This window comes from Phascolarctos cinereus, unplaced genomic scaffold, assembly GCF_003287225.1.
Source record: "Phascolarctos cinereus isolate Bilbo 61053 unplaced genomic scaffold, phaCin_HiC Scaffold_2;HRSCAF=192, whole genome shotgun sequence".
Taxonomy (NCBI): Eukaryota; Metazoa; Chordata; class Mammalia; order Diprotodontia; family Phascolarctidae; genus Phascolarctos; species Phascolarctos cinereus.
The window spans coordinates 35,478,700-35,538,220 of record NW_027555625.1 but is presented as its reverse complement, the minus strand read 5'-3'; the positions used below and the strand labels follow the sequence as shown (position 1 = coordinate 35,538,220).

The following is a 59,521-nucleotide window of genomic DNA, read 5'->3' as shown; positions in this document are numbered from 1 at the left end:
TGCCCATCAATTGGGGAATGGCTGAGCAAGTTGTGGTATATGACTGTGATGGAAGGGTTATTGTCCTTTGCTCTCAAAGAGAACCAAAATGACATCACTATGCTAGAGTCAAGTTTTAGTGTGTCCAATTATGGCTGATCAGACCAATACGAGCTCAGAATGCTCTACCACAGGTCAGGCACAAATATTCCACGTGAATATTTGGGGTGGATTCTCTAAATATGCATATCTCCTGTTTCTTTTGAGCTACTTCAATTCTGCTTTGCTCATAGTGAGCAGCGCCTTCTCTGATGTGGACACACCATGCTGAGCAGTTCTGTGCTGTTATCTGCCATTCCATAAAATCAATTCCAAAGTTCTTAAGAGAGTCCTTGAGAGGGTCCTTGTTTCACTTCTTCTGACCACCATGTGAATACTTGCTCTGTGTGAGTTCTCCATAAAGTAGTCTTTTTGGCAACCTCCAGAGGAAAGTGTGGGATAGAAGAGGTATTAAACTGACTACCAAACTGAAAGTCTACAGAGCTGCTGTGCTGACCCTCATTGTTATATGTCTGCAAAACCTGGACAGTTTCCATCTCCATACTCCATAACTGACTGCAGATCATAACAGTTACCAGGAAAGGTTAAGAAATTTGACTGAAATTTGACCCCTAATTACCCAGAAAATACAGCCCCAGGAAAAATCCTGAAACAGTGGTGCCAGCACAAAGACGGAGTGCAGTAGTCTTTTAGTTCAGGAGACTTAGGGTATTAATGGGAAAGTTCTCTAGCTCTGGTGCAAGGGGAGCAGTATAGAATGGGTGGCATCCTGGTAACCTATACCTCATCAAACTATTGGGAGATCCTGAGCCCCAGGGTTGTAGAGTAGGCGAGAGTCAAAAACCAGGACCCCTGTGTACCTTGGCACAGCCAGGGGAACCAACAGACTCTAGCTGGGAGAATCAGCACATGCATTAATAGGCAGGAACCCTCCCGCAGCTGAACCACCTGTGCTTCAGTGCAGCCTCCACCAAATAGGCATCCTCTAGTGGCCAGGTCCCCTGCCCCCACCCCATGAGCTTCAGCACAGCCCTGGACAAATGCAGAAAAACCACACCTGGCCTCAGCACACACCAGCCTCCACCACTAGGACTCCAGCTCAGCAGCAGGTAGACCCCTACAGCTTCCAGCTGAGGCCACAGCACACAAAGCCAGTGACTAGGTCCCAGGCCTCCAGCATAAAAAACTTGGGACAGTGCCCCTTGTGCTCCAGCAGGAGAGCTCAACTTTAAAAGCCAGGAAATAGGCAACACCATGAGCAAAAAGCAGAAATGGACACTGAACATAGATTCCTTCTACGGGGACAGGGAAGATCAAACACAAATTCAGAGTAAGAGAACATTATCAATACACCCACATCTGAAACCTCAAAGAAGAACATGAACTGGTCTCAAGCCCAAAAAGCTTCCTTGGAAGAGCTCAAGAAGGACTTTAAAAGTCAAATAAGAGAGGTAGAAGAAAAGTTGGGAAAAAAAATGAGAGGCATGCAAGAGAAAGTCAACAACTTGGAAAAGGAAGGACAAAAATTGACTGTAGAAGACAATTTGATAAAAATACAATTGGCCAATTGATTATGCATATTTGTTACAAGGATTTTGCTTTTCTTTTTCAGTACGTATGGGGAGAGGTACAGAAAACAAATATTTGTTAATTTTGTAAAAATTAGTTAACAAAAGTAAATACATGAGTCAACCAACCAACAAGCATTTATTAAGTGCCTACTCTCTACCTGATTGTTTGCTATGGTTGGGTTATGAATACAAAGAATGAATAGATGTCTAAATTATAAAAGTTTCCTGGGAGCTTGGTTAACATAAATCAGTTGAGTAAGGCCTTATCAACCAAGGAAACCCAATAAAATAAGTGGTATGATGAGGATGGGATGCCTTCCCCCTCTTGGAAGGATGACTCATAATGTGAAGGAAGAAAGAGCTCAGATTTATAAAGAGAGCAAGAGCTTCATTAGGGAGAAATTTTACTGAATTATGTTACCTGGACTTTTGGAACCAAATGGAAGAGAGTTTACAGCCGTGGGAGGGTGAAAAGACCTCAAAGACACAAAAGGAACAATATTTGGGTTCAACAGTAAAAATATGAGCTTTCAAAACCAGCCCTGAAGGTAAGTAGGGGTTTTTCATTTGTTTGTTTATAAAGACTGGGCCTCTCTATCACTCAGGCTGGAAGTTCAGTGGCCACTCATAGGATTGATCTCAATGCTGATCTGTGCGGAAGCTTTAACCTGCCCCATTTTTCCTAACTGGGTCACTTTGCCCCTCTGTAGGCAGTCTGGTGCCCCACCCCTTCCTGGGATGTAATACCACCCTCACAGAAAAAATAACGCTAAAGGCAGGCAGTCTGTGGCTTGAGAAAACACAGGTAGACTGTATTCAATAGAAGAGTTCCTAAAAATCTGTGTGCAAACTGAACTTTTACATATTTCCTGCTAAGTGCCTTAGCTATCATTTTCCCTTTCTTGGCCTCAGTTTCCATGACTGACACCACATGGATGCTGGAATTTCTTCCACCTCTCAAATTCTTTGGTTCCTCATCTGTTGGATTTAATGGCTTTTCAATTTCCTTGCAAATCTAAATCTATAATCCACTTTAAGAAACTGTGTAATGAATCATTTTAGAGTGCAAATAATCACTCGCTAACATCTCTGTTCCATAAACTTCTAGTTTTATTGACACTGTCATCTGTAAAGGTCAAAAGGTAACAATACCAACCTTGAGTATGCTCTGACTGCAGAATCCTGTGCCAGGCACTGCATGGAGAAGCCTAATGGGAGATGAAGACCACTGGCATTTGGTCCAAGAATCTTAGACATACTTGGAAATTCAAGGTACAAACTATGGATTCATAGCTTCATAGAGAAAGGTCATCTGGTCCAAGACCTCCCTCCCCACTTGACTTTCAAATGAGAATACCAAATTCCAGAGAGATGTTAGGACCACAGATTTAGAGCTAGAAGGGGATGTAGAGGCCATCTAGTCCACCCCCCCAACTTTTATAGATGGAGAAACTGAGGGCCAGAGAGGTTAAATTACTTTCCCAAGATTACAGAGATAACAAATGTCAGAATCAGGATTTGAACTCAACTCCTCAGATTCAGAATTTACTATTCCTTCTTATGCACTCTATTGCCCTCATTTGGGCATCTCCGAGAAGGGCACTCCCTTGTGACAGGCTAGGGTTATGGTGTCCTAATCATTCAGCAGGTAAGATGGTGCAACAGGATCCGCTAACACCTAAGTCTTTGAAGACCATAGGTTTTGGTTTCAACTCTGCCTACCAACTTGCTGCATGATATCAAGCAAGCTCTCAGGCCCCCCTGCAATCCCAAATGTCTTGAATAACTTATGGGACCCAGGCTAAGGCCTCCAAGCACTTGGAAGGACTCTGGTTAGGGGACAGGCAGTACAGTGCAGTAGAGAGAACCCCAGGCTTGCAGTTAGAAAAGCTGGGATGGGTGATTATTAGGGGGGAGAGCCAAGATAGTGGATTAGGGGCGGCCACCCAGCTGACCTCTCCTGACATTCCCCTCTAAACAACTTTCAAATCATGCCCCAAATCAAATTTTGGAGCAGCAAAGCCAACAAAAAGTTGGAGTGAGGTATTTTTCTGTCTTAAGAAAACTGAAGAGGTTGGCAGAAGAAGACTGTAACATGGGATTGAGGTCCATCCTAAGAACACACACATGGCAGCAGCAACAGTGACTACAACAGCAAGTGAAGCAGCTTTGGGAGCTCTTGGCCCAGAGGTGGTGAGAGTTCAACAGCTGCTCAGAAAGAGATTATATGGCACCTTTGCTGACACTGGGAATAGCTGGTGCTGACAGGTAGTTCTATTGCCCATATGCTGTTCTGGGTCATAGTTCCAGGGAAGAGAGGAGAGGCCCTGGTTGCAGTTCCAGGGCCAAGAAGAGTGCTGGCACTTGTGGCTGCAGGAGACCCAGGACCCTTCCTTGATAAAGACCAGAACACAGATCAGTAGAGCTGTGACCATGCCTCTCCCAGGATCACACCACCTTGGAAGCACCAAAAACTTGCAGACTCCCAGAACTAGCTCTGAAAATGGCAGCATGAAAAAGTCTGAAGCTTGGCACAATGCCTCCCCACCCTAAGATGAGCAGAGCTCAGCTTTAACACCAAGTTAAAAGTCAAGAAATAGGCTAGAAAAATGAGCAAGACACACAAAAAAATAATAATTTGACCATAAAAACCTAATATGGTATCAGGGAACACCTAGACATAAACTCAGAAGAAAAGAACAATTTGAAAACAGCTACCCAAAAAACTCAAAGAAAAGATGTTAACTGAATCCAAACCCAACAAGAAGTCCTAGAAGAGTTAAAGAAAGTGATAAGAATAGTAGAGGAAAATTTGGGAACAGAAATGAGAGTATGCAAGAAAATTATGAAAAGAGAATTAATAGCTTGGTAATAGAGGCATGAAAAATACTGAAAAAAAAATTAACACCTCATAAGACAGAATTGGCCTAATGGTAAAATAGGCACAAAAATTCACTGCAAAAAAGAACTCCTTATAAAACAGAATTGGCCAAATGGAAAAAAGAGGTACAAAAATCTCATTGAAGAAAATAATTACTTAAAAAATATTGGGCAAGTATAAGCTAATGACTCTATGAGATAGCAAGAAACAATAAAGCAAAATCAAAAGCATGAAAAATAGAAGAAAATATGAAATATCATAAGAACCTGGAAAATCGGGGAAGCTAGGTGGCACAGTGGATAGAGAACTGGCCCTGGAGTCAGGAGGACCTGAGTTCAAATCTGGCCTCAGACTAACTGTGTGACCCTGGGTAAGTCACTTAACCCCATTGCCTACCCAAAAAAAAAAAATAACCTGGAAAATCAATTGGGTAGAGATAATTTAAGAATCATTGGACTCCCTGAAAGTCATAATGAAAGAGCCCAGATATCATATTTAAAGAAATTATCAAGAAAACTGCCCTGATATCTTAGATCTAGAGGGCAAAGTAGAAATTGAAACAACTCACTCAACACCTCCTGAAAAAGATCCCAAAATGAAAACTCCCAGGAATACTATAGCCAAACCCCAGAGCTCCCAGGTCAAAGAGAAAGTACTTCAAGCAGGAAGAGAGGAACCATTCAAATATCACGGAGCCATCATCAGTACCACACAAGATTTAGTGGCTTCCACATTAAAGGAGCAAAGGCCTTGCAATATGATATTCTACAAGGCAAAGGAGCTAGGATTCCAACCAAGAATCATCTACCCAGAGAAACTGAATGTAATCCTTCATGGGGAAAAATAAATATTCAATGAAACAGAGGCCTTTCAAGCATTCCTGATGAAAAGACCAGAACTGAATAGAAAATCTGACATTCAAACAAAAGCCTCCAGAGAGGGATAAAAAGGTAAACATGAAAGAGAAATCATAAGGGGTTTAATAAAGTTAAACTATTTACATTCCCATATGGGAAGATGATACATGTAACTCCTAAGAACTTTATCATCATCAGGGCAGTTAAAAGGAGTTTACAGAGGGTATGGGTGTGAGTTCATTATGTTGCAATGGTCTCTAAAAAAAAGGGAGGGGAGGAGAAAGAAGAATACAGCAGAAGGAGGGAGAGGTAGAATGATAAATAAAATTTTCTCACATAAAAGAGGCATGCAAGGAAGTTTACAACGGAGGGGAAAATGGGGGGGTGGACAGGCAAAACTTAAATCTGAGTCTTATCAAAAGTGGTTCAAAAAAAGGAAGAATATACATTCATATGCATACACACAGAATAGGAAAATAGAAAGGGATAAGAGAAGGGGGGTGATAAAGGTGTGAGATCATAAAGGGAGGCAGTGGTTAGAAGTCAAATGGACTTTTGAGGAGTCTTAAACCATTGTCTGGGGCAACCAGAGGCGAAGTGACTTTCCTAGGAGTCACATAGCCAATTAAACTTATAGGACCATACATACCTAGAACCAAAGGGCCCTCAGAGGGTACCTAGTGCAACTCTATCATTTTACTCAGATGAGGAAACAGAGACACAAACATGCTAAATAATCTGTTTAAGGTCACACGGGCATCAGAGGTGGACGTGGCAGACAGGTCTTCCTGACAACAAGACAGTCCCCTCTACCCACTACAGGATACATCCTCATGATTACCCAAAATACCCTGCACCTCGAACCGGAGCTACATCAGTTAAGTGGTCCTAAAGCCACACGGGGCTTGCTCTACAGGCATAAGGGATTTCAGGAGGCCTTTGCCTCCTTAGACTACTGGGAGGAGCTGACCCCTTTTTAAGCTAATTCTGTATAGAATGAAAATGGCCATGGATTGAGTTGGAGAGGATCTTAAAGTTCATCTAGCCCATCTCCCTTCAATGGACAATGAAAATGAGACCTGTCAAGGTCAAGCCTTTCCCCCATTGGAGTGTAAGCTCCTTGAGGGCAGGGATTGACTTTTATTTTTCTGCTTCTATTTGTACTGCCAGTTTTGCACAGTGCCTGGCACACATCAAATGATTGTAGATGCTTGCGGGCTAAGTGGCTCGCATAAAGACATACAATAAGTAACAGTCAGGAATTAAACAGCCTTTTTCCATCTGACTCCCAAATCCAGCATACTCTGGCCTTTCTTTGTATCGCCAGTACTTAGCACAAGTGCCTGGCACATAGCAGGTGTCAAAAGATGCTTATTCCCTCCCCTCCCCCTCACCCCAAGGAGGCCCTAAACACCTAAGGAAGACAAGCTTTGTCACACCACCGTAACTACTGTACAAAAATCATTTTGAATCGTTCGCTTTATTACTGCCTGTTATTTGTAGCACATTTCCAGTGTTATTAATTATTCATAACAATGATAATAATAACGTAATTACTAATCACTATATTACGATAACAACTGTACTTGTGATTTTCTTCTAGCCCTGCAGGTCAGTCTTAGAGCACAGAGAGGCCCACAGCCAGCGGCACTCGAACTCGGGGCTTCCCGGCTTTTTTATTTTTTATTTCTTCCTGACTGTGGCCCCAGCGTCTCTTAATCAGATGGGCAGACTCTCCAAACTCACCCCCCTCCCCCTGCAGAAGAATCAGTACCTCGTCGTGGTAACGACTGGTCCTCGCAGTACATTACTGGAGGGGCAGACGCGTGAAGGGACCTGAGAGGTCTTCCAGTCCAACCCGACGAGGACACGGAGGCCCTGGGTAAGGGACTGGAGCCCCGCCAGCCCGCGGCAACGACGGAGCGGGATTTGAACTCGCACAGACTCTTCTCAGCCTGCTCCTACCCCAGCCCCAGCCCCGCCCCCCAGCACGAGCCCCACCAGCGGTTAGCAGAGGGCGCCCGCGCTACCGTGGGTGGGCGGGGCTCCCCGGCTGGCCTATTGCGTCACCCACTGTGATGCAGGGCGAGGGAAGGCGACATTCTCAGTGCTAAGGCGGGGCTCCTGAGAACGAGGCCAGAGTTGGGGAGGAGGAGGGCCGCAGAGGGAGATGGTGGGCGGGGCGGAGGACGGATGGGCGGGGCCGGCCGCTCGCGCCGAGGGTGCCTCCTGCGCAGGCGTGCTAGGCTGCCTCGCTGACATGGCGTCGGCGCCGAGCGCTGTGACCTCCTCACCGCCGCTCCCGCCGCCGCCGCCGCCGCCGCCGCCGCCGCCGCCGGGGGAGGCTTTGTCCCCGAGCTCGTCCTCGTCGTGCGCGGCGGTGGCGGTGGCGGTGGCGGCGGCGGCGGCGGCGGCGGCGGGAGCGGGCGTGGGCCCCGGGGCCGCCCCCTCCTGCGGAGCCCCCGCCAGCGGCGGCTCCACCACGGCGGCGGCGGCGGCGGCGGCCGGGAGGGGGACAGTAGTTGTAATGTAGACCCCCGCCCCGGCCTCCGAGAAGGTGAGTGCCCGCCCCGGGAGGGGGCGCCGCGGGGCGGGGTCACCCTCATCCCTCCAGCGGGGGGAGGGGACACACCATGTGACCCGCCCTGCCCAGCAGCGAGGGTGGGGCCGAAAGAACGGGGCGGGGGGAATTCCGGAGAGGGGCACGCAAGGGTTAGGAGAGGAGGGGCAGAAAGAGAGAGAGGACCCTCAGGAGAGGGGGTTATGGAAGAGTTAGGAGAGGAGGGGCAGAAAGAGAGAGAGAGGGACCTATGCAAGTTAGGAGAGAAGGGGCAGAAAGAGAGAGGGGGACCCCAGGAAAGGGGGAGTAGAGAATCGTTAGGAGGACAAAGTTTAGGAGAAGGGCAGAAAGAAAGCTAATAAAGGATCAGACAGAGAAAGAAGACAGCAGGAAAATGTTATGGAAAGGTTAGGAGAGGAGATTGAGTGTGGGGGGGAGTTAGGAGCCTTTCGTAAGGAGAGGGCTCCAAGGCTTCCAAGGAGAAAAGTAAAGTGAAAATACATACATACATACATGTACATACATATATAGACATTTATATTATATATAGATATATATATATATGTGTATATAAATGAGTTACCCTGCTCCCTAAGTTATTTGCTCCACTCTCTCAGACTGGTAGTAGTTGCAGAGAACATGCCAAGGTAGGAGGAGCTTCCTCAGCTGGGAGTTCCATAAACTCATGAAATCAGGGTTCAGAGTCCAGTTCTTATCCCTTGTCATCTTATTATTGTGGCACTTGGCTTAGTGGGTAGAGAGATGTCCAGGAAGGCCTGAGTTCAAGTCCTGTCTCTGACACACATGGCTGTATGACCCAGGGCAAGTCACTTCATGTCAGTGCTATAGATAGACGGAGCTCTAATCAGTTGTAGAAAATTGTTAGCATTGGCAGAACAGCATAGGACCAAGGACAGATCCCAGAGCACTCTATTCTTTAATATTCTTGTCTTTAATTAAAAACGGGTTTAGAAGGGAATAGGGTTATGGATCTCTGGGAAGGATCCTTAGAGGTCATTCAGTCCAACCCCTCTGTTTACCAAGGAGGAAGCTGAGACCCACATGGGTTCAGTGAATTCTTGCCCAGGGTCACAAGGGGAGCAACTGGCATCCCAGTGTGATTTACTAAAAGTGGTATGGAACACCAGTTAAAGAAAAGGAAAGCCACTTACTGCCCATGTAAGCATGGATGACTCAGAAGCTTTAAATTTCTCTGTAAATTGAGGGGCTTGGACTCATGGACCTCTGAGGACCTTTCTAGCCTAAACAGCAGGAATCTCAGCAAGCAGAAGTGCTGCTGGTTGTCTTCCACATTTTAAAGATGGGGAGTTTGGAGCTGACAGAAGTTAGAGTGATTTGTCTCTGTGTCACACAACTGTTGAATGTCTGAAACTCTGTTGGAACCCAGGGCCTTCTGACTCCCAAGCACAGTGCTGTATGCCAGGCTGCCTCTTGGGAAGAGTGGACAGCAAAGGGAAGGAGGGGAAGCCTGCCTACCTTGTGGGGACAAGTCTAGCCAGGTAGGGTAGGAGGAAAAGGATGGTACAAAATGTTTATTGGGAGACCTTGTGGCTCAACCACCTGAGACCCCTTCTGGGGAGAAAAAAAAAGGAGACGGCAGAATGACACTGTCCAGTTTGCCTGTCACTTTCAGGCTGGGGTCCTTGGCAGTGCACCCTCCCAGGGTTTCAGCTCATACTTGAAGATGGAGTCGGTCAGAACGGGCACTAGAAAGGGGACCGCCATAGGGCCTGGCCTGATGGTTCGTCCTTTGAGTGGTCCCCCTGCATGGCCGAGCTCTGATGTGACTTTATCTCAGTGGTACTCAAGCAGATTTTTAGGCCCACTAAATACTAAGTGCAAATAGCATTAAAATACTTCCTAAGCTCCAGCCCCCTAGTCATTTTCCACTCTTCTTCCCAGACCCTGTAGTCCTGACCTCACTATACTAACACTTTTTTCTCCTGAGATTCACATATCTGGAGTGCTTCAGGCCCTTCCTAAAGGAACCTCACCTCCACTAAATCAGGTCCCCCCCTCCTCCTTGTTCACTTTTACTCTGGATGAATTCCATCCTAGTAGGCTTCAGGGAAATATTTACATGATGTGAACTTTAAAATTAGGTTCATTCATACTTGCTGTATAAGAAGTGCACTGAAATGTTAAATATTTTCATAACTTTTTTTTTGGTTTTGAAACTGCCATTTAAAAGAAGACATCCTCCCCATCCTCCTATGAGAGAGAGTAAACATTTAAATGCTATTTTAAAAAACTTTGCAGGGGAGAGGGGCAAGGTAATTTCCTTTTTATCACTTCTGCCTACTGTAAAAACAGAAGCTTCCTACTTCACGTTCTTTTTGTGTGCTATACAAAGCATAACAATGATAGTTTTTTTAAAAATCCCTGAAATTATTTTTACAGTGAGCAAGGTGACAAGTTTTTCTTATGTAAATCACTACAGACAGAAGATTAGTATAATATTCTATATACTAGGATAACATTCTGTAACTCTTAAAAGCCCCGTTTAAAGAATTAGGCTGTTACCAGTCTATGTAATTGTTTATATTCAGGAATGGAAACAGCTTAGGCATTTTACTGCTCCTTCCTGCCCCAGAATGGAAGCTTGAGCTGTTCTGGGTTGTAGTGGCTTGTGTAACACTATACCTGTCCTCAGGGTTGTCCTTCTCAGTGTCCTGTAAAGTGAGATAGACAGCTGCCTGAGGTCAGTCACCATCTTAGAGGAAATGGTTGTCAGTGGAAAGAACAACTGATATGGTTAGCACATGCAGTCTTTGGAGCATGTTCAGGTCCTCCGAGCAAACTACAGTGCCAGGTACACAATACCTGCAGTACAAACTGTCATCACAGCGCAGTCAAGTGGATGCATTGGGGTCTGGGAGTCAGGATACCCCCGATCTAATCCTGGCTGTGCAGCAAGCCAGCTGTGTAACCATGGGCAAGTCACATCCCCTCCTCAGGAACACAAGGGGCTCCTGGGGTTCTCAAATTCTGTGATTCCATCATTCTTTATTTGTATTCTCTATATGTTGCCTCCTTACATGTTACAGTTAACACTGAAGCACAATACATGGGAAACCCTGACTAGTAACATGAATCTGGTGATGATATTCAAGGACTGTCTCTGGTTAGTGTCATATTCTTCTTCAGAATATTAAAAAAAAAATCAAATACAGTTCCTCTGCCAGCCGAAGAAATGAACCTTTTGTCATTTACTGTCAGGTGATTAACCTTCTACCAACGCTTTCCAACTTGACACAAGTGGTCTTTTTGAAGCACTCACATTTAAGTTTAGGTATTTCTAAAAGTCTTAAGCATTTACAAGGAGGCAGCTTGGCATGATAGGTAGAGTGCTAGGCTTGGAGTCAGGAAGACCCTGGGTTCAAAACATGCCTCTAATGTTAGCTAGTGACCTTGCACACTTGTCAGTCACTTAGACTCTCCTGGGAGCATTATCCCTCAAGCAGCTCCTTCCCTAGGGCTTTTAAGTCATCAGGAGTATTTATTGGCTAAGTTGTTCCGGTACTGGAAGTCCAGTAATACTGTAGTTCTAAGTTCTGGATAGGGCATAAGTAAGAACAAAGGGGAAAGAAGAACAGGCATTTTATTATTTCTAGTTAGTGCATTCCTGGTAGTGTAGCTGAAGAACCATTCACACCCTCCTCCTGCCTCTCAGGATCCTGATGAGATTATTATAACAAAAGTGGCCACTTTCATTCCCCTTTAGCTGTAATGGGCTGATCAGGATCTTGTCAGTGTCCTGGAAGAGGATGGTCAAAGGTCAGGCTAGCAAGAACTCTACAAGGAACCCAGAAACAGATGCTGAAATGTATTTGGGGAAATCAGAAACATAGGCTCAAACCCAAATAAAATGAAATGAAGACACTTCCATAAAGAGAAGCATTCCAAGAGCTCATGGTAAGAGTCATTGTTCTGTCTTTCCAAGATACTGGTATTCCAGTGAGCCAATTTTTTAAAATGTTAGAATAACACTAAAAACAATGTTTGTCGCCCACCTGTGGCCCTCCTGCCTCAAGTATACGAATCACTTTTATGTTTCCCCACTTACAGAAAAAGAAATGTAAGATACTCTTCATTGAGAGGGAGCAAAATGCCTAGCTTCATTATTTCAACAACCATCAAATTGTTTCCATTATAGCATTTCTCTAAACTAGCCCAGATGAATGTTAATCTTCAGGATTGTGAGGCAGGGATGCATAGATTTTGATACAGATGTTATCAGATTCAAGTTAATTACCGGTAATAAGAAAAAACCTAGCAGATTGCACCACAGCATTCTCCTTATAGAAAATTCAGAAGTTAATCATTCAATGCCGGGAATGTTTTGTTTCTTTTTAACTAGCTAGGGAGAATCATACTTACAAGCAATGAACGACTGGCTGAAAAGCATTTACTAAGCACTGTGTTGCAAGGGCTGTGCTAAGACCTGGGATACAAATAGAAAAACCCCAAGACAATCCATGCTCTCCAGGAGATCCCACTAAGGGCTCTGCTGATTGTGTCTGCACTAGGTAAGAAGATGAGAATAGCGAATTCTCACATTATGCTATAGTTCTTTCATGGAAAATAACTTGTTAGATTGAAATCCTGTGTACTTATTACAGATAGCATTGTATAAAATTGATGGAATGAAATGAGTAGGAAGGGCTTACCGTGGAGGCAACTAACGTGGCTGAGTCGATGGAGTCAGGAAGACCCAAGTTCAAATCCTGCCTCAGGCCCATACTGGCTGTGGGACTTTGGGCAAGTCACTTAATTGCTCTTAGCCTCAGTTTCCCCTTGTGTAAAATGAGGATGATAACAGCACCTGCCTCCCAAAACTGCTGTGAGAATCAAGGGAGAGAATTATTATAAAGCACATTGCCAACTTTAAAGTACTTTGTTAATGCTAGCTCTTACTATGTGCAAAGGAACTGTACCCAATGCCCTGTTGTGAAAACTGGCACTTCAGTATATACAAATTCAAACACATTATCAAATAATATTGGCACTATTACGGGATTATTTTCACTTAGGATGATGATACTTTAAGAGCTGTGCTTTTGACTTGTTTTTCTTAAGAGACCTAGCCTAAAGGCCATACACTTATCTTTAAGATGTACAAAGGTCAATTTTACACAGGCTTGCAGTTAGTTCATTATCAGCAAGCATTTATTAAGAGCTTGTTGGGTGCTAGGCACTGTGCTAAGTGATGGAGACACAAAGAAAAGCAAAAACAGTCGCTGCCCTCAGGGAGCTTACTGTGTAATGAGGGGACAACATTCAGACAACTGTCTATATACAAGGTATTTACAGTGTAAATGGGAGATAATTTCAGCAAGGAGGCCTTGGGAGGGTGTTCTGGATCGGGAAAGGCCTTCTGCAGAAGGGGGATTTGAGCTGAACTTGGAAGGAAGCCAAGGGGAGGAAGGGGAGCATTCCAGGCATGGAGGACAGTCTTGAAGAGGCTCAGGGTCATGTCCATGGAACAGTGAGGAGGCCAATGTCAATGGGTTACCAGGTTTGGGGGGGGGGGTGGCAGCCATACAGTATAAGGAAGCTGGAGGTAGAATGGGGCCAGGTTGTGAAGGACATTAAAGGCCAAAGGGCATCTTCTGTGTAATACTGAAGGAATGGGGAGCAGGAATTGTCAGACCAAGGCTTGACGATCATCTCTCTGACCAGCTGGAGGAGGGGGAAAATCCCGAGGCAGGCAGGAAGGCTATTGGTGTGATCCAGGCATAAAGTGATGAGGGCCTGCACCAGGGTGGTACAAGATCAATGTTGTGAAGGTAGAGGAAACAAGATTTGGCGAAGTGTTGGGTTTGTGGGGTGAATGAATGCAAGAGGGGAAATGGCCCTGGGGTGGCAAGCCTGAGAGAGGAACATGGTGCCCTAGATAGTAATTGGGAAATTTAGTAGAGAAAAGGTTAGGAGAGAAAGTTAATGAGCTTTGGATCCTGAGTTTAAGATGCCTTGAACGTCCTGTTTGAGACATCCAGTAGGCAATAGGTGATCCAAGACTGAAGGTCAGGAGAGAGTTTAGGGCTGCATAAAGAGATTAAGAGTCAGCTACATAAAATGATCATCGAATCGATAGAGCTGTTGAGATCCTAGGGGATATAGTATCCAGTGAGAAGAGCACATTTCTGGGGGTGGTTATAGATTTCCAGGACAAGAAAGAAATGTGGACTTCCCTTGAAGTTCCTTTAATGAGATTTGACCTGCAGTGATGAAACAGAGAAAGTTCTTTGTCTCTTGTCACTGTCAGCAGAGCAAGAGCTGGCTCAGGACCCTGGGTTTTCCACAGTTCAGTGCCAGATTTTGCTCACTGGTTGCCAGGATTTCATAGGTAGTGAAAGGCCAGATCAACTTTTCTTTCCCTATTTAGACAAGATGAAAACATCTTTCTATTTTTATGAAGAGTTATTTGGGAGTGATGGCATGGCTCTACAAAATATTGCATTCCTTCACATATGACTATGGCAGTTTACTTCTTAAGCATTCTACTCCACATGTAGGATTCAGATTTCTGTGGGGAAAAAAAAAGCAAAATGAAATTTGGTGTTTCCCTTTTTTCTTGGGGATTATCCCCGGGGGCCTTTGCACATAAGAGAGTCTTAACAAATGGTTGGGGAATAGAAATCTGAGTCCAAAATATAAAACCAGCACTCTTGAGGAAAGCAGCTCTTTTTTCCCTTTATAAACAGAAATTATTCAAATTGCAGAACACTTAGCCTTTTTTAATACATCTTAAGCTGTTCCCCATGTGGTATATGTCAGGATTAGTTAGCCTTAAACTCCTAAACTCACACTTCAGCATATAAGCCTAAGTAATGGCCAAAAGTATTTTTCCAATAAATAGATAGTTTTGAGCTCCTTTAAAATTGCAGCAAGACTCTTAGAACCACACACACACACACACATACACACACACACACACCCGCCCCAGTAGAGGTCACTGTCTTTTTTTTTTAATCAACAAAATTATTTAAGTAATTTATTGCTAGGTTCATTTGGACAAGTGTTGCCTACTGGCTAGAGCAGGGGTGGGAGCCTGTGGCCCTCTTGGTCCTCAGGTGGGGCCCTTTGAATCCAAACTTCACAGAACAAGTCCCTTTAATAAAAGGATTTATTCTGTAAAACTTGGACTCAGTCAAAAGGCTACACCTGAGGACCTAGAAGGCCATATGTGGCCTAGAGGCTGCAGGTTCCAACCCTCCCCCCTTACTCCCAAGCTCTAGAGAGCCAGCCATGGAGTCAGGAAGACCTGAGTTCAGGTCCTTACTCTGACAAGTAGTGGTACACACACACACACACACACACACACACACACACACACACTCTCACTGTGTGTCCCCAGGGCATGTCCCTTCATCTGTCAGTGCCCTCAGCCACTTAGTCTTCCTGCCACATTGAGAGTCTGCATCAGTGGAGGGAACTTCCTCCTTGGGAATTCCTAGAACTGGTGAGTGGGCAGTACCCTATGCATGCTTCCACCCTTCTCCCCAAAGATTCATTTTCATCTAATAAGTAAATAGACCTGCCCTTCCACAAAATCATTCGAGTAACAGTAAGCCTTTCAGCAGAATTGGATACTAAGCAAAAGTGGCTTAGATTCCGTCAGTGGTCTTCATGGCTTCAGCTGCATAAGCATTAGCGGCTCTCCTTGGACAGAATCAAATATGTTCTCATCTCCCCAGTCCACCTCCAGAATCATTTATGTAAGCAAAGAGTCTTATAATCCTTTCTGCCTCAAGCTTTATCATTAAATTTGTCAAAAAAGCAGTGATGTCTGAAGTCACTTGATATTATGTAATAGAATTAAGAAAGGGATGTAGATTGGTATCTCTGCTGGCTGGGTGACTGGGCAGGTCATCTAACCTCTCGCTGTCCCAGGCCTCTCCCCCAGACTGTGTTGGTGAGTGAGCAGGGCCCAGTTGGCATTGGTGGAGGACATGCCTTACACCAGTGATTCTCAGGTCCAACCCAAATAAAAATGGATCAGTGCAGGAAAATAAAGGGGCAGTTGGCCCTAACTTTGGGCAGTTTGTGCTTTCTAACAGATGGCTAGAAACCAAATGACAGTTTCTATTATAAAATAGAAGATTTCACAGAAAAAGAAAACCCTGAATGTCTAAATTGAGAATTATTTTCGAGGAAAGGAATGTTGATTGTAGCTATCACTAGGGAAGGCTAGATGTTAATACTGGGAGTTCTTTAGAGTACCTTCCAAAGGGGGAAATTCATTGCCTACTGAGAGCACTCATTCTACTTTTGGAGTGTAATTGTAAACTGTTCATTGTTAAGATTTTCTTCATGAGAAGTCTAAAACTCTGCCTCCTGCTTCCTTCCCCCACCCCATGTTGTTCCTTTTTCTGTTCCCTAAGGCCAACAGAATATGTCTGATCTCCCTTCTTCATGACTGATAGCTTTTCCAAATTCTCAAAGACAGCTGTTCTGCCCCCTAGTAACTCTGCTTCAATCACACTCTGCTAGTCTCTTTCTCTGATCCCCTGGAATACGTTTTCCAGGCCCCTGGCCGTTTCTGTCACCATCGTCTCAGCACCTTGCAGCTTTTCTATGTCTTTTTAAAAATGTGCCACCCAGAGCTGAAGACAGTATTACAATACTATGTGGTTTGATCAAGGCACAGCACAGGGGCACCCTTGCCTCCCTTCTTCCTGGCACTGTCTCTCACCACAGGCTTCTGTACCACACTATTGACTTAGATTTACAGATGCCCTAGTTCTTTTTCATAAGGACTCTTGTCTACTCATGCTGTTCTCATCTTGTACTTGGGGTGTGGGGATGATCTTTTTTTGAACCCAAGCACCTGACACTTATCTGTATTAAGAGAGCAGGTCTCAGAGTCAGAAGACGCCTGAGGTCAGGCCCTGTCTTGACACCTACTAGATGTAAGTCTGGGCAAGTCACTCATCCCCTCACTGCTCAGGGAAGCTCTAGCACCCTAAGGTGCAGAGAAGGTTGCATCAGTAAAAGTAGCTCCTTATTAGAAGTTTCCCCCAGGTTTAAAAAGCTTTATAATTTTTATTTTAAAATTTAAAAAAAATTAAAAAATTAAATTTAATCTTATTTCAGTCCAGCCTTCTAGTCTGTCAAGATCTTTTTGTATACACTCTCAGCTGTGTCCCCTGCAGGCTTGACACACATACAAGTAACTGATACAAATGAAGACTGGCTCAGGACCAAGGACAGATCCCCAGGAGACTAAGACTTAAAAAATGATTTATTGTAAACTTAACTATCCATACAACCAATCAAAATGAAGCCACTACTACAAGCTCACTTATTTTCTCTGGCCCTAGTTTCCTCCTCTGCAGAATGAGGAGGTGGATGATCCTGAAGGCCCCCCCAGGTCTGCGTCTATGATTTCATGATGCTGTGACCCAGTGATATCTCCAGTTCAAATCTGTGACTGACTTCTTTAGTGAGTTGGAGGCTCTCTTCTCCCATGGCCCTTTCTCAGGAATTTCTCATGCCTTGGATCCCGTGACTCCACAGTTGGGTCCCCTTCTTTTATCTGGAGCAGCCTTCACCTTAAGCTCTTTGCACTTCTCTCCTTCTCTGTACAGGAAAGAGGCACACTGCACAGAAAGTGCCCCTAGCTATGCATGTCCCTTCTACTCTCTCCAGGAAATTGTGATGATGTAGTCCGTAGTGCTAGGGGGCTGACTAGTTTTGGGCCCTTACAGGTGTGCCTTTCTCTCTTCCTCTGGTTGTGTTTTCATCTCATATTGGGGATAACGGTGCTTTCACTATTCCCCTCACAGAGTCATTGTGCAAACCTGATGGCCCCGTCACAGTGTAGTCACTAAGGAATTTTCAAAGACTTGTGGTTTCATTGGCTTGAGGAATTCTTCCACCAGTGCAGACTGAGACAGCAGGTGATGATTGCTGTGGACCAGCCTGGTGATGAGCCTCACCAAAGTAAGCTGATCTGGACCTTAGACAACCAGATGCATACTTGAAGCCTTTCCATCTTGATAGGGCCTCTCTGCTGGCCAATTGTGTTATTATCAAATGAGATGATGTATGTCAAAGTACCCCGAAAACAGTGAAGCATGCATTGAGATCCCAAGATCCTTCTCGGCATAGCTGGGATGGAATGGCATCAGGAGATGCTTGAAAGATTCAGTTAATTCAGGGGCTTTATATTCAGTATAGCAAAGCAGTACCTTGCTCTGAATGTGCCTAAATTCAAACTTGGGAAATGTTTACTTATAATAATACCTTTGCATCCTTTTCCCTTTCATATTCTGATTCCAGACTTCTCAATTCAATAAACATTTATTAAGTGCCTACTATGGGCCAGGCATTGTGCTAAGTGCTAGGGATTCAAAAAGAGGCAAAAAAATAGTCCCTGTCCTCAAGAAGCATACAGCAGATCAGGTAATACCCAGCATCGGAGCTCCTGTCCCATTTTTCTCTAGTCAACAAAGTATTCACATCCATTCTCCACCGTTGACTTTACAATTATGTGATAGTGCATTATGCTGAATTTTACAGATGCCAGATTTGCAACTAACTGGATTACATGCATATCTTTATGTGGCTCTACTTTAACCCCAAATAATGTGTAATTTCCATATCAGAAGTAGAAAGGTTGCAAAGGAAGAAGGTTATTCTGGAATGGGTTAACATGGACTCCTAAGGGCCTTAATGGAGAGATTTCAGGAAGTCTGTGAACTTAGGGGGAAATACATCTTGATTTCCTTTATAATCCCAGGAATTTCTATTCATTTGAAACCATTATGCTGGGAAGGAGTCCATAGGTTTCCCCAGACTGTGAAAGGGTCCATTACATACCAAAAAAGGGCCCCTGTTGTAGAACATCTTATTGCAATTTGGTAGCGTCCAGAGAAACCTTAGAACTTCCCTTGATTTTTATTGTATCACCAGCCCCTAAATTACTAATTGGGGCCTTAAGAGGCATGTCTTTTGCTAGCATAAACATCTAATTATGATTCTGAAGTGTTTTCTAGCATCTGTAGCCTTAGCCTCTTTTGTCAGGTTTACAAGGTATCAGGAAAACGTCATCCAACAGAACACAGGCAGAATTTGCCACTGTGGCCTTGTGAATCAGTTTTCTTCTGCTCTGCTCTGAACGGGGGCCAAAAGAGAATCCTAGCCACAACAGGGCTCCTCTCCTAAGTCTCCACCCCCTGTCTCCTCCAGGCATATGGTGCTATGGGGAAAGCTCTGGCCTTGGAGCCAGAAAACCTGGATCCAAATCGTGGCCACAGCACTTGCAGCTTTGACCTCAGGCTAATCTCTGAACATCAGTTTCCTTATCTGAAAAATGCAGACAATGTTAAGACAATTTGCTTCACCAGTTTCTTCTTTTGATGAAAAAAAAATACTTGTAAACTATAAATATGAACCAGTATTCATTTTTATTTCCCCTCAGTGCATTACAGAGCCTGCCTTGGGTTCTTTTTTAAACCAGATAACATTTCCTTATTCCCTTTCCCTATGTATTATTTCTAGAATACACTATCAGAAGATCTCCTGTTGGTGCATTCTTCTCCGCAGGGCATTTGCAGGAACGCTCTCCCCTCTCAGTACTTAGAATCGTTTGAGCTGCTTTCCTTCTTCAGCTCTGTACCATTTCTGGGGTTAAATCTGACCTTTTCTTTTCAGCGTGCACATGTGTGCGTGTGTGCGTGCACGCGCACACACACACACACACACACCACTTTGCACAAATCAGAACACAGTTTAGCTCTTTATATGAGCTCGTCACCTTGCATATCCATATCCCAAAGCTGAATATCATTTCCAGACAAGTAAGCATCTTCTTTTCAGAGTTGTGTCCCGCACACAAATCACTAGGAGGTCTTTACCTCTCACAATTGGGAAGAATGAATATAGGCTTCCATAGGGAGAGGAAATGGAATCAGATCATGCAGTTTGGGGGTTGCTAAATAATATAGCTAACATGGAAGGCTTGCCAAGCTCACTATAGTTCTGTAAGTGAGGTAGAGCAAAAATTCCCATTTTAAAGATGAGAAAACAAGCCCAGAGTTAAAATGACTTGTCCAAGAACACATAGTTAAAAAGTGTTAGAAGTAGCCTTTGAATGCCTTTGCCATTAAATCAGGGCCTTGTACATTTTGTGGCTTCCTTTTACATAGCAATTTATGATACTTCAAAATGCACTTTTCCTTCTGTCCTCACAACAACCCCGTAAAGAAGGTGGTGCAAAGTAATATGCTCAGTTTAAAGATGGGGAAACTGAGGCACAAATTAAGTGATCTACACAAGGGTTCATTCACTATTAGAGCTGGAAAGGACTTGGGGCCGTTTAATCCAGCCCACACCCCCACTACCTCTGTGACTCTCCTGGGAAGTTGTTCAGCCTCTACTGGAATCTTACCAGGAGGGGGTGACCCAGTACCTCCTGAGGCAGCTCACCTCTAACTAGGAACATCCTTACATCATCCTTGCATCAAGCAGAAATGTGCTTCTTCTCAAATTCTGCCTGCTTCTGCCCTCCGGGGCCAAACAGAACAGCCTGATTTTATACTCAAATGTAAAGCTTTACATTTATTCCTCTTGAATTTCATCAGTCTATAGGGTCAAATTTTTAGTAAAACTTTATTTAAAAATGTAAAACCTCTTCTTAGCTCGAGGGCCATACCAAAATAGGCAGCGGGCCAGGTTTGGCCTGTGGGCCATGATTTGTCAACTCCTGTTGTAGACTGGCAGGGTCTCCTGGCTCTCATCCAGCTTGGTGACAGATTTGCCATTTATGTCTTTACCCAGTCATTGACAAAAATGGGAAACAAACAAAACCAGCCCAGGACCCAACTTAAATCCCTGATGTGCCCCACCGGGGACCATGTTGACATCCAGCCATCAACTCAGTGGGCAGCCGGCCAGTTCTGCATCCATCTAGATGTATTGCCGTCCAGTCCACATCCCTCCATCTTCTTATGCACAAAAAAGTACGTGGTATTTATCAAATGCTTACCTAAAATATAGGTGAATGCTGTCTGTTATACAGTATTTCCCTCAACTAGGAATTCTGTGTAAATCCCATCTCAAAAGGAAATGAAGCTGGTCTGGCACAACCTGTTGTGGATGCAGTTTGGTTCTTTGTTAAGCACTGCTTTGATCTCTAGACAGTCACCAACCATCTCTAGTGATCCCTTCTAGAATTTTCCCAGATCCTAAACCTAGTACCCTTTGGAATATGGAAGGCTAAGAAATACAAGCAGTCATGTAGAAAGTACTTAGGGGAAAATATACAGGGCCCTTTTGGTCCTTAAACCATTAAAGTCCTAAAAGAAACTCCATAGTCTGCTTAAAGAGTTATATCCTCTTAACCCTGTCTGCAATTTTGAAGAGTTTGGAGGGAGCTAGAATATTTGTTCATCTCTCTTAGAAGGTCATTTATACATCCCCAAATGACTTTTGAACATATTTTCTTTTAAAACAAATGGGGAACTTCTCTACAACAGGGAAAATCATTTAAGGAACACTTACAAAGTGAAAGACAACTTTAGCTTTAGTTGATTTTTCTTAAAGACAATTAACTATGGAATTGATAGCTAAATGTGACGTTAGACATGATCTAGGCTTCTCTATTATTTTGAATGGAAATAAGGTTCCACAGAAGTCATGACTTAACCAAGGTAAACAACTCATTATTGAAGGGATTAGGAATCCTGGTTATCAATCTATAGACTTCTCTGCACTATACCATGTTGTCTCCCTAAAGCCTTCAGTTTAACTATTTAAAAATTTTTAACTGAGAAACAAAATTGTTTTCAATAATTATTACCAAAAATATATTTCAGTTCTGTATTATGACCAGTTAAAAGAGACAGGAAAAAAGATCAAGTCAACCAGAAGTGAGAGAGGCCAACGTTTCCAATCTCCTTAGGCCATGCTCACAACTCCATAACTCCAAAGTTCTGTTCCAGTATTTTGGCCTTTAAACCTCTCACAACCTGTGAAAAGCTGTGATGGGGTCAGCCAGCTGTTTTCAAGGCCCTGCTGGTCTACCCATGAAGCCTCATTCATTGTCTCCTGACCAACTATCGTTTACTTCCTACAGATACCATTTCTGAATGGGCCCGCAGTGATCACATTTCTTCCTTCCCTAACTGGCCCAGCACCACCAGCAATTCTCCCAGATTTTATTTTATTTTTTTCCCATCTTTTTTTTTTTTTGCTTTTAGGTAATTGGGGTTAAGTGACTTTCCCAGGGTCACACAGCTAGTAAGTGTCAAGTGTTTGGTCTGAGGCCAGATTTGAACTCAGGTCCTCCTGACTTAGGGCCGGTGCTCTATCCACTGCACCACCTAGCTGCCCCATCTCCCAGATTTTATTGCCTACCACCTGGGCCTCTTCAGCGTTGTATCTAATTTCCTGTCTCACTGACTATCCCTTTTCCATGTATGGGGAAGAATTAGATTCTAGAAGCTATAACATTTAGGAACCAAATTAAAATTAAGGAATGTACTTCAGCAATCTCCCTGGCATCTGCTCTTTCACTCAATAGACTATCTCTCAAGGATTTCTCCAACTGTTGTAGAAATGGGTGACCTTTGGTCCCATGATCTTGAAAACTCATAGAATTCTATAGATTTCCTCTATTGTCATATTAGGATTTGGAGCCAGGGAGGAATTATCTAGTACAATCCCCTTATGAATGAAGAAACAGACCTAGAGAAATGAAGTAACTTAAAGTGTCACATAAGTAGTAAATAACACAACTGATCATCAGACCCAGATTTTCTGGCTCCAAAACCCATGAACTTCCACTCCACCACACTGCCAACTCTTCTTCATTGTTTGCTGTGGCTGTCCTATAAAAATCTGCATGCAAGATTTAGGCAACTCATTATTTCTTCTATCTATCTTACCCTTTTGTCTTTCTCCCTTTTATTTCTTCCCCTTCTCCCTTCCCTATCCTTGCTATTACTGTGGAATTGAAGTATAAAGTACTTGTTTATTAAATTAAACTTTGGGTTCCCTGTTATTTTTAAAATGAGAAGAATTTACCTTTCATACCTTTTTAAAAAAATCTTATCAAGTTAGTATTTGTTTTTGTCATTCTATTAATACCTACCCCCAGTCTTCTATTATAAGAAGTATAGGAATAAATATTGTATGTTATAAATATATGTTATGTATTATATGTAATATATAAGTATAAAAAGTCAGAAGTTACATTTTAAAAACATTTTTATGAATTACAACTGAGGGCTGAAACAATACAGATTTATGTGGTATGATGTGTATGTATAAATTATCAGTTATAGATCATATAGTCTAAGAGACCGACACTTGACTAAATTCTTCATTTGAAGTTCTTCAGTCAGTTCATTTCATACGTGGACTGCTTCAAACCTTCTTTAATCCATTGAAAATGTTTTAATTTTATTTGTCAAACTTTAAGAGACTGGGTTGTGCACTCGTTCCCAGATTTAGAATCCACAGAATCACAGAATTTCAGAACTGCTGACCCCCAGCAGTCTCGAGAGGGGCCCATTGGCCATCTAGTTCAGTTTACACCTGAAAAAGAATTCTCCCCCAGAGCTTACCTGAAAAGTCATCACCCCGTCTGTGATTGGAAACCTGCAGTAAAGGGGGAACCAACCCACTGCTTTTCAAGGCAGCCCATTCCACTTTGGGACAGTGTTACCTGTTACTCGTTAGAAAACTCTTCCTCACTCCAAACCTAAATTTGACTCACCTTCTACCCATCGCTCCTTTTGAATCCAAGCAGAATAAGCATCATCTTCACATACTTGGCGATAGCTGTTATCTCCCCAAGTCTTGTCTCCTTGAAGCTAAATGCCCCCATCTCCTTCAGCCAATTTTCATGTGAATTAAAGCACCTTTACTATACTGATGGCTCTTGTCTAGTTACCCTCCAGCTGACTTACGTCTTTCCTAAAATGAGGTACCCACAGCTCTCCATAGTAGTACTTCACATATGATCTGAGCAGGGCATAGAATTATTCTTACTCTTGTTTATTTACCTACCCACAATCTTCAGTTCATCAAGCATTATTAAACTCCTGTTCTGTGCAGTCTTCTGATAATCACTGGGGAGATATAACACTAGAATGGGTTCCTGCCTAGTGGAACTTAGAATCAATCATTTAAAAAATTTCTCAACAGTATTTTCATATTTAGCAGGAAATGTGTCATGTAGGTTTTACACTGCTTTAATTGTAATTATAGGTATTATATATTTTGACCAAGTTAAAAAAAAAAGATGAAACTACATGAAACCCTCATTATAATGTGTATACATATGTGGGTTTTGTTTCTTCAAAATCAGAATTTTCTTTCTGCTTATACCAAATCCGACTTTCCTAGAATTGAAAATTCCTTTCTTGAACAGTGCTGAAATTTGGTGTGTAAAATGTAATTAGGTTTATCGGGATGTCTTTTAACATTTCTAGAACATATGGTCAAAGAGCTAAGTAGAACTTCTCTCATCACAGACATTTTTATTTTTAACACAGATTACCTCATTTGCTTGGAATCTAATACCTCAGAGTTGTAGAGTGACTAGGAATCCTAAATTTAAATCCCTGACTCATTTAATTCCTAAAAGAGTTGTGATAATACCAGGAGAGTGAAAATTCCTTAAGAGTTTTCTCATGATCACATCAGTTTTATAATTCATCAAAACTCTATTTTTGAATATCTGAAATGGTCACATCTCTGTGGGATAGATTCAGTTGCCGGCAACGCTAAGTCACGTTTGGATGACCGACTGCCTGTCTTAACCTTCAGTTTCTGTTTTATCTCCCAACCTAAAATTTAAAGTGTAGTTCATCCAACTTTTAAACCTTCACAAAAACCTGTCTTCCCTGAACATCTCTTTCTCTCTCTCCCAACTGAATGTAAGCTCCTTGGGGGAGACATAATTTCTTTTTCTGTCTTGGAATTTTCATCATAACTTAACTTAAAATTGGTGCTTTGCATATAACAGGCTCTTTTTTTGGGGGGGGGTTGGCAGTGGGGTTAAGTGACTTGCCCAGGGTCACACTGCTAGTAAGTGTTATGTGTCTGAGGACGGATTTGAACTCAGGTCCTCCTGAATCCAGGGCTGGTGCTCTATCCACTGTGTCACCTAGCTGCTCCTATCAGGCTCTTAATATGTGGTTATTGAACTGAATTGAAGGTATTCTATAGTAAAACATAATTTCCAACTTGCTAACCTTTGCTTGAATTGTATAGTGCCCATTTCAGAAATGTACTTCAATCACTACATTTTGGTTGATTCTAAATTTGTTTTCATAAAGAAAGGCTGCATATACTCTATTCTACAAAGAGCATGATTTATATATTCTTAATTGTACTCAAATGGGAACGATGCCTCTTCCTTGCCCAAATTAAAAGGTAGAACAAGGGTAGCTATTGATCTGTTAAGTTCATGGCCATGAATGTTGTTAAAAATTAAATAAAATTTTGGCAAATCCTTTTATTAAACATTAGGAAAATGGCATAGGCATGCAGGTAATTTAATGAGAATTCCAGAAAGCAAGTGAAAGTCTTCAGATAGTTAAATCTATAAAATTATAGTCTGATAGGAAAGAACCATAAGAGATGATTAATTATTTCTTAGTACCAGGCATTCAGGGTGGGTTGGTGCTATGGAGTGCCCAGAGACACATGGAATAGTCATTCTTCTTACTGGTCTGGTTAGATTTTCAGTTGTATTTTATGGATTTCAAGTTCCCTGGAATCCAAAATATGAAAAATACAACAGGGCTAAGCCACACAAAATCATACTGCCCTCAGAACTTTAAAGATTATCAAGAAAAGAGTATATTTATCCTGCCTTGCCTTGGAGTTCAGAACTAAAGTGAAAGTTACTAGGTGGAAAGTCTAGATTTCAGCTTAATATAAGGAAGAGTAAATGGATAACTAAGGTTTAAAGCTGTTAAAAAATTAAACGGACAGCATTGTGAGTTGGCTTTGATGTTCAGGGTGACCACTGGGCAAGGCTGATGTCAAAGAAATTCCTAGATTTGCCTAGAGAGTTGCTATTGCTCGGTCCGTCCAACTCTCAAGATTCTATCATTCTATTTCATTAAGCGGTTTTTAAAAGTACTTTAATTCTCCCTCCTGTGCCACATGTCTGTCCCTATACCTTAACCATGTTCGGAACCAGAACCAATATTAAGCGCTATTAACATTATAGTTGACCTAAATTACAAGTTAGACAAGTTGTTTTAATCCGAGAACTCAACCACCAAGTGTAACACTATGGGGGAGAGGTGTTTGGCCTTCCAAAACCCCAACTTCAAAGTGAACTTTTAGAAAACAACGTATCAGATGGCAGTCTCTATTTCCATAACTCCTTAGAAACATGGGCAAGCCTCTAAACATTTTTAAGGGGCCAAGAGGATCCAATAGGAAGTGAACCTCTGGCTCACTCCACAGGAGCTAGGGTTGGGGACAAGGCTGGTAGAGTTTGGAGTCCCTCCAAAACCAAGCACATTGACTTCTGAGTCCTTATTTCTTCTCTGTGGTGGTGCCTCTTCCCTACCATGCTCTGAAGTAGAGGACCAAAGCCTAGTTGAGTCTTCAGCTATTTTTCCTTTGGTGTGAGAGAGGTTAGGGGGATAGGCCACATTATGATGCGTTTGTGGATTTCGTGGTCATCACAAAGTGCTGTCACGTGGGTTAAGAGACAGATGCTGGTTTGACTTAGAACCAATTTAAGAATTGTAAATGAATCCCACCCAGGGCCTCCAGGGGCATGTGATCAGAGGTGCTCCTTATTGCCTGTTCCTTAGCAGAGGCATCCTAGAATAGTAGAGCTCAGAGGAACCTTAAGGGTCACTTGGGCCAGCCCCTTCCTCTGTAGATGAGGGTGGTAGATCGAGGCAGCTACAGAGCACCAGAGGGCACTGAGCAGTAACTGGCAGCAGTCAGGAAGACCTGAGTTCGGATTCCACTCCAGGTACTCAGCAGTTGTGTGACCCTGCATATGTCACTTAACCGTTCTCTGCACACAGTTTTCTCCACTATTACCTTATGATAGGTGAATGATAACTTTAGAGAAGGTGGAGGGCAGTGTAGACTTGGGACATAAGAAATGCATGTGCACAGAAAAACTTTATTTTCTTTATAGAAGTGAGAAAAAGGTAATAAAGATCCAAATTATTAGCAAGGAGGTGACATGAAGTAGTGGATAGAACCAGAAAGACCTGGGTTCAGTGTGACCATGGGCAAATTATCTCTACTTCCAGTGCCCTAGGCTCTCACTAAGTCTATCTAAGTTACAGATAAGTTGCTGACCTGTATCAGTGAAGGGAGTTCACACACTGGAACACCCTCTCAGGTCTGGACCCTCTTGCCCCTCAAATAAAACCAAACATTCTACTCAGTTTAAATCCTAATCATTACTGTTGGGCAGCTACAGGGGACAGTTCCTTTAAATAAAGAACAGGAGATAGAACCTTAATCAGGATGTCATTTCCACTTCATGTACCTCTATCCAAATGTCTTCCACCAGTGACATGAGAAGGAAGAAAGAGCGTCCCAGGGTCTCCTGTCTTGTTCTTCAGAGGGCATTTCCGCTTGTTGTAAAATCATAACCCCCATGGTAAGAAAAAGGTTCTTGGGTATAATCCTCCACAGACACACTGCGCTGGGTGTGAAGGACGCAGTGAAGCCCAAGGCACCGTTCTTATTCCCGAGCTTACAGTCTAATTGGAAAGAGAACCCGTAGGTGGAAGAAAGCTAGGTGTCCAGCCCATCAGCACGTGAGGGCATAGGATGGTGGAAGGGCACAGCGGCCGGGAGGGGCGTTCAGATGGAGCCTCGTAGAGGATGTTTGATTTCAGAACAGCCAGCATGTAGATAGCGCTTTAAGGTTTGCCAAGTGATATACAAATACTTTATTCTCACAACAGCCCTGGGAGGGAGGTGCCATGGTTATCCCCATTTTACAGATGTGAAGTGACCTGCTCGGGGTCACCTAGCTAGGAAATGTCTGAGGCTGGATTTGAACTCAGGGCTTCCTGGCCCAGGCCGGGTTCTATGCCACATGGCACTCCTTGTCTGCCTCACTAAACACCACTTGTCTCCCTCTGACCTCCAGAATGAAAGACAAAGGCCTCTGGCATGGAATGGCCTTCCCACCCTGGCCCCTTCCTCCCACCAGCCTTCCCACACACTACTCCCCTCCATGTGCTCACCGTCCAGCTACCTTGGCCCCCTTTTTCTTCCCCGCATCCATCACTCCTCCCTACTCCATGTCCTTGCACCTCGAATCTGGAGTGCCCCCTCCTCATCTCCCTGGCTTCTTTCATGACTCATTTCTAGTCCCCCCCCTTCAGCAGGCTGTAGGCATTTTGGATGTGCCCAGTTCATTAAAGTAAGAGCTTCTCAAGGGCAGAGGCTGGATTTGCCTTTCTTTGTATCCTCAGTATTCAGCACAGTGCCAGGCAACATAAGCCCTTAATCAATACTTGATTGATTGCGTCAGCCAGGAGGAGTAAAGGCCTTGAATGCCCAAGTAAGGCATTTGGGCTTTACCTGTGAGCTGTAGGAAAACACTGATGCTCTCTGGGCAGTGGAAATGCCATGTGCAGAGCAGTAGTTCAGCCAGGTGAATTTGGCAGGAGTGGCTGGGGGAGGGATAGACAGAAAAGGGAGGCATGGGAGCTGTTACAATACATGGTGATGTCATACAAATGGAAGTGCTAGGGAGGAGAAGGATGCCTAGACTTCCCATTCAGTGGAACTGGGGTGAGTCCCAGCTTGTTCCGTGAGGTAGAGGTTAAAGGTCACCTTTCCTAAGGTTTGGGTCTGACCATGTCACCTTCCCCCACCCACCTCTCATCCAAGGCCACATAAAGTGTCAGATATATCACATCAATCCAGGTTTGCCCAACTCCCAGGCTCTACTGCCTGTCTATGAAGAATTGTTAGGACATGGTAACTTACTAGATGTGGGTGAAGAAGGTGGTCAAGGAGGTCTCTGCCAGCCAGAGATTATAACTAATTTACAGAGATAGGGACCCCCCAAAGGGAACTGCCTTTGGGTGGGGGAAGATGAGGCAGCACAGTGTAATAGACAGCACACTGGATTGGGACTGTGTTTTCTGAGATAACTCACTTACCTCTGGGCTTCAGCCTTCTCACCTGTAAAAACGTTATTTGTAGTTATTTGGGGTTCATAGACCTCTCATGAGGTGAGAAAACAGGTTGGCAAGGGGAAGTGCCATGCCCAGTGTCACACGCTGCAAAGACAGGATCCCAGCCTGGGAAGCAGGCCCACAGCCAACACTCCTTCCCTCCTCACTGCCGGCCCATTTGGTCCTGCCCAGTCCTTTGCCTGATGACTGCTTAGCATTCAATTCTAGTTGCTCTCCAGCCTCTCAAAAACTGATTGTTTCCTTTGCATTTCCATGAACATGCTTCTAAATATTTACCTCTGCAGTAAGTTTTGAGAGTCACCAGGGGGAGGTGTTTACCTCTTTTTGATAGAGAGTTTTCAAGGAATTTTGCAGTCTGTGCCCTCCAGGGCAAATCAAGTTTCACTTCTTCAGCCTGACACTGGAGAAGATCTGAAATAGGAGTTACCATTCTAGTCAGCCTTTTCAATTGGCTGTCCCAAGAGACAATGATAGGACGGTTCCTAGCATAGCAGAGGTGGGAGATAATTAGAGATCGTCCCATTGAACCCTACCTTTTTCAGGTGCAGAAGCCCAGAGATGAGCAGTGATGACCTACCTAAGGTGATACAGAGATATTGGTGTAGCAGGGCCTAGAACCAGGTCTCCTGACTCCTAATTGGGTGTTCCTTCCCTTATGTTGCACTAATATGCATGTTTTTAAAGAGCTGTTCAAAGTAAATCAAGGGTGCCACCGTAACACCAGGAAAGAATCAAAACAGCTCATTAAATGATTTCTAATATAGCTCAGGCAGGTGTTTATACTGGACTCAAACTTTGGGGATTTACCAAGTGAATCTCTCCTCCGTTGAGTGATGCTGTGAAACATAGTTGTATGAACATGTCCTAGAGGGTTCCCTCTGCTTGGAGAGCCTTTCCCCGATATGTCTTTGTCCCCAGCTTCTCCAGGCTACTTCTTACTGCTCCTTCAAGACCCGGTCCAAGTGCTGTCTGTTCCATGGAGCCTCCCTGGATCCCCCTTCGAGGAGTAATCTCCTCCTCTTCTAAGCTCTCAGAGCATCTTTGTTGCTTCACTTTCTACCTTACATTACAGGAACTGGTTACACATCTCACCTTCCTGTTAGGATATAAGTTCCTTGAGATTATAGGCCACATCTTATCCTCTGTATTCCCAATAACATCTTGTACAGGGCCTTGCACATAGGGAGTGGTCAGTATTTGTCAAATAGCAATGGAATCATCATCGATTTAGAGCTAAAGGGGCCTCAGACACCATCTGTTCCAAACTACCCATTGTACAGATAAAGAAACTGAGGCACAGGGGAGATGAGTGACTTGCCCACAGTTGCACAGAGAGTAAGTGGCACAGCCAGGGTACAAGCCCAGCATCGTTTCTCAGACACCCCACATTGAAGTATTTACAGTATGTTATAGAAGACTTTGAATGCTTTCTTTATGTCTCAAGCTTGGACTGGCAAGTTCTCACAAGACAGATTTTAGCTATCAGAGCTCAGACTGGGAATGTAGATCCCAAAGATAAGTCCTCAGATTTTTATCTCGGTAAGTTATGACAGTCCACAGCCAGATCTTTGTTTTTTTGGTGAGGCAGTTGGAGTTAAATGACTTGCCCAGAGTCCCACAGCTAGTGAGTGTTATGTGTCTGAGGCCAGATTTGTACTCAGGTCTTCCTGACTCCAGAGCTGGTACTCTATCCACTGCTCCACCTCACTGCCCCCACAGTGAGATATCTTGTAGTATAACTTGCACATCTTAAAAATGAATTGTACTTTGTAGCTTTGATATTCAAGTGGGAAAATTGGTTTGTGACAGAGGGGTGGTATCATGTTTGTGCCAGCTACGGAGGATGTGTGCCCACCTTTCTTGAAGTAGGTTTGTGGTTCCTCGTGATTTTCAGGTAATGGGTGGTGGAGTACCTGGAACTCTGTGACTGTCTTAAAATATATATCTTGCATTTAGTTTGGTCTTCTGCTGGGAAACACAAACATTCACGCCCCGTTTTCTGAGCCCAAGTCAGAATTATCGCCTAAGAATACAAATCATCAGTTGTTCTGTGCTATTCAACTCCAGTGTGCTAGTTTTCTTATGTGAGGGTAGATGTAAAAGCACTGTCCACACTTGTATAGAGGGGGGTGGGGTTTGGGGAGTCATGTAGATTAGGTAACAGAGCCAGCCTTTGTGATAACCTTTCAAACCCAGAGGTCAGCATCCATAACCTCCTGCCACCTATTAGTGTACCATGGCTTTCCCTTTCCCTTTCTTTAGCATTTTGCTTCCTGGTATTAAGAGATTTATAAAGTGTGCCAGTAGCCTTGTAAGCAGACAACAAAATCTACCTATCTTTTTTTTTTTTAAAGAAAAACCTTTGTACTGCTTTTGTTTTTTGTTTCTTGGGTTGTTTTGGTTTTGGGGTTTTTTGTTTTTGGTGGGTTTTTTTTGAGTTGAGGTAGTCTGTAGCAGCTAGTAGGGAAAGAGAAGAAACCTCCATGGTCTGTTCCCATGATGCCCTGTTTTACTCCCCCTCCCCCCCTTCCCTTTTGTGCTTATAGATGCTATTCTGGATGAACATAAAAGGAACGAACTTTTTACAGACAACTTTTGTAAAGTTTGTAGTGCGATGCTACAGTTTGAATCCCAAAGGATTTCACATTATGAGGTAAGCTGAAAGCAAAGAGGAATTGTGTCCTAAACTAGGTTGGGGTTTTTTTATTTCCATGATATTTCAAGCCATCCTACCCTTATGTCCCTGGAAAAAAACAGGTGAGAAATTAGGAACCTCAGGGGAAACTCTTAGCTTCGTCATTGGATGGTAGACTCACAGACATGATTTGAGCCTTCTTAGGGAGAGGCCACCAAACACAAGAGAAGTTTAAGTGGAGTACCTGATTTAGGGCTCTGACTTTACACTCAGACAGAGAGGGAAGGAACCAGTTCAACCCATTCACCTTATAAAGGAGGAAATGAGTTCCGCAAAGGTGACACGTCTTACCCAGAACCACAGCATGGCCACCCAGGGAGGGACAACAATGAAACTCCAGCTCTAGTTGTTCCTATTTCATGATGGTCTCAAGTCACTCCCCTGTTCATAGACATGCTTGTGAAGAGTTACACGGGGCCAGCAGAGGAGACCAGCCCCCTGGCGACGTCCACATCCCGTAAGACAGAACATGTGCTGGCTGCCTCCCATTTCTGCTGGTTGGGATCCTGTGCCTAGAACTTTTGGTGGACAGACAGCGCTGCTGCATGCTCTACAAAAGCATGTGGCATCTATTTCATTCAACTGTATTTAGGCCAAAGGTCTGCTTAGGCCAGTTTTGTTGTTGTTATTGAGGATGTTTTGGTTTTAGGTATTCAGACCATGTCCCAACCTCTGTGCTAAGGGCTGGGATTACAAGTACAAGCAGAAAGAAAGATAGTCCCTGCCCTCAAGGAGCTTCCATTCAGATGGAGGAAGAGAACACGTAAAAGGGAACTGAAAAGAAGGGGAGTAAGGGAATAGGAGAGAAGTCGCCTGGAGAGGAATGAGGCCTTGGCCAGCCTGGGTACCCTCTTCACTGGAGGCCCAGGAGCCAGCCAGCCAAAGGGAAGGGCCGCCAGGTAGAGGGGGTGTCCAGGGCTGGAGTGAGGCTGGGAGAGGAGTGGAATGCCGCCGAGTCACAGAGAAACAGTGCCAGATTTTCCACTGGCTTAAAAACGTGCCCCAGATCCAACCCTTAGAAACGTTTCCATGTTGGGTTGTGGGGTACTGTGCTGTTGTGGTTGTTCTTGTCAGTTCCAGATGGACAGGCTGGTCATTGAGAACTGCTAGCTTCCAAACTGTGGTGCGGGGCTTTATTTAATGAAGAGGTAGAGACTGGAAAGCCAGCGAAAGGCTCCCTGCCAGCTCGTCCTGATTGAGCATCCTGCCCTGCTCCTGAGCCCTGCCCCACTCAAGGCCGCAGAGCAGATTTGGCTTTCTCACCGAGCTCTGTCATCTCTTTTCCCAGGGCAAGAAGCATGCTCAAAAGGTTAGATTTTATTTCCAAATTCACGGGGAACAAAGTGAAGCCCAGGGCACTGATAAAAGAGGGCAGCTGGACTTTGTGGCCCGGCAGGTGAGTGCCCGCGATACTGTTGTGTTGTTAGACAGGCTCCGAGTTGTTGAATCTTTGTAATTGAGACTGCGCTTGATTTCAGGCGGATGGGAGTGGAGTGGTGGACAAAAACAAATTTTGTGAGCTCTGCAACATGATTTTTAGTTCCCCAGTTGCTGCTCAGTCCCACTATTTGGGGAAAGTTCATGCCAAAAAGTTGAAGCAGTTCATGGGAGAACATGCTCAGACGTCTCCACCAAGCGCTCAGCCAGACAAGGGTAAGGTTCCATTCACCTCATTATCTTCCATGCTCCTCGTGTTCTTGAACTGTTGTTTTCCAAAGTCCATCCTCCATCTTTGGTTCTGGAAGCATCCCTGTGGGGAAGTATCTTTTTGAAAGGACTCATTGCTCCTCTCCTGCTTCTTTACTTTCATTCTGTGTCCCTAACGTTGAACTTGGAGAGTATGATTGCCCATTGGACATGACCTCCCTTTTCATCCTGGGCCTCTTATCTGAATAAAGCCAAATCAAAACTAGCTAGTGAACTAGCTCTGCTCCACCTGGCCACCTGGCCATCGTCTGACAGCAAGCTGCCTACCCCTGCCATGCTCCTTTTCTCCCTGCTTCTAATTTAAACAGCAGATCAAAATTAAATCATAAAGCATTATCAATCTCTCCCCTTCTCTGTTGTTAATCTCATTTCTTTTCCTTTCCTACACCTTCCTTTGCTTCATACCATATTCAGCCAGTACCCTTACTATAAAATGGTATGGCCATAGCATAGCCTAGGTAGATTTCCTTCTATCCAGCTAGCAGAGAGCTCTCCATTTCCCTGTTAAGATCCAGAATAGGTATATCATTATGAACAGCAAACAATTATTAATCACCCACTGAGAATCATAAGATAAGATCCCTGTTTGGGGGGCTTGATAGTCTAGTTGGGGAGACAGAACATGTGAAATATACTGTGAGAGACTGCTTAAGAGAACCCAAGAAAAAATGGGGACATTTATTCTGAAAGTGGATGGAAATCTGGAACTCCATCCAGACCAGGTTTTGAAATGGAGCAGAATTGGAGGCTTGGGTCCTGTTAGAAAGATAGTGATTGGGCATCTCTGTAGCTAGTAATCCACCACTCTCTTACTGATTGCCCTTCTTTGGAGGAAGGCAATTCATTTCCCAGTATGAATTATTCACCAATGTAGCATACTCCATTTTTGCCAAGTTGCCAAGCTGAAACCAGTGCCATGAAAAGCTTTGTATACCATCAGCAAGATGTCAGAGTACCAAATATTTATGTTAGAACAGTCTCCCAAAATATATATATCAGGTTGTACAAAATTTATGATTAATTTTAGCGTGTGTATTATGCTGAGAATGGATTCTTCATTAGGGTCAGTTTTTGCAATCATGAGACAGCGGACCAGTTCTCTTAGAGCATGTTGCAAATCAACCGAAAGATTAACAAAATCAGAATCTCCCATAAGAGTTAGGATGCCCTAACCTCAGTCCCCTAGGCTGAATGAGCTGACCTCAGTGAAGTAGGTGGAAAGAACTTTGAAATAACGTGGGGCTGGGAATACATAGTTTGAGTGGTATTAAGTAATTGCTTGGCTTTCACCCCGAAGTAAATAAAGAACAAGCCATGATGAATTAGTGACATAATATGTTCTTCCAGATAGACTCTGATTCCCTGGCCATTAAGAGTGAGCCAAGAAGGAGGTGTCACAGTGGTCAGCTTGCCATGCTGGGCTTAGCTTTCTCTGATTTTTTTTTTTGTATACCAAGACTTTGGAAGCATTTCTGCACAGAAAAACATGGTGACCAGGTTTGGATTCCAACACGCACACACTGGTAAACATGCACATTTACTCTGATCTTACTAATCCTACTTGGTGGCTTTGAGTGGACATACTAAGGATAGCAGATTTTTGAAGAGTTCTCTTGATGTAGAAATGTTTTAAATATGTTACATGAACAAGTGTTTGTCACCTCTATGAAAATAGATTTTTCTGTTAAAATTCTATTTTATCCCATTTTCTATAGCTGTGTCTAGACATTAGGAGGCTGTTCTTCTCTCAGCAGGTCTTCCTGTTGCTAGTTGTGCTGGGCCAGAGCCACAGCATCCCACTTCTGACAGAGCCACCCCAGAAGCGGTGATGGAAGAAATCGCCCTGTCCCGTGGCGGCCCCGCCGTGGATCTGAAGGATGCAGACAAGTACTGCGAGTTGTGTTGCGCATCCTTTAACAGCCCGCTCATGGCCCAGCAGCACTACCTGGGCAAGAAGCACAAGAGGAGTGAGGCCCGCAAGAAGATCCTGGAAGAGATCGGGCACGAGACCCTCCCCGCCGAGTCCACGAGCAGCGGTGAGTAGTAGGGTTACCCTAGAGCAGCCCCGTAGCACACGTCTGCAAATGCATGTGCCTTGCCGCTCATCTGCAGGAGAAGCCCATGTAGTCTAGCATCTGAAGTTTTGCACAAGGAACGATGGAGTAGTGCATCAGAAAAAGCATTAGATTTGGAGCCCGAGGTCCTGGGTTCAAATTTAGCTTCTATGGCACCTAGGGCAAGGCATTTAATTTCTCTGGGACTTGAGTATCCTCACTTGTAGAATGAGACGGTTGGAGATTTTTAAGGTGCCTCTCAACTCTTAAGTTGCTGACCCTCACGTAGAAAGCCCTTCTTTGTACCCACCACTATGTTGGTGTTTCAGGGAGACCAAGCAGATGCAGCTTCTTCTGCCCTCAGAAAACTTTATCAACTGATTATATCGACCAGGTTTACCCGAAAGGACAGTGTGGGACAGATGATCAGGTGCCGGGTTGTCTCAGACAGGGATCCAGAGAAGCAAACAGTCTTTGTAGGGGCCTGTAAGCAGGAAGGATTGACTTCGTGGAGGATGTGAACTCTTGGGAGAGGTGCGATAGGACAGTCAGGCATCTCAGGCGCTGGGGACATGATGAGCCAAGGCACTAAGGCAGAAATGAGCTTGGAATGTGCCAGGCACAGCAAGGAGGTACTTGGTCACTCTTCTCCCAACGTGCTCTTTTATTCACTCTGCTTCGTCCTTGCCACTTATGCGTCGTATCTTCCCTTCTGTATTCTCGTCACCCACCTTCTTCCCCCCAGAATGGATTTGTTGAATAACTTCTGTCTTCAGGGAAGTTGGTTTAGCTAAATGCTAAAGGTATGCTAGGGTTTTGTGAGTTAGACATAGAATTTTGGAGATATCGCTGAAGTTGAGAGTTTTAAGGGAATTCATTGACTGTGTAGTCTGACCCATACCTGAAAAAGAGTCCTCACTGCAGCGTGCCTTATAAGTGCTCCGCCAGATTTCTGCTTAAAGACCTCCAGTGAAGAGGGCCCTGGCCTCATGGAGGCAGCCTGTCCCACCCGTGGGATTGTTAGGAAAGTCTTCCTCATATCAAGTCGAGATTTTCTTCTTTGCAGTTTGTCGCTGTTGTTTCTAGGGCCAAGCAGGACAAATTCCTTCTCCCTTTCACATGATGGTCTTTCAGACAGTTTTCTCCAAGCTAAATATCCCCAGCTTCTTCAGCCTTTCCTCATTTGGCGTGAGCTCAAGACCCTTCACCATCCCTCTTGCCCCTCTTCATTCTCTCCAGCTTATCTGTACCTTTCCTAAGCCATGGCCCCAGAACCAAGCACAACACAACAGGTGTGGTCTGACTGGGTAGATACAGTGGGATGATCACCCCTTTCATCCTTAAAGCTCTGCCTCTCTTATGCAGCCTAAGACCACCTTAGCGTTGGGGACTGTCATACAGCACGCTGGATTCATCTTAGATTGGCTATATACAAAAATCCCCAAGTCTTTTTCACACAAACTACTAACTGTTCCTCCTCTGTCTTATACTTGGGCATTGATTTTTTTCTACCCAAGTGTATGAGTTTCTATTTATCTGTATTCAGTTTCATCTTACGAGATTCTGCCCAACAGTGTCCTCACTCTGTCATCTGTTATGTTTGTTATCCCTCCCAACTTTGTGTCATCTGCAGATTTAATGAGCATACCCTTTGTGCTTTTATCCATGTCACTGATAAAAATGTTGAAGAACACAGATCCCTGGGGCACTTCCCCAAAGACCTCCTGCTACATTGACACCAAACCACTAGCGTCTTTGACCATTCATCCAGTAATTGAACTAAGCCACGTATCTCCCAGGAATGGAAGCTCACTGGCTTTTGGTTACAGACTCTATTCTCTTACCTTTTTTTTTTTTAAATGAGATATTTGCCAGTCTCCAGTCCTGTGGTATCCCTCCCCATTCTCCATGATCAAGACTGGCTTGACAACCACATTCTTGAGTTCTTTCAGTTCCATAAATGTGGTTCATCTGGACCAGATGTTCAAATTCATCCAGGACAGTCAAGTGCTCTCTTACTCTCACTTTACTGAGCTTGGGTGTTAATTCTCTATTTGCCATTTGTGTACAAAACTTTTCTGTCCAAAGATGAAGACATCAAGTGTGCCTCCTTTAGAAAGGCCCTGCTAGGAGATCTCTTGAGTTACCAGCCCTGAGAGGCTTGGAATGAACAACGCCAAGTTTTGTGAGATAGGTTTGTGCTGGGTCTAGCATTTAGGAAGCATATAAATTGATGCCCCATGGGAGGAGGAGCTTTTAGGAGCCTTGGCCAGATCTCAGAATAGAAAGTATAACGTCCTCAGAACCCAGAGACCTCATGAGAATGAAGATGTAAGCTGTGTTTGCTAATGTATTCCCTTCCCTCTGCCAGCCCGGGCCTCCCTTTCCTCTCTCCTCGTTGGTCAGTGAACATTTCTGTCTTCTCTTCTCCCGCGGTCCATCGCTCTCTTTTCCCTTGTTTCTTTCTTCTCCATCTGTCTTTCTGAACTGGCCGTAACAGAGAAATTAAATGTGGAAGATGTGTTTGTGTTTTTTGTTCCCTTTGGTCTCACCTGCGCTCTTTTCTCTTAGCTCCAGCTCCTTCCTTACATCTCTACTTGAATGCCCTGCTGTCATCACAAATTCAGCATTTCTAAGACTAAATTCATTTTCTTTCCCTTCCACCCAAACCTCTCAGTCTGTTGGTGGGGCCACCATTGTTGTATTCACTCAGGCTGGAAACTTTAGAAGGATCTCTGATCAGCTCTCTTCTCTCTTTCCCCTAGCCAATGAGGCCCACTGGTTCTTCCCTAGAGATGCTTCTTTGCTGTCCTGTTCTCAGTGTTCCCAATACCACAACCCTAATTGAGTCTAACATCTAAAACTGGCTACTGCAGTTTCTAACTACAGTTGATTCATCTGTTCAGTAAATGCTCACGTCTTAAATGGCACTCACTTTGTGCAAAGCTGGACTGTGCTAGACACACAAACAAGACCCAAATTTAAAAAGGCCCTGGCCTGAGGCACTCACATTCTAATGGGAAATAGAACACACATGCCAAAAGTAAGGCCAAGGTAATTTGAGAAGGGAAGAAAGCCAGTTGGGAAAGAGATGTGGGGTCACATAGGTGACACTTCAGATTCTGCGAAGCAGACGAGGTCAGGAGGGCGTTCCAAGTGTGGAGCCCTGTTGCTGTGAATGCGCCGAGATGGAAGTCTATTAGTCCAGTTTGACTGGAACACAAAGCATGTACAAGATAGGAAGGGGAGAAGCAAGGCCAGAAGTCTAGGTCAGTTCCATACTGTGAGGAGAAGAGAATCAAAGGAAGGGACTGGGCGACTGGTCAAGGTTGATGGGTCTTGGCTGACTGATGCTGGAGAGAAGGCAAGCCTAACTACTTTCTCTACCACAGGAAGGGATCTTTGGGTGGGAGAGGAGAAAACAGAAATGGATAATAGGGAATGGAAACCCAAGATATTGATGGAGAGAATAAGAAAACACCCAGCTGCCCTTTGTGGGTACAATCACTAGGCCCAAATGAATTACATCCCAGTCATGGAAAGAATGAGCAGATATGATTGAGACAGTTTGAGCTAATTAGAGCTGCCCAGAGGTAAAATGGCCTTCCTCGGAACCAAGGAGTTCTCTTTCACTAGAGGTCTTCAAGTGAAGACTAAATGACCCCTTGCCTCAAAGGGATGTCATAGAGGGGATTTGGGTTCTGGTACAGGTTGGCCTAGCTGGCTCCCAAGATCCTATCCAGCTCTGAGATAGGACAATTTCATTGAAATTATTTTTTTAAAAGATTTTTATGTTACCCTAAAAAAGATTACTGTTGTTTTCTCTAAGTTAGTGTCCTTTGATGGTCAGTGAGTCAGTATGCATTTATTAAGCCCTTACTATGTGCCAGGCACTGTGCTAAATACTGGGTTTACAAAAAAAGGAAGAACTACCCCTGCCTGCACAGAGCTCCCAGTCTAATGGAAAAGACAACATGCAAGACAACTTTATATGTACAAGATATGGACAGAGTCGATGGGAAATAATCTTAAAAGGGAACACACTAGCATTGTCAAGTTAACAGGCATTTATTAAGTGCCTGCTGTGTGCCAGATAATGTGCTAAGTGCCAGGATACAAAAAAATGGCCAAAAAATCTTGAATATAAAAAGATTACTAGATAGAAGTAGCAGAGGAGTAGAAAGGTTACTGGACTCAAAAGACCAGATATCTTGCCTTCTTACCTCCATTTCTGCCCCTTCCTCTACCTTCCAGGCCACAGCCTCCCTCTTAACCCCAGCCCTGCTCCTCCTCCTCCTGATCTAGATACAGGATTTCTTAAACTTTCTGCACTCCCAACCCCTTGAGACCCCTTTTCCCATTTGGGCAATGTTCCTTGACTTTGTGTGGTCTGAGGGCATGTGCAGTGCAAAGTGTGCATGCTTTGTATTCAGAACCAAGGCTACAGTGAAATTGCCCAGTACAGCATGGTCAAGTGCTGCCAGAAACACCTCGGATTCATTACCCATTCAATTTTTAATTAATTTTTGGTCATTGCACACTCAGAAACCTTTTACTTTGCCAGATGGGGTCATGACTCACAGTTTAAGAAGTGCTGATAGAATCAAGTCCAAACAAATTAGTCTGGCACCAGCAAAGTCCTTCATAGATACTGCTGCCAGCCTGCCTCAGCTGGCTCATTTCCCCCTACTCTACTGCTCGCACATGTTGTTAGCTTCACCTGGATCCATCCCTCTCCTTCCTTTGGTCCAGAAGGCCAGATTCCAGGACTTTCCTACCTGGGGCACCATCCCACTCCATCTCCCCAGGCTAGTGCTGCCCAGAAGGCGGTGATGCAGGACGGGCTTTGTCCAGGAACCCTCCTCAAGAGGAGACCACCTGGCTCCAGTGGGCTTCTTAAGGGTACTCCACCGCTGTCCCACCTGTTTCCATCTCTTGGGCCAGGAACACTCACTCTCACGTGTGGTCTCTGAACTGTGTTCAGAAGAGAAAAAGCAAGGAGTGGCTAGAAGATCTCCCCTGGGGATACGAGAGCAGGAACGCATAGTCGCCTGTGCCTCATTAATAGTTTCTGGGGGAGGCAAAGAAATCCTGCCTCTCCACACCCCACCCCAGCCCACCCCCAGCCTGTGGTTCTCTCAGGATCCATCCTCCCAAAACATGGTGGAAGGAAAAAGTCAGAAAGAAAGCGTGAGGTGTATCAGCTTGCTTTTGTGGGCCATTGTAGAGACAAGGGTTCCGCCCCAATGGTGCTTCCTACCAACAGTCCAAGCCAGTCATTTCATCTTGGGACAGTTCTGCCCCTTGGCGCCTCTTGGCGCCCAAGATTGGGGCTGGAGTCCAGCCTCTGAGAGAGACTTGGTGGCGCATTGGACGTCATGCTAACCAAAGCATGGGGCTGCGGTCGGGGAGACCTGAGTTCCACGTCACCTCACCTCTGTCTGCCTCAATTTCCTCAACTACAAAATAAGGGTAATAACAGCACCCATCTCCCAAGGCTACTGGGAGTATCAAAGGAGACGGTATTTGTAAAGCGCTTAGTGTGGTGCCTGGCACGTAGTAGGAGCTTCAGAAATGCTTGGGTCCTCTTCCTTCTCTCTCCCTCTCCACCCCCACTAAGAAGCTGCTTCAGCCAAAGAATTCATCTTGGGGCAACGCCCAGCCACTGAGACTCTGTCCTCTTAACAAGGTCGGTGGGCATGGCTCGTGAGCTTCATCATCTCTTGATGAACTCTCTTACAAGTTACTATTTCAGTATGCGGCTGGTTGATTAGAGTAACACTTTTAGGTTCTGGCTGAGCTCCCCCTCCTCCATTTAAAAGAAGATTTTGCCCCATGGGAGTCAACAGATATAACTGAGCCGTTCCTATGTTCCTGAGTAATTTTGTTAAAACCTTTACACTGTAGGGCTTTGAGGGCCTTAGGGACCATCTGATTCTGACCCCTCGTTTTACAGATGAGGGAGCCAAGGCCATGAGTGGAGGCTGGTTGATGGCAGCTGTGAGCAGAGCCCAGGCCTGCTTCCACTACAGCAGGGGCTATCACAGAGGGTAGACGGGAGAGCCCATTGACTGGAGGGAGGAGCTCGCTGTTTGGGACTTTGGGCATGAAAATCTTGGGGGGGAGGGGCACAGGATTAAGTCCCCTTGCCTTGATTGAGTACTTGGACTTAGCGAGTTCTGCCTGCCAGAAACAGCTGGCGAAAGACGGGGATCTGGGGCGGCTAGGTGGAGCAGTGGATAGAGCACCAGCCCTAGAGTCACAAGGATCTGAGTTCAATCTGGCCTCAGACACATAACACTTACTAGCTGTGTGACCCTGGGCAAGTCACTTAACCCCACTGCCTAACAAAAGAAGGAAAAAAAACGACAAACAGGGACCCAAGGACCCCTGAATGGATTTTGTATTTTTTAAACCTTTTGGGGAATGTTTCAGGTTCTGCTTTGGTAGGGGGCGGAGCTGGATAATAAAGCATAAGGGAAAAGGGACAAGCTGAAAAGACCATCATATTAGAGAAAGAAAATAGATAAAGGAGGAAGTGACAGCTTAGAGGAAAAGGCAGCGGAAGTCAGGGGTCTCGTTAGATTCCAGGCTGTTCTGTGGTCTTAGCTGGCCGTGGCAGAGCAGGGAGGTGGAAGCAGCTGATAGACCACCCTACCCTGCTGGAGCCAACACTCAGCCTAGGATTCCTTTCTTAGTCTCATTATCGCCATCATCATCATCATCATCTTCATCATCTTTGGGGCATCTCTAAGACTCTGAAAGCAGGTTGTCTTGTCCTGAGCTTGGGGACGTCAAGGAGATCTTGAGCTCAGTCACGTCTGTTGCCCACAAGCTGTGCCGGAGAGGATGATGATTGTACTGGATTCCACCGAGGGCTTAGGAGAGGCGAGCAGGAGCGCATCCTAGAAAGGGGAGCAGGCTGAGAGGCATCGGGGGCAGAGCTGGCCTGTCTGAGGCAGCGCCTTTAGGCAGCCTGGCTCATGGTAGAGGTCCCTGGTAATGGGCTCAAACGAGTGGGTTTCTTTTTGATGTCTCTGCATACTGACATTAACCTGAATTCTGTGTTCTTTCAGCACTTGGTGTGGGTAACTACATCTGTCCCATTTGTAGTATCACCCTTACATCCATAGAAATGTACCAGTCCCACATGCAAGGAAATAAACATCAAATTAAGTAAGTAATTCTGTGACGATGCCCCTGTGACATGGGTGACTAGAGCCTCTGTGCATAGACGCTCCTTCTGCACGAGCAGGCCCCAGACACCCGAGGCTCCTCATCCTCATCCTGGCTTCCCGCGTCCCAGTGGCCTCTAGAAAGAAGCTTCCAGAACATCTGGCCTTGGCCGCAAGGCGGGCTGCTGACTGCAGCCGCACTTGCCAGCTCAGCCAGGCTGGGCCATGGGACTGGGGCTGGTAATCTGACTTGTTCAGTGAAGTCAGCACCGGGAGGGTTTGGGTATTGCAATGGTGGTGGTTAAATCAAAATACAGCATTTCTGTTTTCTTTCTTTTTTTTTTAATTAGGAAATTTGTATTTTCTGATTTTTTTTTAAATTTGGGAGCTAAATTTTTTGGCGAGCTGTCTTGGTCTTGTCTGCAGTTCTCTGTCTCTTCTGGAGGCATCAGAATGAGTCCTCTCCACTCAGAAATGCTCAGTGGCTCCGGAGCACTTGACAGGCCCGTCCCTCAGGCTGGGTCTGCTGGGAGCTTCTGCCGCCTTCCCGTGGGCATTAAGGTCCTCGACATTTCAGGGTGAATCCATGGTCTTTCTCTCTTTATGCTGTGCTTGTTTTTTTATAAAAGCCCTCGTTTAGATTTCTTATGAAACTTGCCAGTGCTGCACTCCTTTTCCCTGGCCTTGTCCCCCAGCCCTCTGACAGAGTGAGAACAAGGCTGAGAAGGCTGCTGAATACTTTGGTTTTCACCTAGTTCACAGAAGGGGAAATAAATTAAAACCCTTACGAGGAGACTAGAATATCTTTCCATCTCACCTCAAGTCGTGCGTGGAGGGATGTTTTTTTACATGCCCTCCAGATGTTTGTTAATTCAGCCAGTGCATGCATGTGCTTTAATGGAGCTGTACAGTCAGCTTATATTGGTAAGGTGATCCAGAGCTGATTGACTCAGGATCCAAAAAGATTTGAACAGCTGGAATGATGGACAGAATCTACACAAGAGGAGAGGGGCGATGCAACCAGGCATTTTGTAGGAAAAAGCCCCAGGGGGCTTGGTGGCCCACAAGCTCAGTGTGAGGGGCATGGTGTGCTATGTTGTGGTATAGCTTGGCATCCCAGGAAGGAATGTGGCCTTGGGCCTCATCCTAAGAAAGACAGCCACAAAGGAGGGGGAGACATCCTTGCCCTGTTCTCTGTCCTGGGCAGGCGTGTAATGTCCATCTCTGAGCACATTTCAGAAACCTTGAAGAGCGCTATTTTATCCAAAGAGAAATGACCTGTATCATAAGGGGACTTGAAACCATGTAATAAGAAGGAAGTCAGGGAATTTAACCTTCAGAAGAAAAGACTTAGGGGGATCATGATGCCATCTTCAAACATTTATGAGATTGTTGTTGAGAGGGGATAACACAGTCTGATTGGCCCTCAGGGGAGGGAATGGGAGCAGAGGAGGTGAACATCCACAGGGGCACAGCTGGACTCAGTGTAGAGCAGAGGAAAAGGGGGCGGGGCTCCTTTTGAGGTAATGAGTTCCCTGTCACTGGAAGTGTTCAGGCAAAGACAGGTTTATGGGAAGGTTTTAGAGGAGGTGGGCACTTCAGATACAGACAGGATGAGATGACCCTGAGTACCTTTTCTGTAAGTATGCATATTATTCTTATTTAACTTAGTAAACTAAAATTTTTCAACAACAAAATTCCTTGTCCCTGGCCATATAGTACGTCCCCATAGGAATTTCCAGGACTCTTTTCTCAGGCCTGTCTTCAGAGGTCCATGAACCAAGTACCTTCCCTAGTCTAACCTTTGACAGTGATCTGAGCCCTGAGGACTGAGGCTGGACCACACTGTCTCCACTGTGGCCAGGAAATCCTGGCATCAGTTGTGTCTCCTAAGCAGAGATTGGGGAGGAGAGCCCAAAGGGAGGACTCCGGGGTCTGTGAGTGCCCTGGAGACACTAGGGGCATCTTCTGGAAGTGGGGTTGGGCCTGTTTCTGGATGTGATATCTCGGTTGAGAAACGCAGGCTTTAGAGCTGGGAGGGAACTTGGAGATCATCCAGCCAACCCTCTCTTTTTACAAATAAGGAAACTGAGGCCGAGGGGAGGGAAGTGAGGTGCCCAGGGCCAGCAGAGCTGGCATTCAAACCCAGCTCCTTTGGCTCCAAATCCAGCTGTGTCCCATTGGCTCCCACTGCGTCCTTGAGCCTAGTGAACTTTTGAAAGGACATGTTCTAAACAAAGCAGCCCAATAACAGCCTTTCTCCCCCTTCTTTCCCTCAGAGAATCCCTGGTTGTCAACCTCATGAAGAATTCAAAGAGAGCCTTTCACTCTTTCCAAGATGAGCTGGCTGACTACATCCAGGTGCAGAAAGCCCGTGGGCTGGAGCCCAAGACTTACTTTAGGAAGATGGCGGAGGAGCACTTTGAGATGGACCAGGACAAGGAGGAGCTCGCTGCCCGGCCCCAAAGTGTGCTGGCGGCATTTGAGCAGAGACTCCCACCTGAGACTTTCCAGGCCTGCCCAGGAACGTGTGCCCTCACTCGAACGGTTGAGAACACGTTGCACCATCGGTCACCAGTTCACAACAGCAGACTCAGGCTGGAACTTCTGGCCACTGTCAGCCCAGCAAGGAAGAGTTCTCAGAAAAATTAGTGGCCTTGGGGCCCACACAGCAGGACAGTAACTCGGGCCTGTCCAGCGTCTCCTCCGACAACAGCACCGATTCCTGCCACGCGGGTCAAAAGCCAAAAGTGATTCACCAGAGGAAGAAGAGGCATCCCAAGGAGGAGAGAGAAGACCGGCCGATCAAGGAAAAGAAGAGGAAGAAAAACATGGAGGACAAAGACTCAGGCAGAGACCACAGGGCCATCCGAAGGAGGAAGGCAGAGGCAGATGGCAGCCGTGTCAGAAAGCCAAAGCATAGGAAAGAGAAGAGACACCAGGACGTAGCGGCTGACAGGGAAGACCGCAGACACCGGAAGGAGAAGAAGGAGCCCCTGCCCAGGCGGACAGAGGAGGAGATGTTGTGGGACGAGTCCATCCTGGGCTTCTGAGGCCGCTCGCCTGCTGGAAGGTACCTGAGGGTGGCATGGCCTCGGACCCCCAGCCATCACGAGGATGCCCAAAGGTGTTCGGCCTGTTCTCCAGCACTTTATAATGAGAAGTAACTTCTCTTAACATTTTCTAAAAATGATTTCATGAAAATGCCTTGTTTTTCCAGGTAATGCTGCTTCATTTTGTATGGAAGGCTAGTTTTCTTCCCCAGGTGGCAATGGTATCTTTGAGTTGTCCTTTATTTCAGATGACCTTTCCAAATTCCTTTCTTGCTTAGGTTCCTGTTAGTTTTGGTTAAGGTTTGGTGTTTTGTTTTTCTTGATCGTTTTTTCAAGAGAATATATGGAGCAGTGTAGGATTATTTTTTTCCATGTTTAGACTTAATTTACAATGTGTTTTCCAGGTGTGAAAGTATAAATGACATAGGCTAAAGTTAGATAGACATAGTTCAAAATGTTCTCAAGTAAATAATACTGATCAGAATTCAGCCGCATTCAGGAAGGGTTCATATTAAAAATATTCTAATTTTACATGCTGTTCTATGCAAATGATGTCTTCCCTTTATAATGTAGTTGTATCTTTCCCCGAATGATTTGGACTTAGTCCTTCATTCCTGTGTTATTTGGCTACAGCTGGTAAGGAGGAGGTGCCTAAGCAGTGATTAAAGAAGTGCTTGTTAAACCCCACATGGGGTCGCAAAAAGTTTGGCAGCAGTAAAAGGTTTCTGAATGTGCAGCAACCAAAATTAATTAAAACTCAAGCGTATCATGAATCCGAGGTGTTTCTGGCAGCACTTGCCTGTGCTGCATCGGGCAACTTCATTGTCACCTTGGTTCTGAACACAGAGCATGCACAGTGTGAAGCACGTGCGCTTTGCACCTGTGCATGCTGCCAGGCCACACAACACCAAGGCATGCTGCTGAAATGGGAAAAGGTGTTGCGAGTGGAAAAAAGTTTAAGAAGCCCTGGATTAATCGACTCTTGCTTAATGAAATCCTTTCTACCTCAAGAAACATGGACAGGAAGTTCTCCCACCCAAAATCACTGTTCTTGCCACACAGATCATAGACCAGACTTCCAGGCACACGAAATGACGTGGTACTTGGGGACCACCCTCACTAGCAGTCTGGTCCAGTGGACACAGAGGGTGGAGAGCTGTTGACCCTTTCCCAAGACTATGGTGTAGCCTCTCCATCATACCTGGGCCCAGTCTCAGTCCCTGCATGGATAAACAGAGCCCCGGGATGAAAGGCACTTTGGCACAGGCGGAATCAACCTGGAGCGCTATGTTTGTTTTTTAGGGAAGTTGAATATAGAATCACAGAGTTTAGAGATAGAATGGACTTAAGAGATCATTTCTCAAACTGTTTGGTCTCAGGACCGTTTTACAATCTGAAAAAGTATGGAGAACCCCCAAAGAACAATTGTTTATATAGGTTATAGCTATTGACATTGGCCATACTTGAAATTAAGACATTTTAGAGTTACTATGAAGATGTTTTGGCCTCGAAGTGCCTCGGGGACCCCCGTTTTAAGAGGTGATGGTCTCACTCAGTGTCATTTCACACATGAGCAAACCTCGGCCCAGAAGAGCTAAGTCCCTCACTGGAGGTCACCCAGCCAGTTAGTGGCAGAGCCAGGCCTCCTGGCTCCCACTCCCCCACCCCCTTTCCATCACCCTGAACTACATCAGGCCAGCCCAGCCATTCATCTCCCCAGTCCCTGGTTTAGTTACTCTTACTCCCTCCTAGAAAAACTCAGTGATTGAGCAGGTTTGCATCAATTTCGCCCTTCTCGCCAATTCTGCCTCCTGATTTTTCAGCATTCTAGCAGAAGCAAGCCCCTCTGGCATTCTAGGACAGCCTGTTGTGGCTTGTACCCTTTCCTGTGTGTTCTCTTAAATTGAAAACATTCCTGGCCATGATGGGGGAAGATGTATTTGAAGAGTAATACAGTTTCTCTTGGCTCGCCTCTCTCCAACCTTTGAGAAACTAGCACCATTCAAAAAGTGCCTTGTGTATGATCATAAACCCTACGGACCATAGGGCAGGGGAGGAAATCCAGAAGTGGGTAAGACGCAGGCTCTGCCCTGATGAGGCTTACAGTTGAGAATGGGGGCAGGAACTATGACGCGTGACACAAAAGTCCAGGCAATTCTACCGTAATTCAACTTGGGCATTGCTAAAGATCACCCCTTCATGCAAAACTACATGAAACCATAGGGCTTACGGGGAAGAGGGTTTCAGGGCACAACACACAACAACTTTTTCACTATTGCATTTTTTAAAAGGTAGAAACCTAAATAAAAATGATAGCATGGTTTTAGACATGCTAAATGGTTAGGTACGTAAACATTACAGTAACTAGTGGTGAGGGCCAGGGCCTCAGGCCATTCCTCAGCCTGCGCTCCTGTTGATTGAAGAGGACACCATGGGGGGAGGGGGGCAGGGGAGTATGTGGGTCCACACCAACCCTCCTCTACCCATAGCTCCTACGACACCAGGAGATACACAATAAATATGGCACTTAACGTCTTTGGGATATTGAATGAGTGGGTTTTTTTTTTAATATACCTAGAAAAGTTTACAAATGAAAAGAATGGCAACACATGGCCTTTTGGGATATCACAGAGGGAACAGAAGTAAATGGTACTTGCATGTGTCTTGTATTCCTGTATGGCTCGGTTCAGGTGGTTAAAATCTTCCAATATGAAATCATGTATCAGTGAATACAAAATTTACATTATGCTCAAATCATTCCCTAATATATCCATCTAATTGGAACAAATTAGCATTTTCAAAGCTATAGTAATGATAGCAGAACTTACTGTACCTGATAAATGCATGAGAAAGATACAAAAAAAATTTAAGTTCAGAATTTCTCCAATGGAGAAAGACACCCACCTTCATGATGAATCACGGCTATCAGCCCCAGCTTGCTTGGGGCATTTGGGGTGGGTTTTGAGGGGTGGGTGGGTAGGAATTCAACACAGGAAGTGTGAGGGGCAGGAACACATTCCAAGTACAGGAGACTTGTTTAACATGAAGGATCCATTTGAAGATAACCAACAGTCCTATTTTGCTTGAGGCAAGAGTTTTTGGAGGAAAATAAGATGAGAAAAGGCTAGAAAGGTAGGGTGGTTCCCTATTGTGGAGGGCTCTGAATTCCAACTATAGTAACATCTGATTTTTACATTTCTCACTCCATTTATCCCCAAAATGACTGACTGTGAGCTATATCCCTTGGTGGGTCTTCTGGACTTTTCTTGTGGGATTCCAGCCACAACCTCCATCCTCATGGTGAAATGGGACTCTGCAAACACCTGAATGATTAAGTAACTGCCCTCCTTAATCCTGGTTTCAGAAACCCTCTCTGTCCAACTGGCTTCAGGTGTCTCACCTGGCTTCCAGAGGGTCAATTTAATGAATCCATTTTTAAATACTTTGTCAAGACCGTAATAATAGGACTCTACATTCATTCTTGCGTACCTAACTGCTTATTAGACCTCCTGTTTAGTCATTTTAGTCACATCTGACTACCTGTGACCCCTGTTGGGGTTTTCCTAGCAAGGCTACTGGAGTATCGTTTTACAGATGAGGAATTGAGGCCAATGGATTTAAGTGACTTGCCCAGGGTCACCTAGCTAGTAAGTGATTAAGGCCAGATTTGAACTCAGGAAGAAGAGTCTTCCTGACTCCAGAATCCACTGTGCTTCCTAGCTGCCCAATGCCTTACTAACTAGTTAGCCTGGCTTAATTTATCATTAATCCATCTTATACCCAGAGCCACTTAAAAGTGGGCAGGATTCCGCCCCGACATAGGAATGAGTCTGGGGGGGGCAGTGTTTGGAGGCAGGGTCCAAACTTTCAGCAATGCCACAGAACAAGGAAGAGAGGAAGACAGTTGTGTGGTAGGGGACACATCCAGGGAGGTCTGGGTTCCTCAACTAAACAGGTAGCAAAGAGCCTTGGACTTGAGTCAGACTGCCTGGGTTCTGACACCTTTTAGCTTTGTGATCCAGTATCAGTCACCCCCAATTTCCTCATCTGTGTAATGGGGATATAACATACTTCTTCACAGGCCTGTTGAGAAGCATTTAGAAATGTGGCCAATAGCCCTAGACTGCAACAGGACACTTGCCTCATGGGTGGACAAGGACTGGTAACATACACTTTAGGTGCTGAGCCCCTGGGTGCTGCCCAGTGTTTTTCAATCGTTCAGCTACCCAATTCATCTATTTCTTTATATGCCACTGGGATCGCTCTCAGTCTCAGAAGAGGGCTGCCTCCAAGACAGGGTGGACCTTTGGCCAAGTTTATTTTTTGGTAGCAACCTAATTCATCAGTCCCAGTGCCTACCTTTCTCTGTCCCCTCCTCTCCTTCTGCCAAAACCTGCTCTAAGGAAACTGGTTGATAAAATCTAATTCAAAGGAGTGAATTTCTGATAGTGGAGTTTCGGGAATTGGGGGGAATAGGGGACCTTTCCCAAGGTCCCTGAAAGTCTCCATAGGTCTGTTTCTAAGGTCCCCATCAGTGATGATAAGATCTTGCCAGGGGTGGGGGTGGTCTATAGTGACCAGGAAAACATCATTTGAATCTGGGGGCTTAACAGTAGAATTTGCTCAGTGGGAGTATCACCCTTGAAATTAGTGACAGACATAGGTCCCTGCTGCTGTGATGCAAAGTAGTTAAAGAACAACCTCAGGGAAGAAGGAAGAAATTCCCAGAAAGTTTGGAGGCACTGCATTTCAAAACCAGTCCTCTGCCAAGTCAGCCTGAATGCCAGCAAATTCTCTGGGCCAGCAGAGCACTGATTCATTTTGTCACTGATTCGAGGACAGAAATAGCCTCAAAGAAACCCAACGACCAAGTGCATCTTCGAAGAAAAATATCTAGGCTGCAGTTAACATTGTCACCCCTTTTGGGGCTTTCTCCTCTGCTGGATGACTTTCTAAATTATCTTAGTCTTTCGCTAACTGCGGGAGGTAGGGTGGGTACGGACGACATTCAGGTATTCTGCCGTTCCCATGTTGTGTCCAGGGTGGGAACAGAACTCAAGCGGGTATGAAGTCTAGTACTCTGGTGAGGACTGTCCTAACCCAGAGTGGAGGGCAAAGGCTTTGTGATCTGCATTCTGGTGCCAGTGCTCAGGCTGGATGTTATTGCATGGGAGAGAACAGAAGGAAGTCCAGGCAGCTTTGAAAATACCATACCGTACTTGCCAATTTTAAAAGAAAAGCCAAGTGAACATAATAGAGATTTGCAGTTTCATGTACAATCAATACCCTTTTTTTCTGCTCTACTGTGTGTGTGTGTGTGTGTGTGTGTGTGTGTGTATACATAAGTAAATGCCCTTTACATTTGGTGTTTTTGAAGTTCAGAATTTAAATACCTACTCTGAAATATCATATGATAGAGTTGGGGAGAGAAGCATGATACGTGAGAATAATGAGACTGACCTGCAGTAAGAGTGCTCCCCTATAGCACGTGTGGAATATGACATACATTGTCAAACTCTGGGGATGTGCTACTTTTGTCCAATTGCTTCCCCCCTCCCCTTTCTTTTTAAATCTTTATTATAAGGAAGGGCATAGGGGTGGTATATTTAGAAATTCATGAGATATAAAAATAAAACATGTCAATAAAAATAATTTTGAAAAACAAAAAAATACTCCTTTCCATATGTTTCATTGGGGAAGAAATTGTTTTTCTTTTTTTGTTAATGTTTAAAATTAATTATTCTTTAATTATTTATTATATTGTTGTTATAGATTACAATTATATATGTGAAATATAATTACAATTACATATTACATATTTATATACTATATATAATATATCGATATATATTTTGTGTTTTGATTATACAATTATATGTAACTAGATATATTATTAATTATATACTATATCTACATTGTATTCTATTGTTTTATTTAATTTTTAATAGTCAAGATCATTATATTTATTAGTACACATTCATTTTAGTAATTATTTTCTCTCCTTCCCCCTCACTGGAAAAAAAAAGGCAAATAGGCATACTTATCCAAAACAAACACACATTACCCATGTTCAGAACTCTGTGTCTCACCCTGTACGCCAAGTCCCTTACCCCTCTCAGTAATGGAGGGCATGTAGGCATCATCATCGGCCCCCCGGAAGGAATCATGATCAGTCAATGCATTGATCAGAGTTCTTTCAAAGTCCTTTATGGAGTGGTTTGAACCTCATATCCCTGTGAGGTCGGCAAGGTAAACCATCCCTTTAATAAAGGAGGAAACCGAGATCAGAGAAGGGAGGAGACTGCATAAGGTCACAGCTAGTTAGTGGCAGAGACAGAGACTTCATGCTAATTAACTCTATAGAGTTAGGGGCAGCTGGATGGTGCATTAGTTTGAGAGTTGGGCCTGTAGTCAAGAAGATCTGAGGTCAAATGTGGCCTCAGACACTTAGTACTTGGGTAACTCTGGGCAAGTCACTTAATGTCGATTTCCCCTTCTGTAAAATGGGGATCACAGCACCCACCTCACGGGGTTGTTGTGAGGACAAAATGAGATAAAAATTATAAAATACTGAGCACAGTGCCTGGCACATGGTAAGCACTATATAAATGTTGTTTTTCAGTCATGTCTGTTTCAATTGTGACCCTATTTAGGGTTTTCTTTGCAGAGATACTGGAGTGGTTTGCCATTTCCTTCTCCAACTCATTTGACAGATGAGGAAACTGAGGCAAATAGGGTGAAGTGACTTGCCCAGGGTCACACAGCTAGTCAGTGTCTGACTCCAGGCCCAGTGCTCCATGCACTATGGCGCCACCTAGCTGCCACACGTAAATGTTAGCTACTAGTAATTTAGATTCCTATGCCTTAGAAGGTAAGGAGTAGAGAGTGTTTTGTTCTGCATCTGTATCCTCAGCAGCCGGCACAGTGCTTGATGGAAAGTAGGTATTTAATAAATGCTGGCTGATAAACTGATAAGGATACTCCCAGGCCTTTCTTGACCACGCCCCTGACAAGGAAAGTATAAGAATTCATGAGGCCTAAGCAGAGTAGGAGAACAGGGAGTAGTTTACCTGTCAGATCTGTGGAGAAGGGAAGAATTTATGACCAAACAAGAAATAGAGAATATTATGAAATGCAAAAATGGATGATTTTGATTACATTAAATGTAAGCTTTTTACACAAACAAAGCCAATGCAACCACGATTAGGAGGGAAACAGAAACCTGGGAAAGAATGTTTACAGCCAGGGTCTCTGATAAGGGCCTCATTTCTAAAATATATAAAGAACTGAGTCAAATTTATAAGAATACAAGCCATTCCCCAATTGATAAATGGTCAGAGAATATAAACAGGCAATTTTCAGATGAAGAAATTAAAGCTATCTATAGTTATATTTTAAAAATGCTCTAAATCACTATTGATTAGAGAAATGCAAATTAAAACAACTCTGACACACCACCTCATACCTATTAGATTGGCTAACATGACAAAACAGGAAAATGATAAATGTTGGGGAAGAAATGGGAAAATTGGGACACTAATGCATTATTGGTGGAGTTGTGAACTGATCAAACCATTCTGGAGAGTGATTTGGAACTAGGCCCAAAGGGCTGTAAAAATGTGCAAACCCTTTGACCCAGCAATACTACTTCTAGGTCTGTATCCCAAAGGGATCATAAAAATGGGAAAAGGACTAACATGCATTAAAATATTTATAGCAGTGGGGCAGCTAGGTGGCTCAGTGGATAGAGCACTAGCCTTGGATTCAGGAGGACCTGAGTTCAAGTCTGGCCTCAGACACATAACACTTTCTAGCCGTGTGACCCTGGGCAAGTCACTTAATCCCATTGCCTAGCCAAATAAATGAATAAATAAATAAACAAACGAATAAATAAATAAATAAGTGGATAGATAGATAAATAAATAAATGAATGAATAAATGAATAAATAAATGAATGAATAAATAAATGAATAAATAAATAAATGAATAAACAAATAAAAATATATATATTTATAGAAGCTCTTTTTGTGGTGGCAAAGAATTGGAAATTGAGGGGATGCCCATCCATTGGGGAATGGCTGAGCAAGTTGTGGTATATGAATGTAATGGAATACTATTGTGCTATGAGAAATGATCAGCAGGCAGATTTCAGAAAAACCTGGAAAGACTTGTGTGGATGATGCTGAGTGAAGTGAGCAGAACCTGGAGAATGTTGTACATGGTAACAACCACATTGTGTGATGAACAACTTTGATAGACTTAGCTCTTCTCAGCAATGCAAGCATCTAAGGCATCTCCAAAAGTCTCATGATGCAAAATGCTATCCACATCCAGAGAAAGAACTGTGGAGTCTGAATGTAGATCAAAGCAGACTATTTGCTCTTTTTTTCTTTCTCTTTCTTGTGGTTTTTCCCTTTTGTTCTGATTCTTTCACAACATGGCTAATGTGGAACTATGTTTAAAAAAAAAAAAAAGAACTCATGAGGCCCAGAAAAAATGAGTGATTCATCCAAGGTCACAGAGCTTGTAACCAGCTGAGCCAGGATGTCTGGACTCTAGCCCTGGCGCTTTCCCCATTATGCCCCAATACCTCTGAATTGAGACTGAATACTGGGCCTCTTACTGTGAACGGCACCCAATCCTAAATGACCATATATGGACTACGTATGTGGAAAACTCAGTTGGAAGTGGCAAAGCCAAACTTCACCCTACTTGTCTACTTGCCGTGTCATTGTTCAAGGAGCCAGGCTAGCAGCCCGCTCAGACACCTAGAGCATTTGAGTTATCCCACCACTGATGGCACTTGCCACGTGATGGTTGGATCTTTCCCAGCCCCCAACTGTTCCCCTCATAAGAAGCCCACCACAGGCAGCCTTTCTCAGGGGCTGCCACAGTGAGAGCAACACCAGGTGTGCCGGTCCTAAGACATGCGGTAGGCTAACCCACAGCAGCTGCAGAGACACGGCTCCCTTTCCCCCACCCCTCCATCCAGTGGGTAAACAACCCCCACACAGGCTGATTTGTTGGGTGGAGGGAGACCACTTCCCACCCCTCCCCACAGAGTGGGGACTGGGGTAAGGCAGGCACACACCACACAGGGGTTACAATGAGGAACATTTAAACAGTCCTATTCTTCATCAAGGAGTAATAGACCCTCCATACTCTGCCCTGGTCAAGCTGCAGTCAGTTCTGGGTGACTCACTTTAGGAAGAACCATTGGTGAGCTAACGTCTTACCAACCGAGGGCAGCCAGCATAGAGAAGGGTCTCCAGCCCACTATATGGGGACCCCTGAAAGACCTATTAGGGATGGTTAGCCTGGAGAAGACTCAGGAGCAGCACAATGACTGTCACATAGAAGGGATCCGACTTTTCTGTTTGGCCCCAGAGAAGGGACAATGAGGTGAACAGACAATGTCAACAGGCAAATTAAGCTTGATGTCAAGAAACACTTCTAAGCTAGAGAGAGTCAGATGGAGCCTGGGCGGCCTCCGGGAGATAGAGGCTTCTCTGCTGGACGACCCCCTGGCAAACACGTCAAGGGCGGACTCTTTGGGGCCATCCAGCATCACTGAGCTCCCTTCCAACCTGCAAGTTCTGTGAGTGCTCTCACTGTTAAGGCGCACGTCCCGAGCACCACCAGGGCAGGGCAGTGGTAGTGAGAAGAGCAGGGTCTGGACCCAACATCTGTGGCTTTCCCCTGTGGAACCCTGAGCAAATCACCTGACATCTGGGGGCCTCAGCGTCCTCATCTGTAACGTGAGGCTGCTGGCCTGGAGGGCCTCGAAAGTCCCTTCCAGCTCTGACTCTCAGGGGTCGCGTCTGGGGACGCGTCAAGCCTTGCATCTCATGGCAAAAACACAAAGGCTTCCGTGGACAGTGACACATGATGGTCACAATGCTCCAGCCTCTCCTGGGGCACACAAACAGATGCCTTGTCTCAGCTCTGCCTGCTTAGACCAGGTCACAGTGTGTGTGTGTGTGTGTGTGTGTGTGTGTGTGTACATATATATATACACACATATATAAAATAGCATATACACATATACGCACATTATATATACACACAGCATATATACATAGCATATGTACATTGTACTTTTACATGTGTATATTTCTGCATATGTTTTATATTTTATATGTATGTATTCCTGCATGTGTTGTACATTTATATATGTATATATTTATGTGTGTTGTATATTTATATTGTATATATTTCTGTGTCTATCATGTGTTTATGTGTATTTCTATACATTCTACATGTGTGTGGCATATGTATATATTCTATATGTTTTTAATATGTACATATGTATTGGGGCAGCTAGACTGAACAGTAGATACAATGCCAGGCCTAGAATCAGGAAGATCTGAGTTCAAATCTTGTCTTATACACTCACTAGTTGTGTGACCTTGGGCAAGCCATTTCACCTCTATTTGCCTAGGTTTCCTCACCAGTCATTTGGGGATAATAATAGTGCCTACCTCCCAGAGTTGTTGTGGAGGCCACATGAGATGATAATTATAAAGCACTTGGCATACTGCCTGGTACGTAGTACGTGCTATATAAATGTCTACTATGTGTGTATACTATATATATATATATATATTTCTATATATATATATATATATAATATATATATATATATATATATATATATATATATATATATATATATATATATATATATATATATATATATATATATATATATATATATATATATATATATATATATATATATATATATATATATATATATATATATATATTTCTATATATATTATACTCATATATGTGTATATATATAGACTAAACTATATATATGTGCATATATATATATATATATATATATATATATATATATACACACACATACATACACATATATATAGATACTACATACCTAATAGCTAACATTTATACAGCATCTACTGTGTGCCACTTACTATATCTCCTGTCTTACAATAAATCACTCCTGGGCCACAAGGCTAAGGCACTATATTCTGCACCTCTCTACTAAGGGAATCCCTCTCGTCTGGTCCCAAACCACAGCCAGTCCCAGGAGAGCCTAGTCACCTAGAAGGGGAGTCAGGCTCCTCCTCACCCCCTTTGGCTCATTACACCCCATTCTGACACCACGCAAAATTACTTAAGGCTTCAGTGTGGCCTCAGGCCTATGGTGAAAAGAGGTGAAAAGAGAAAGCTACTCAAGATACAATAAGAATTAGGTATGGGACAGGTATTTACTTATTCCCTCCACACAAAAGAAAGGCTCTCACAAGCAGCCTTGACAGAAAAACCTGAACAAGTCCCATAAGCAGCGGCATAGTCCTGGGAGAAGCTGCTCTCAGGGCAGCTGAATCAGCACTGTGACATTTCACCCCTCTCTACTCTGCCCTGGGGTGTCTTCTGGCCAGCCGGGGCAGGTCTCGGGTTCCTTCTCCAGCTGGTGACTATCTGCTCCAAGCACGCCTTCTGGCCTCAGTCAGTCCTGACTGAGGACCCAGGATGGCCAACCTCCTCGACTCAAAAGGTTGCTTCAAAGACTAGACGTCTCCATCTCTGTATTGTGTTTGGTAACCTCGACTCAGGAAAGGAAATCTGAAACAGAAGCTGCAGCCAGGGGCCCTCAGGCCCAGGCTCATCTCATCTGGCCCGGAGCCTGCCCCCCAGGAGCAGTCATCAGGGCCGGGCTGGGAGGAAGGGCTGAAGATTTTTCACTTATTCGCTTCCAATAGACTAGAATACTCTTTAGGCAGTCTTTAGATGGAAAACAGCAGAGTCAGCTGAGGAATTTTAAAGAGCCACTGAGTCATTGCTTCTTCCCACTCAGTGGCCAATAAGAGGGGAAAGGAAGAAAACAAGCACCTACTGTGTGCCAGGCACTATGCCAAGCACTTTATAAAAATTATCTCATTTGATCCTCACAACAGCCCTGGGAGGTAGGGGCTGTTATTACCCCCATTTTACCGATGAGGAAACAGAGAATAAGTGACTTTGCCCAGGGTCACAAGTCTGATGACGGATTTGAACTCATCTTCCTGACATGGCCCCTAGCCCTGTCTGGTGGGCCACCAACTGCTTTGTCTTCCCCAAAGCATTTGAGCCCTTCAGCACCAAGGCACACATGACCAGCTGGGAGTAGCCAGAGGTTTGTCATCCTTACAGATGTGCCCTAGTATACATGCATGCACGCTCGCACACACACATACGCATACACATTATACCAGATGCATCCAGGATAGCCCCATACATGTCCCAGTGTAGAAAAATCATTTTGGGTGGGAATCCTAAGAGGTGAAACTGAACAGCACCTTGGAGGTCATGCAATGCCCTTGTTTTACTGATTAGGAAACTGAGGTCCAGGTAGGTCGTGACCGGCCCAAGTTCACACAAGCACTAATGCGCAAAGCTGGGAATTCCAACACAGGTGATTTGATTCCAAATCCCCAAGATCACACATTGAGCCATTCATTACCAGTCATTAACTCCCTTCCTGGGATTTAGGGGATCCGATTTTGTCTCCAGCGGAGACATCTGGTATAGCCTTGGTCTTGTCATCAGAAGACCCTTCCAGAGTTCTTTATATGCTTCAGACTTGCCCGCATCAATTGCCTTAGAGCAGGGGTGGGGAACCTGCAGCCTTGAGGACACATGTGGCCCTCTAAATCCTCAAGGGCGGCCCTTCGATGGAATCCAAACTTCACAGAACAAATCCCCTTAATAAAAGGATTTGTTCTGTAAAACTTGGACTCAGTCCATAGAAGATTTCTTTAGATTACTGGACTACAGTTGAATTATGAAGTCCCCTAGTGTTGACACGGCTTTTACAGTTTGTTCTGCTTTTGATTTTGCTCGTTTTGGGGGCAGAGAACTCTAAGAGTCACCCCCTGGGGCCCTGAAAAGTGAAGTAAACTGCCTAGGATGGCACAGGCAATACTGGCCGAGTCCGGGCTTCTGAAGCCAGCTCCTCCTTACGCCGAGATCTGGTTCTTTGCCATCACCAAAAGGCTGCCTCTCATAAGCACAATACTAATTTTTTAATTAAGCCCAAGACCTAGCAAATCACATCATTTTTCAGTTCCCATCAGAATTCTTGTCATTCATTCTCAGTCATTTTTCTTCATATAAACCTAGTTATTGCCCACTCTCTCTGGAGGGCTTTTTTTTTTTGGCCTTCCTTTGCATTATTTCGTAAAGATCTCTCCAGATTTCTCTGTAATACTCAGACTTTTCAGTCTCAACTGCATCATAGCATTCCATTGTGATCGTGGATTATGATCATTTATTTAAACATTTAGGTTGCTTTCAGCTTTTAGCAATTACATATAAGGCTGCTTGGAAAAATCTTTGAACAGACCATTAACTTTTAACATGTAAATTATCTGTGTGGAGACGTGAAGAGAAGAGAGCTCATAAGGTATTGGAGACATTTTTGCTGAATACAGAGATTGGAGAACAAAGGGAAAAGAGAATAACTTCTCAGAAACTGGAAAAAAGGTAGTGCATGGTGTAATTAGTTATGTGCTTATCACTAATGCCTAATGTTTATTAAGCTTATGTCATTCATTAAATGTGGAAGAGTGTAGAGACAGAAGAGGGCGTTGGAAATTTCGAGAGCTCTGGTTTTGGAGTCAGTCTGAGTTCAAATTGTGACCTGTGTGAGACCTCAGGCACCTCAACCAGCCTCCCCACCATAAAATGGGAGGGTTGGACCCCCCTGGCTTCTCAGGTCCCTTCCAGG

The 59,521-nt window shown here is 44.4% G+C and overlaps 1 protein-coding gene across 1 annotated transcript; it reads left to right on the top strand.

The window, feature by feature from the left end:
- Positions 1 to 7,820: 7,820 nt before the first annotated feature.
- On the top strand, positions 7,821 to 46,550 carry KRCC1 (lysine rich coiled-coil 1). Its single transcript, XM_078149293.1, is given in 8 exon segments — positions 7,821 to 7,905; positions 31,640 to 31,746; positions 33,077 to 33,184; positions 33,267 to 33,441; positions 35,250 to 35,531; positions 42,626 to 42,725; positions 45,004 to 45,332; positions 45,335 to 46,550. Coding segments are annotated over 7 exon segments (1,476 nt in total). The 5' UTR covers positions 7,821 to 7,905; positions 31,640 to 31,707; the 3' UTR covers positions 45,778 to 46,550.
- The last annotated feature ends 12,971 nt before the right edge of the window (positions 46,551 to 59,521 follow it).